At 40.9% G+C, this 71,073-nt stretch overlaps 3 protein-coding genes across 4 annotated transcripts in view; 2 read left to right on the forward strand and 1 right to left on the reverse strand.

Moving 5' to 3' along the window:
- Positions 1-10,157: 10,157 nt before the first annotated feature.
- PMPCB (peptidase, mitochondrial processing subunit beta) lies at positions 10,158-25,207 on the forward strand. The gene is made up of 14 exons (XM_059396991.1): positions 10,158-10,285; positions 10,507-10,719; positions 11,703-11,843; positions 12,776-12,862; positions 13,637-13,766; positions 17,419-17,617; positions 18,206-18,285; positions 20,590-20,702; positions 21,482-21,625; positions 22,446-22,606; positions 23,899-23,984; positions 24,069-24,157; positions 24,727-24,802; positions 24,893-25,207. Exons 2-14 carry the CDS (start codon positions 10,618-10,620, stop codon positions 24,955-24,957), a joined length of 1,473 nt encoding a protein of 490 aa, XP_059252974.1. The 5' UTR covers positions 10,158-10,285; positions 10,507-10,617; the 3' UTR covers positions 24,958-25,207.
- DNAJC2 (DnaJ heat shock protein family (Hsp40) member C2) lies at positions 24,931-54,846 on the reverse strand. Of its 2 annotated transcripts, none has more exons than XM_059396989.1 (17): positions 54,497-54,846; positions 52,097-52,287; positions 46,865-46,940; positions 39,543-39,641; positions 38,378-38,519; positions 37,131-37,211; positions 35,708-35,773; positions 35,153-35,244; positions 34,953-35,074; positions 34,275-34,424; positions 30,991-31,079; positions 30,848-30,917; positions 29,204-29,388; positions 27,794-27,894; positions 27,582-27,689; positions 25,522-25,676; positions 24,931-25,294 (listed from the first exon to the last, which is right to left on the reverse strand). In XM_059396989.1, exons 1-17 carry the CDS (start codon positions 54,558-54,560, stop codon positions 25,220-25,222), a joined length of 1,866 nt encoding a protein of 621 aa, XP_059252972.1. In that variant the 5' UTR covers positions 54,561-54,846; the 3' UTR covers positions 24,931-25,219. The 2 variants fall into 2 exon arrangements, with proteins under 2 accessions (XP_059252972.1, XP_059252973.1); XM_059396990.1 differs by having other exon boundaries at positions 52,097-52,198; positions 54,497-54,845.
- A 3,414-nt stretch (positions 54,847-58,260) lies between these two features.
- The window catches only part of PSMC2 (proteasome 26S subunit, ATPase 2), a 15,002-nt gene continuing 2,189 nt past the window's right edge, over positions 58,261-71,073 (forward strand). Inside the window, exons 1-9 of the mRNA XM_059396992.1 lie at positions 58,261-58,422; positions 60,245-60,282; positions 61,271-61,352; positions 62,078-62,177; positions 67,258-67,389; positions 67,774-67,846; positions 68,224-68,319; positions 68,953-69,117; positions 70,154-70,241. Of these exons, the coding sequence (XP_059252975.1) occupies positions 58,353-58,422; positions 60,245-60,282; positions 61,271-61,352; positions 62,078-62,177; positions 67,258-67,389; positions 67,774-67,846; positions 68,224-68,319; positions 68,953-69,117; positions 70,154-70,241 (844 nt within the window). The 5' untranslated portion in view covers positions 58,261-58,352. The remainder of the gene's footprint in view (positions 58,423-60,244; positions 60,283-61,270; positions 61,353-62,077; positions 62,178-67,257; positions 67,390-67,773; positions 67,847-68,223; positions 68,320-68,952; positions 69,118-70,153; positions 70,242-71,073) is intronic.

The raw sequence follows: 71,073 nt of genomic DNA on the forward strand, positions 1-71,073 counted from the left end.
GCCAGCTCATAGATTTGTAGGAACTTATTTTTAAGATTTTATTTATTCATTTGACAGAGAGAAACATAGCAAGAGAGGAAACACACGCAGAGGGAATGGGAGAGGGAGAAGGAGGCTTCCCACTGAGCAGGGAGCCGGACTTGGGGCTCAATCCCACGACTCCAGGATCATGACCCAAGCCGAAGGCAGATGCTTAACAACTAAGAAACGTAGGTGCCCCTTTAAAAAATACCTTTACCATTACATTTTTACTTCAGGATCTATATACCCAATTTTGGTGAAATCAGCCAGGGGTAAGAAAGGGGGGGGGGGCGCCTACAGGAGATTTGGGTAGGTAGGTAATCAAACTGACTTGACTACCTTGTCTCCCTGGAAATCTAAGTTAACGGGCAAATCCTCATCTCTGCAGTTTCTGAATCTATTCTTTTCTCGGATACCAGGAAAATGAGCAAATGTAAGTAGGTCCAATCTGCTTTTGCATGAATCTTACACCCAGATCTGAAGAAGAGCATTTTGGGACCCAGGCGCTTTTGATATTTGGCATTCTTGTCCATTTGTTTTGAGATCTTTATTGAAGCTCCTCCCACATTAAATTAGACTCTGTCTTCCTCTCGTCCTCTTTGTCAACCCCTTTGGAGTCTTCTCTAGAAGATTTAGAGAGCTTTTTTTTTTTTTTTTTAATATTGTATTCATTTATTTAGAGCGAGTGAGAAAGAGCATGAACAGGAGAGACAGAGGGAGAGGCAGAGGGAGAAGCAAACTCTCTGCTAAACAGGGAAACGTGGGACTCAAGCCCAGGACCCTGAGATCATGACCTGAACCAAAGGGAGACGCTTAACTGGCTGAGTCACCCAGGCACCCCGAAGATTTAGCAGTTTTAAGTCTATCCTAAGGGTACCACTGGAGACGTCTGGAGCAAAACATGTGTCTAGAAGGCACTGTCTCCACCACAGGAAAGGCAGCGTCTCCGGGAACGTCTGTGGAATGACTATAAACTAGGGGCAGAAACATTCGATAATTCCATGTGAATCTAGAAGCATAGATGGACAGAGAGAAGAACAAAAGGCGGAGACAATTCATGATTTTAAGGATTCCAGGAAGACCCCTGGGTGTGGAAAAATCATCACAATTTGGGGACATGTAGGCCAAGAGGAAATGAAGGTGAGGAAGAATGAAAATCAGATTTTTCTGGGGTCATAGCCGCTGTTCCTGTGGAAGAGATACCCCAGCCTGCGTGGGGTAAGTGGGAACTCAGATTTTTCAGAAACGATTTTTCTTTTTGTGTGCTAACTTAGAACCGATTCCCAGCCAACAAGCACTAACCAGAAGTTTGAAGGAGGGAAAGCCGTTTGTATAAAGTGACCTACATTTTCTTCTGCCTCTGTCCTCAAGGACAAGTCAGCTCACCGTAAGCATTACATGGACAGGCACACAAACACATTCGCTCACACTCAGAAACATTCAGAATGCAGGCAAGTGCACAAGCAGGACTTGGACAGCAGACCTGTGGAGGCTGTGAGCCACATTCCCAGGGACTGAGCGTGGCCTCGGTTCCCAGGGTGATGGTGTATTCAACTCAGGGCCTACATCTCCCCCCCTTATCCCCCCCCCCCCCCCCCAGTAGAACCTCATTAAGTGGCAAGAGACAAAAAGAAATAAAGCAGAAACACTTCAGTGAGTCCAGACTGGGCACAAAGGCGGCCAGTCCCGCAGCCAGACACTAGGAGCTACTCAGACTGTCACATCACACATCTCACCGCACACTCCTGGCTCCCTCTTCCCCAGGGCGCCATTGTAGAAAAGGTCAGATCAGGAAAGCTTCGTGAAACACGCAAAGATTTTTTTTTTTTCCCTCCAATTCATCTGTGGTTCCTTTTCTTGCTTTATTAGTTATGGCCAGATGAACAATTCTGAATTCCCCTTCCTGTTTCAATTGCTGTAGGAAACCGTGCGACGGGTGCGGGCGCGTGCATGGGTGGACGCGCACACGCAAGCACGTGACCGTGTGACTGCTACAGAGGATCAGAGACTAGAAACCCGCCCTCTTCCCACGCTGTTCCTCTCTCACAGGGAAAACGAACGTAACCTCATTTTTTTCTTTTAATTCAGCTTTTGATTTTGAGGTAATTGTAGATTCACATGCGGTTGTAAGAAATAATACAGAGATGCTACATACCCTTCATCTATTTGCCCCGAAGGTAACATCCTGCCTAACTAGAACACGACCAGGAGTGACTTTGACATGATTCACGGACCTTCTCATCTGGCCAGTTAACATGCATTCATTTGCGTGTATTGAATTCTGTGAACTGTTACCACACCTGGAGCTTCCTGCCGCCATCACCATGTTCAGGATGGAGGATCGCACCTGCTGCTCAGCCCAGCTCACCTCACTCTTGTCTCTAGCCTCCTCCGCTCCCTACCTCAACCCCTGGAAATCACTAATCTCTTCTGTCTATAATTTTGTCTGTTCAAGAATGTTATATAAATGGAATCAAATAGTATATAACTTTTAAGATTGGCTTAATTCTTTGGAGGTCTGTGCCTGTTGTTGCATTTACCAAGAGTTCATTTCTTTTTTTTTTTTTTTTTTTTAAGATTTATTTATTTATTTATTTGACAGAGAGAAACCACAAGCAGACGGAGAGGCAGGCAGAGAGAGAGAGAGGGAAGCAGGCTCCCTGCCGAGCAGAGAGCCCCTTGCGGGACTCGATCCCAGGACCCCGAGATCATGACCCCAGCCGAAGGCAGCGGCCCAACCCACTGAGCCACCCAAGCGCCCCAAGAGTTCATTTCTTTTTAGTGCTGAGTAATATTCCATAGTGTGGATGTGCTTTTTTTTTTTTTTTTTTTTTTTAGCCCTTTAATTATTTAACTATTTACCAGTTGAAGGACATCTGGTTTCTTTCTAGTTTTTGGTGATCAGGAATAAAGCAGTTATTAATAACCATGTAGAGGTTGTCATCTCTCTGGGATAAATGCCCAAGAGTGCAGTTGCTGGGTCATTGGGTAAGCATGTATTAAATTTTATTTGAGGAAAAAAAAAAAGGATGTCTGGGCAGCTCAGTAGGTTAGGTGTCTGCCTTGGGTCCAGGTCATGATCAGAGAGTTCTGGGATGGAGTCCCGCATTAGGCTTCTTGCTCAGCAGGGAGCGTGGTTCTCCCTCTCTTACTTCTCCCCCTGCTTGTGCTCCCTCTGTTCCACTCTCTCTCTGGCAGAAAAAAACAAAAAACAAAAAAACACCTGCCGACCTGTTTTCTGCATTGACTGTACCACTCTGGAATTTTACCTTTTCACCAGGATTGTAGGAGAAATCTTGCTTCTCTGCATCCTCACCAACAATATGGTGTTGAGGCTATTTTTTACCTGAGCCTGTCTGCTACATGTATAGTGACCACTCATGGTTTTAATTCACATTTCCCTAATGGCTAATGATGGTGAGCTTCTCATATGTTTATTTGCCATCTGTATCTCTTCTTCAGTGAAATATCTGTTCATGTCTCCTGCTCATTTTTTAATTGGATTATTTTTTTTGTTTGGGGTTTGTTTGGGTTTTTTTGTTTTTAGATTTTATTTATTTAAGAGATAGCATGAGAGGGGAGAAGGTCAGAGGGAGAAGCAGACTCCCCATGGAGCTGGGAGATGGATTCGGGACTCGATCCTGGCACTCCGGGATCATGACCTGAGCTGAAGTTAGTAACTTAACCAACTGAGCCACCCAGGTGTCCTGGGTTTTTTGTTTGTTTGTTTGTTTGAGAGTTACTTATCCATTGTGGACACCATTTGTTGCATGCATGGCTTGCAATTATTTTCTCTGTCTATAGCTTGTCTTTCCATCCTCTAGCAGTGTCGTTTGCAGAGTAAAAGTTTTTAGTTTTGATGACGTTCAGTTTATCAGTTTTTCCTTTTATGGATTATGCTTTTTGTGTCAAGCTTAAAAATCTCTTTCTCGGGGCGCCTGGGTGGCTCAGTAGATTAAGCCGCTGCCTTCGGCTCAGGTCATGATCTCGGGGTCCTGGGATCGAGTCCCGCATGGGGCTCTCTGCTCAGCGGGGAGCCTGCGTCCCTCTATCTCTCTCTCTGCCTGCTTTTCCGTCTGCTTGTGATCTCTCTCCATCAAATAAATAAATAAAATCTTTAAAAAAAAAATCTCTTTCTCTAGGCTTCCATCCCAAAGATTTTTATCTTGTGTGTTTTTCTGAAAAATTTATAGTTTTATATTTAAGCCTCTGAGTCATTTTGAATTAATTTTTATACAGAGTGTGAGGCTTAGGTTGGTGTTCATTTTTGGAAAGAAGGGGGCCTAGGACTATCTGGTTGGTCTAGCACTATTTTGGAAAAGACTATCCTTTGACTACTGAATTACTTATGTATCTTTGCAAAAAATTAGTTGGGCAGATGCATGTCAGTCTGCTTCAAGTTTGAGATTTAAAAAAAGGCAACAAAAAACAGGGGTGCCTGGGTGGCTCAGTGGGTTAAGCCTCTGCCTTTGGCTCAGGTCATGATCTCGGGGTCCTGGGATTGAGCCCCACATCAGACTCTCTGCTCAGGGGGGAGCCTGCTTCCCTTCCTCTCTCTCTGCCTGCCTCTCTGCCTACTTGTGATCTCTGTCAAATAAATAAATAAAATCTTTAAAAAAAAAAACAGGACAAAGCTTCAGGAAATTAGAGAGATGCCAATAAATGTGGAAGATGGATAAAGTAATTTAGCATATGGATAACTGCTACCCCTGAATAAAGAACCCCCCCGAACGGAATGCCAGTTACTTTGAAAGAGAATTTTCCTAAAATGAGGGAAGAAATGACTCTGCAGATTGGAGGACCATACTGTATTTCTAGAAAGTTTGATAAAAATCACTCAACACAAAGATTGCTTTACACTAAGACATAGACCATTTCAGTGGTTAAACTTCAGGAATAAAGTAATTTCTTAGGTATTTGAAAGCTAAAGCAAGACATATTTTTTTTTTAAGATTTTGTTTATTTATTTATTTGACAGACAGAGATCACAAGTAGGCAGAGAGGCAGGTAGAGAGAGAGGAGGAAGCAGGCTCTCTGCCGAGCCTGATGTGGGGCTCGATCCCAGGACTCCGGGATCATGACCCGAGCCGAAGGCAGAGGCTTTAACCCACTGAGCCACCCAGGCACCCCAAAGCAAGACATATTTAAGGGTGGGAAAAAGTCTGGTTAGCCCGAGACTTCTCCAGGGCAATATTCCTTCTGCTTTAATAATTTATCTGGTCCTGATATTCTTTGGCCACATTTTCATTTTGTCAGGATTATGATTCAGTGTAAAGCCAAAACCAGAGATGTTCAAATGTGAAAGAATGAAAAGATTATGACCTCCATGATAAAACCTTCAAAACAACAAAAATAGCAACAACTGTTTGATGATGAAATTCAAATATCCATTGTATAACATATATCAATACTTTGTACCTTTTTTTTTTTTTTTTAAAAGTAACCTCTATGTCCAATGTCGGGTTTGAACTTCCATCCGTGAGATCAAATATCACATGCTCTATTGACCGAGCCAGCCAGGCGCCCTAATTCTTCATCCTTTTTGTCACTGAATGGTATTTCATTGTACAGATATGCCACATTGTGCCTATCCATTCATCAGTTAATGGACATTGGGTTGCTTTCACTTTTAGGCTATTATGGATAATGCCATAATGGACATTTATTTTTTTTTAAAGATTTTATTTATTTATTTGACAGAGAGAAATCACAAGTAGATGGAGAGGCAAGCAGAGAGAGAGAGAGGGAAGCAGGCTCCCCGCTGAGCAGAGAGACCGATACGGGACTCGATCCCAGGACCCCGAGATCACGACCCGAGCCGAAGGCAGCGGCTCAACCCACTGAGCCACCCAGGCGCCCCATAATGGACATTTCTGTATCATTTTTTATGTAGACACATATTTTTATTGCTGGGGTGTATACCTAGGAGTGGAATTGCTGGATCAAATGGTAACTCTGTATTTAAATTTTTGTTGAACCACCCAACAGCTTTCCACGGTGGTTGTACCATTTCACATTCCCACCAGCAATGCTCAGAGTTGGGATTTCTCCATATCCTCAACAACACCTGTTACTGTCTCTTTCATTGCAGCCATCTTGGAGTGTGTGAAATAGTAACTTATTAGAACTTTGACCTACATTTTCCTGATGGGTAATGATGTTGAGCATCAGCATGTGCTTGTTGGCTGTTTGTAGTTCCTTTTTGGAAAAATATCTGTTCAAATCCTTTGTCCAATTTTTGGTAACAGTGTTATCGAGATGTAATTTCATGCCATATAATTCAAGTATACAGTTCAGTGGTTTTCTTTTTCTTTTCTTTTTTTATTTTTTAAATTCTTTCTTTCTTTAATTTTCAAATTATTTATTTATTTTTAAAATTATTTATTTATTTGTGTTTGTTTATTTATTCTTTTATTTTTAAAAGATTTTATTTATTCATTTGAAAGAGAGAGAGTGAGAAAGAGCATGAGAGGAAGAGGTCAAAGGGAAAAGCAGATTCCCCTCAGAACTGGGAGCCGATCCCAGGATTTGATCCCAAGCCTCTCGGATCATGACCTGAGCTGAAAGCAGTCGCTTAACCAACTGAGCCACCCAGGCGTCCATGTGGCTTTCTTTATATTCATAGAGTTGTGCCATCCTCACCACTAATTCCAGGATTTTCTTTAAAGATTTGTTTATTTATTTTGAGAGAGAGAGAGCATGCATGAGTAGGAGGGGCAGAGGGAGAGGGAGAAGGAGAGTTCTAAGCAGTTCTGTTTTATGGTTATACAAGTGTTACTTCGTCAATGATGGATGTGTGGCTTGTTTCCACCCTTCAGCTATGATGACTTATGCTGCTATAGATATTAGTATACAAGTGGACATTCCTTCATTTTTCTTGGGTATGTACCTTGGAGTAGAATTGCTGTGTTAAATGATAACTCTATGTTTAATTTTTTGAGGAACCTCCAGATTGTTTTCCAAAGTGGTTGTACCATTTTTCATTCCCATTAGCAGGACATGAGGGTTCCAGTTTTTCAACATCCTCATCAACACTTTTTATTTTATTTTTTTTTAAGATTTTATTTATTTATTCAACAGACAGAGATCACAAGTAGGCAGAGAGGCAGGCAGAGAAAGAGGGGGAAACAGGCTCCCTGCTCAGCAGAGAGCCCGATGTGGGGCTTGATCCCAGGACCCTGAGATCATGACCTGGGCCGAAGGCAGAGGCTTAACCCACTGAGCCACCCAGGCGCACTTTATTGTCTTTTTTATTGTTCCCATCCTGGTGGAGGTAAAATGGTATTTCCTAGGGGTTGTGATTTTGGCCTCAATTTTTTTTTTAAGATTCTATTTATTTATTTGTCAGAGAGAGAGAGAGAGAGCGCACAAGCAGGCAGAGTGGTAGACAGAGGCAGAGAGAGAAGTAGATTCCCTGGTGAGCAAATAGCTCAATGCAGGGCTCGATCCTAGGACCCTGGGATCATGACCTGAGCTGAAGGCTGACGCTTAACTGATCGAACTACCTGGGTGTCTCTCCTTTGCTGACTTTTTCCTGAAGTATTACATTCCTGGTTGCTATTAAAAATGGAATCATTGTCTTAAGTTTATTTTTGGATTGTTTTCTTTTATTTTTGAAAGATCATTTCATAAGATAGAGAATTTTTGGTCTACATTCTTTGCCTTTCAGCACTTTGAGCTTGTTATTCCACTGCCATGTGGCCTCCATGGCTTCTGATGGGAAATCAGCTACTAAGCTTATTGAAGATCAAATATATATGATAAATTGTTTTTCTTTTGTTGCTTTTGAGATTTTGTCTTTTTAAGTATGGATCTCTTTGAGTTTTTCCTACTTGGAATTTATTGAGCTGTTTGGATATATAAATTACTGTTTTTCATCAAATCTGGTGTTTTTAGTCATGATTTCTTCAAAGATTCTTTGTACCCCATTCTCTCTGTCCTCTCCTTCTGGAACTCTTGGTATGTGTATGTTGATAGATTTGGGGCTATCCCACAGCATTCTGAAACTTTGCTCATTTTGCCTCATTCTTTTTTAAATCTTCACACTGATAATCTCAGTTAACCTGTCCTCAATTCTTTGATCCTTTCTTCCACCAGTTCACACCTGCTGTTGAACCCCTCTAGTGAATTTTTCATTTTAGTTACTGTATTTTTCAATTCCAGAACTATGACTTTTAAAAAAATAATAACTCTGTCTCTTTGATATTTTATATTCGACAAGCCATCATCCTCATAATTCCCTTTTGTTTTCGCTTTTTAGACCTTGTTTCCTTTAGTTCTATGAACATTTTAAAATAGCTTATTTTATTTTTTTAATGATTTTATTTATTTATTTGAGCAAGCAAGTGAGAGCTAGGGAGAGAGAGTGAGAAAGAGAGCACAAGCAAGGGGAGAGGCAGAGGGAGAAGCAGACTTCCCACTGAGCAGGGAGCCTGACACAGAGCCCTGTCCCAGGACCCTGGGATAATGATCCGAGCCAAAGGCAGATACTAGACATACTGAGCCACCCAGGCACTCCCTTTTCTTTCACTTATTCACTTATTTGAGAGAGCAAGCTTGGCGGGGGTGGGGTGGTGGTGGGGAAGGGAGAAAGAGAAGCAGCCTCCCCAGGGGACCTGGGGGGTGTGGATCTGAGGACCCTGGGATCATGACCTGAGCTTTAATAATAAGCATAAAATGCTTTTAATAATAAAGCATAAAATGCTTTAATGGACTGAGCCACCCAGACGCTCCTACTTCTGGTCATTTTTTAAACCACTTTTCTCTTTTTTTAATGAGAAAAAGAGAACTTTTGGAGGTCCTTATGCTGTCATTTTCTCTGACATTCCAAATTAATTTTGAGTTAAAATGTGCTAAAATTTCCCAGGAGCTTCCTGTGATTATACCTAAACATTTTTGTATATATGTATACATGTTTGTATTTTGTGAGTAATGTTAACACACATTTGTTGTGGAAATATGAAGGAATAACCTTGGCTGTCCTTATTATGTAATAGAACATGTGGGCTAAACCTGTGAATCATAGCAGAGAGGGTAGGTGAAGAGAGATGAGTCCAGAAAGATAAGTGGGAGTCAGATCATGAAGGGCCCTAGCTCCCATACTAAGGAGCCTTCACTTTATCCTGACCATGCAGTTACCGGAGAATTTTTCATAATGGGACTGTCATGCTAAAAGTTGCATTCTAAAAAGATCCTTTGGACAACAATGTGGAAAAGCTGACAATTGGAACAGATTCAAGAGGTAGGAGCAGGGTCTATCAGCTGGATGTAGAGGGTGGAAAAGAGGAAGTAAGGATGAATTCCAGGTTTTTGGTTTGGATGTCTGGGTGAGCGGAAGTCTCCTTCGCTGTTTTGCACTGGATATACAGGAAGATACTTAGGGCCAGATGGTGAATTGCATTTTGGACAAGTGGGTATTGAGGTGCTAATAGGATAGATACTTGCAGTTTTCTAGTCACTGAAGGTGTAAGTGGGCCTGGAGGTTGGGAGAAAGGCCTTTGGGTAGACAGAGAAGTCCTTATGTCGAAACAGAAACTGTTAGGGAGAATGTGCAGAAGAGAGGTCCGTAACCCCGGGGAACACCAACTTTTAAGGCAAAATGGTACAGTGTTCAGGAGTACAGCCTTGGGAGCCAGACAGCCTCTTGTTAGCATGGTGACCTCAGGCTATTTATTTACTTAGATTTTATTTATTTATTTGACAGAGAGACACGGTGAGAGAGGGAGCACAAGCAGGGGGAGTGGGAGAGGGAGAAGCAGGCTTCCCGCTGAGCAGGGAGCCCTGATGACAACTAGATCCCAGGACCCCTTGTTTATGACCAGAGTGGAAGGCACATGCTAAAGACTGAGCCACCCAGGAGCCCTTCAGGCAATTTATTTTATCTCAGTTTCTACATCTCTAACGTGAATGTTAGGAACAGGACAGTTAGAGCAGTGCTTATTATTTTTAGTTTCATCAAGATATCTGTGAATAAAGAGCTGCCCAAGAAAGTAAAGAAGAAGGTACTATGCAAAGGAGGAAGCGGTCTAAGGTACAAGAAGGAAATTTCAAAGGGATCTACGACGCCAAATTCTGCCATTAGGACGGTACGGTAACTCCATGAAGTCTCCCTCTCTAAGCAGTTAGTGGCCTCACCAGGAGCAACTTCGTTTAATGAAATGAACCAGCCTGTAAAGGGTTGAAGAGTGAATACGGGTGAACAGTGACACTTTCTTCCCTCATCTCACCACGCTTGTCTCTCCCAATAGACGCTTCCTTAAGGACGGTGAGTTTTGGATTGTACTCCACTTTGTCCAATCAATTCCAGCCACTAACGGCACAATAAGCTGCACCAGGTTACCTTTAACTCCTCCACATCTGAACTTCACACGCCACAGGCGATCTAAGTAACTGATAATACATGACCTCCTACAGACTCCCTCCCTAATTGCTATTATGTGGGGCCGTTTGTTCAGCACCAAGCCCAGCTTCCTTCCTTCCTTCCAGGACCGCTTCAGAGTGTCATTTCTATTATGGCCACAAGGTGGAGGCCGCTTTCTCCTCTGGGACCTCGGGTCATGACCCGGAAGCACATCCTCCTCCCAGTCTGGAGTGGAGATGGCGGCGACGGCAGTGCGAGGGGTGATGTTCCCCGCGGTGCAGCGGCGGCGGCTTTGGGGTTTCGCGGAGAGACTTCTGGTTGGAGGCGCTGCCGGGAGGGTGAGCTGCTCTCCACCTCTCTCCACTCCTCTCCACTTGGGTGCCGCCCGGAAGCGGGCCGGGCCCTTCCCCCGGGACCCCGCGCGGCAGCCCTGAGTCATGCGCGCCGGCCCAGCGGTGAGGTCGGTGCCCCGCACCCCCACGCGGGTTGGCACCCGTGGCCTCTGATTGGGGTGCTCGCTTCCGCTGGGGATGAGCTGACCTTGGTCACCCACAGCGCTTGACCTGCTAGAAAAGTTAGGTTACCGTCCCCCCCCCTCCCCCGTGCCAGGGGTCATAAAGAGTGCGTGCGGTGGTTGCAAATTGGGGGAAATTAAAAAGCGAGAACAGAGTTCTCTTTTTGCCGAGGACTGAGCTTGCTCCCCAGCTGGGCTTTCTGCGAGCCCCGGGGTAGCCAAAAGAAAGTTTTGTCAGGATGTATGTTTTTCTCACGAGAACCTCTAGCTTTCTCCAGGGTATGTGGGACTTTCACATGTGTCTAAAGGAAAAGAAAAACCACAGCAGGCGAGTAGTCCGTAGTCAGCAAACAAACCAGCCAGAGTGTATCTTGAGCCCTTCTTCCTGTCTTCACTTTATACCTTTTCTAAAACTTTCTGCTTTTTTCCTTGAACAGAGAACCTAAATCTCATTTTTGTGTTGTTTATAGGAATTTTTACATTTTTACCTCCTTTTCTTATCTCCCCTCCCCTCGTTTCCTCTATAATATTAAACATGTCTAGGAAAGGTACTGAAACAAAAGCAGTTTCTCTCTGGATAATGATAAAAACTGTTTGCTTTCCTTAAGGGAAGGGCATGTTTGCAGGCATGCTGCTGGCTTTCGGACTGGTTGAGCCAGGTTCCTAAGCCAGGCAAAGGGCTGGGTCCCAGTGGAACAAAAATGAAGGAGGAAAGAGACTGGGATAGAGACTCTGTATAACCAACATTTAATATCAGAATAGTGATGTGTTTTGCTTCCTCTCTCCCACCGCTTCACCCCCAACCAGTCATTATATTTTGGAGGGAACAGATTGCGAAGTACACAGGCTGCTACGCAGGTGGTTCTGAATGTTCCTGAAACCAGAGTATCGCGTTTGGACAACGGACTCAGGGTTGCCTCTGAAGACTCTGGCATTTCAACATGCACAGTAAGTAATTCCAGCAACCATTGTTTAGGTGACCCCTCATTAGGAGAGAGCCGATTGTTGATTTTATTGAATTTTTTTAAAAAGATTTTATTTATTTGAGAGAGAGAGAGAATGAGAGAGAACATGAGGAGGGAAGGTCAGAGGGAGAAGCAGATTCCCTGCTGGGCACGGACTCCAGGATCATGACCTAAACCCAAGGCGATCTCTTAACCAACTGAGCCACTCAGGTGCCCTGATTGTTGATTTTAATCTCAGCTTTTTATTGGGTAATGGTGGTTGCAAAACGGTAGCACTTACTTTACCTTGACAGATGACTCTCATTTGCGAATCTTTCTTCTAGTGATACTTTCATAGCAAGTGCATGTGTGCCTTAAGGGTCTGCATCTGGTTCTGATAGCCCATTATTGTGTTGTTAGTAGTGTTGATGATAGTGAAGGAAGTACATTCTCTTAGGCTACTCCGTGCTGTTCTTACATACGTTGTCTTACTTGATCTTTAAAATAATTCTTTGTAGTATACACCATCACACCCAATTGAGAGGCAAGTTCAGAAAAGGTAAATGGTTTTGTCCAAGGTCACACAGCTAATACATGGCAGAGCCAGGATTTGAACCTAGATTTTCTGGCAATCTCTAATGTTCTTTATACTGTAGTTGTTAATTGGCTATACCAACAAGTTGGGCTAAAAATCTGAGTCCTCTGTGAAACTGGCAAGTAGATGCTTTAGCACCCAGCAGTAGCTCAATGACCAAAGTTTTTAAATTACATAGTTCATGGGAATGTGTTGTCAGTTCACTGAATTCAAGAAAACTAGTGTTAGGATTGGAAAGCCTTTGTGGGGAAAAAAAGGAAGGAAATTGCTCCCTCTCCAGTTCCATTCCCCCAAAAGAAAGAAAATGATGTTTTCTTTAATTTTTCTTTGATTACATTAAGGTTGGGCTCTGGATTGATGCTGGAAGTCGCTATGAAAATGAGAAGAATAATGGCACAGCTCACTTTTTGGAGCATATGGCTTTCAAGGCAAGTTGTAAGACTTTATAAAAATACATTTTCTTTAAGATGCATTAAGCATAAATTCTCATTCTAGGGCAAGGAGAACTACTAAAGTAGTAGGTATATATATATATTTTTAAAGACTTATTTAAATTTTTTTTAAAGATTTTATTTATTTTACAGACAGAGATCACAAGTAGGCAGAGACAGAGAGAGGAGGGGAGGCAGGCTCCCCGCCGAGCAGAGAGCCTGATTCGGGGCTCGATCCTGGAACCCCAGGATCATGACCTGAGCCAAAGGCAGAGGCTTTAACCCACCGAGCCACCCAGGCGCCCCTAAAGATTTATTTATTTGAGAGAGAGCGTGCATGTGTGCATGCACATGTGGGAGGGGGAGGGAGAGAGAATCTCCAGCAGACTCCCCACTGAGTGCAGAGCCCCACACAGGGCTTGGTCTCAGGACCCAGAGATCATGACCTGAGCCGAAATCAAGTTGGACAGGCAACCGACTGAGCCACCCAAGTGACCCCAGTAGTATAGTTTATTTATTTAATCTTTTAATCTTTTTTTCTGAAATAATTACTGAAAGTTGCTTTGTAGAGTTGAAACAAGGATTTTCTGTTGGGATATAAGTGTCATCGAAGTATACCAGTGTTTTTGAGGCCCGATGCACTTTAGAAATCAGATTTGGTCCTTGCATGAAACTGATGTTGCTTACATGCTCATATTCATTGCCTGAAGTGTTTAGAAGAATGAGAGGTAAAGGAAGGCATCATAATTTTTTTTTTCTTTTTTGTTTCAGGGCACCAAAAAGAGATCCCAATTAGATCTGGAACTTGAGATTGAAAACATGGGTGCTCATCTCAATGCTTATACCTCCAGAGAGCAGACTGTGTATTATGCCAAAGCATTCTCTAAAGATCTGCCAAGAGGTACTATTATTATCTGTATAGTGCAGATAGGTAATTTTCACAAGTTCAAAAATAATCTAGTACTGTTTTTACTGTGTTTGTTGTGGAAGTGTAATCCTCAGAAATGTGAAAAAATGATTCAAACTCTGGGTGAGAGGACACTTATTTTTATTTTTTTCTGTGAATATGACAAATGGTATTAAATAGTTGGAAGCTGCAAGACTCGTACAAACCAGGCCCTAACACTTGATTCAAAAATCCATTCTCCAGACCCATATGTATGTAGTGAAACATTTTTAATGCCTTTGCAGTCTGTTGATGATTTCCTTTGCTGTGCAGGAGCTTTTCAGTGTGATGTTGTCCCATTTGTTTATTTTTTATTTTGTTGCTTTTGGTGTCAGTTAAAATCATTAGTAAGACCCGTGTCAAGGTACTTTACTGCCTATGTTTTCTTCTAGGAGTTTCATTGTTTCAGATCTTACTTTCAAGTCCTTAACCCATTTTTAGTTGACTTTTGTATATTGTGTAAGATAGTGGTAGTTTCTTTTCTCTTCTTTTTTAAAAGATTTAAAAAATTTATTTGACAGAGTGAGCATACAAGCAGGGGGAGTGGCAGGCAGAGGGAGAAGGAGAAGGAGGCTCCCCACTGAGCAGCAAGCCGGAGCTGCCTGAGCCAGGATTTCTTAACCAACTGAGCCACCCAGGTGCCCCAAGATGGTGGTAGTGTCATTCTTTTGCGTGTGGCTGCCCGTACTTCCCAGCAGCATTTATTGCAGAGACTGCCCTTTCCCATTGCATACTCTTGGTTCCCTTGTAAATTAATTGACTGTTGATGTGTGGGTTTATTTCTGGGTTCGCTGTTCTGTTATACTCATCTACGTGTATCTTTTTATGCCAATACCATACTGTTTTGATTACTGTAGCTTTGTAATCCAAAATGAGGGAGCGTGATGTCTCCAGCTCTGTTCTTTCTCAAGATTGCTTTGGCTATTTGGGATTTTTTGTTGTTTCATACAAATTTTAGGATTCTTTGTTCTAATTCTGTGAAAAATACCATTGGAATTTTGATAGGGATTGCATTGAATCTGTAGATGTAGTAATGAACATTTTAATATTCTTCTAATCCATGAGGATGGAAGAGCTTTCCTTTACTTTTGCCATCTTCAGTTTCTTTCCTTAATGTCTTGTAGTTTTCAGAGTTTGTCTTTTTACCTCCTTTGTAAGTTTAATCCTAGGTATTCTTTTTGATGCGGTTGTAAATGGGATTGTTTTCTTAGTTTCTGCTAGTTCATTATTAGTGTGTAGAAAGGCAACAGATTTTTGTACTTTGATTTTGTGTCCTGCAACTTTACTTGATTTATTCTGAAGTTTTTTTGATGGAGTCTTTAGGTTTTTCTGTGTATAATGTGTTACCTGCAAATAGTGATGGTTTTGCTTGTTTCAAATTCGGATACTTTTTATTTCATTTTCTTGTGTAATTGCTCTAGTTATTAGGAGCATTTTTTTAAAGTTTTTATTTTTATTTATTTGACAGAGAGAGAGATCACAAGTAGGCAGAGAGGCAGGCAGAGAGAGAGAGAGAAGCAGGCTTCCCACCGAGGTGAGAGCCTGATGTGGGGCTCGATTCCAGGACTCTGAGATCTTGACCTGAGCCGAAAGCAGGGGTTTAACCCACTGAGCTACCCATGTGCCCCTAGGAGCATTTTTTTTTTTTTAAATTCCCTGTTCTATACAACAACAACTTGCCACCTGCAAGTAAATAAAAATTTTATAACATGGTATCTAACTTGCATTATAACCAGTGAAAATGACAAGAGGGTGTGTTGGTTTGAATTGCAAAAAACAGTGGTAAGGTTCTTAATAATTTCCTTGAACTGTTTTGCCCCAGGACTAGTTAGGGACTAAGAACAGAGGGTAGGCCAGGCTACTTTAAAGGATTGGTTAGCTCATCCCTCTCCTTTTTTTACACAGGAAACCGCAGGGAAAGCAAAAAACCCAAAACCATACACACAAAAAATGATTAGAGAAAGGATAAGACAAAGTAGAAGACCATTTTTTTCCTCCTGGCTTTTGGTTGGGAAGGACAGAGCCTCTGCCAGTGGCAGTGGCAAAGCCCGGAAGCTCCTTGAGGAAGCAGCTCTTGGAAGTGCTCTTGGAAGCAGCTCTCTTTCGGGGGGTTTGCTTGAGGTTTTTGTCCCCTCAGTTGCGTGAAGCCTAGCCTGGTATGTGAAGTAATAATGTGATGTCAGACTAGCAGTCTCCAATGTTTATGATCACCCAGCCTTATTGGTAAGTGACATGATTAGACTTCAGTATAGATATATGTACAAATTAAATACAGGTACTACTGTACTAACACACAGAATATTAAATATACATTAAAAAGATTCTGATTAAAAAAAAAAAAAAGATTCTGATTAAAACAAACTCCAGGAAATACGATCTCACACTTGAGCAAATCGCAGTCTAGACTACCAGTCCCATGTAAGGAGAGCCTTCACACAGGATTCCTTGTCCTCCTGTGTCTTTGGACTGTTCATCACCAGTCACCATCATGACCTCTGGACTGTCATGGTCAAGATGGTTTTTACTTGCTCTTACAGATAATTTTTTCTCTTTAGTAATGATCACTGCTTGCTTGGACCTAGCAGTCTCTTTTGTCATGTTGGGCAGACAAGAGGTAGCTAATTATAGTTGGAATGTAAGTAACATAATTGCTGCCAAGACAAGGACCCTTAGAGTGTAGGTAAAATGAGGAACAAAAGTTTGCAGTGGAGGGAAAAAAGAAATGAAACTAAAGATTATAAATGTTTCATATTTATTAAAATTTAGATTGTGATTGCAACTGTTGTACTAATTCTTGAAGAGTAGATTAGGTTTTTCCTTTTGGGAGAAGTAATTTTTCTGATAAAATTGAGTAACAGCGTAGAAGGATGTCCTTGTGTTCACTTTTGGCTTTTGCAAATTAGGGTCATTCTTAGATAAATATTTGAGGGCTTCATCAGTTTTTCCGGAGGGTCACTTTTAACCTTTCGGGATACCTAGCCTTTTCTTCATGTTAACCTCTGTTAGATCATGATTTATCAGTGATTTTGCTAATGGTGAGACTATAGCTCACATGGATCAAATGCATGGAGACAGACACTGGGATTAAGTTAAGTGGAGAAGGATATTTGAGAAGACACTAATTCTGTGAGTGGTTCTTGGGGGCATATTTTAGGTTATGCTGTTTCTTGCCTTCTTTATGTAGCAGCCTCACTGCTCTGGGAACCAGGGTAGCAAATACTTGGGTGCAATGAATCCTGTGTATGTACCTAGATGTTCTAATGCAGATGATTTTCTACTTGGAAATTTTCATACAGAGCAATATATACTCAGGTACAGATTCTATGGCGTGTCTGAAGTTGTAGAGTCATTATAAGTATTGTGGGGATCTTTGACAAATGTAGGAATTTTCCTCAAGTTCTTTGGTACCACAGAGGTTTATATTTTATATTTTTAATTTTAATATTATCCTTTTAGGTATATTGCATGTATGGAAAAGTTTGTTTCTCCCTAGTTTAATCATTTAGTCGAATTTGAATGGTGCCGTGTCATGGTTTCTGATGCTAGTGTAATCTTAATCTTGAATATTAAGATTCTTAGTGTTTCTTCTTGTTTTATTTTCAATTAGCTGTAGAAATTCTTGCTGATATAATACAAAACAGCACATTGGGAGAAGCAGAGATTGAACGTGAGCGTGGCGTAATCCTTAGAGAGATGCAGGAAGTTGAAACCAATTTACAGGAAGTTGTTTTTGATTATCTTCATGCCACAGCTTATCAAAATACAGCACTTGGACGGACAATTTTGGGACCAACTGAAAATATCAAGTAGGTATAATTCTCAAGATTTTTTTGTTGGGGGGGGAATTTGAGTTTTGAAAATTAACATTCAGAAACATTCAAAAAGTCTGTTTCAAAATTTAATTTTTTCCCTCCCTAGTAATTCACATAAAGTTGTGGTTAGCTACATTTTAGCCCTACCTAATTCCCAGGTGCCTGGGCCCATGCCTACTACTGACATAACAAGTAACAGTGTCAGCTTTTTTCTTTTTTTTTTTTTTTAAAGATTTTATTTATTTATTAGATAGAGATCACAAGTAGGCAGAGAGGTAGGCAGAGGGGGGGGGGAAGCAGGCTCCCTGCTGAGCAGAGAGCCCGATGCGGGGCTCGATCCCAGGACCCTGGGATCATGACCTGAGCTGAAGGCAGAGGCTTTAACCCACTGAGCCACGCAGGTGCCCCAGCTTTTTTCTTGATATAAAAAAGTTGGAATTTTTTTGATACTTGTTACCTGTATTCCATTTCTAACTACACTTAATTTAGAGCCTTTAAGGTCCAATTTAATGTCAGGTATATTATATGAAGATCTGTGCTTTTTAGTTTCCTTTTATATTGCTTTTCTCGCTCCATTTACAGATCTATAAATCGGAAGGACTTGGTGGATTATATAACCACACATTACAAGGGGCCAAGAATAGTGCTTGCTGCTGCTGGAGGTTTGTGGATTTCCATCTCTGTATCTGTTTAAACGCAGGCAGTCATAGAGTGTTGTGCTTATTAGTTTGGTCCTGCTGGGACATGTCCTGGAATTTATTATTTACTGAGCAAATTGTTTCATATGCTGTTTAAGGGGAATGTACAGCACTGGAGGTAGACTTTTCCTCTGTCTTTTCTTCAGTAGAGTTTTTTTTTTTAATAGAAAAACTTACATAAGTGTATACACAGATTGGGATTTACTTTGCAAGGAAAGGGGTTAAATGACTGGGTAATGATGACGTTTGGGAGACGGTGTACTATACTTTGGGAATTTTTTTTTTTTTAAGATTTTATTTATTACTTGACAGAGATCACAAGTAGGCAGAGAGAGGGGGAGGGAGGCAGGCTCCCTGCTGAGCAGAGAGAGCCCAACCTAGGGCTCGATTCTAGCACCTTGAGACCATGACCCAAGTCAAAGGCAGAGGCCCAACCCACTGAGCCACCCAGCTGCCCCTGGGAATCTCTTGATTTTAAATTATTTTTTGAGAACCAACTTCACTTTTGGCCAGGCATGAAATGAGTATGTTATGTTGGTTCATTCTTTGTTTATTCATTCAGTAGAGCTAAGTACTGAGAAGGGGAAGTATATAGGGAACCATTGAGAGTGTTTAATGGGAATCCAAACATGTAGGTAGCATCAGGACAAGGCTTCCTTGGGGACACGTTTGAAGCCAGTGAATGAAAGAAAATTCCCAGTAGATTTTGCTAGATTTCCTGGCAGTTTGAATTTAGGCAAACAGTACACTTTTGGTTTCCAGGTTTCTTTGTTCTTTTAGGGTAAAGCAGAGATAGATGGTATTCTTTTGTATAGACTTAATTTTTCTCTCTTCAGAAATGACAGTAAATTAAAATTCTAGTTGCCCTGAATAGAATTCTGAGTAATTATGTGGGAATAATGGAGAAAATGAACATAGGGGTTAAGTCTAACAGGTTAGTCATTGGCCCATGACACTAAATCATGTTACCTTTGCACAGCAGGCAGTGCGCTGAAATTCTCTTGAGCAACATTGTTTCTAAAATGGCTGGTGCTGACTGGGGAGTCCGCATTTGAAACTGCCTGGGAAACAGGAAGACCTAGTGAGAGGAGGCCTCAACCACCGTGCTGTGTGGGATGTCTCTGCTTTTGGTGGCATATGGACACCATGGGTTTTATCGTAGTTCCTATAGGTTCATTTTGATATTGCTGAAGTTGGGATATCTTATAATTAGTGGCCTGTCCTATATTAATTAGCATTTTGTCTTTTTGATACATTAAGTGATGATGAGCCTTATAAGCAATGGCTTCTTATTCAATGAAGAAGACCAAACCCCAAACCTAGCTTCATTAAAAAAATAAAATGACTGGCTCCTGGCCTTTTGGATAAGGATATGCAGAGGTTTGGGAGTAGGAGCCAAGTATCTGCAGTGTCCAGTCAGGAGGGCCATAGGTGAAGTCAGAACAGTGGGAGTTGGTGGTGTCCGGTGCTGAGAACTGTATGCATGTCCATGGTTTATCACTCTCTGCTTGTCATTCTTGGAATATCAGGCCCTTCTGTTGTTCCATCACCCTCTGGATTGATAGCCAAGGCGGCTATCCTACACAGTGCTTCTGAAAACAGGCACTTGGGCCTGGTCTTGTTTTATGCCACATATTTGTTTGGGAAATACGGGTGTAAGTTGTGCTTTTACATTCTAAAGAAAGGTTTCATATAAAGAACCTTCATGGTGATATTTTTTAAAGCACTTGCCACATGTCTAAATTTGTTTTCTGAGTTTGTGTTTATCCTTCACTGAATCTGTTTGGGTCATGAGTTCCAACAGTCAATTCTTAGGTTTTAGATGGCCAACAGTGAATGTTTGGTTAGCTACGTTTAGATGACATTATTTTGTTCCTGAATTCTGATAGCAGAGCTCAGACAACAAAGCTCGTATTACATTTACATTCTTTTCTACTTACAATGTACTGAAAAGTGATTTTGCTAATTTGCATTCTAGGACTTTTAGTAATTATAACATGATTCTGTACAGAATGTGGTATTTTCAAGCTGTCTTATTATCCTTAGCTGTGAATTTGTTGCTGAAAACTGTTAATTGTTCTACAGACTGAGAGCTGTGCAGTGCCAAGCCTTGTACCAGCAGGGAGGAAGCGTGTGGCGTGGGCTCACTCTGTAATTGCTTTTACCGCATTCCACCTGGAGCTTTACTGTAAAACAAAGTTTGGCAGGTAGTTGTCTGCCTTAGATTGTGCTGCTACTAGATATATGAAATATTTTCCTTCAATTTAGGAGTTTCCCATGATGAACTGCTTGAGTTAGCAAAGTTTCATTTTGGTGACTCTTTGTCCTCACACAAAGGAGAAATACCAGCTCTGCCTCCCTGCAAATTCACAGGAAGTGAGGTAGGGCAAGCCTCCTTAGCTAGTACTTAGCCCTTAGGGCTTCTTGTGTTGTGTTTATGAATGAGTGTGCAAAATGTGCTTCTTTCAAACAGGAGTAAAATGGAAGAAACGAGAGGCTTAAATGGAAAGAAAAAGGGAGGAGGATGTACTTATATTCCATATTACTTAATCACTTCTCTCTTTCCTAAGGAAGCAGCGTTTTGAGGGGAATGTCATAATTTGCTCTTTTTGTGCTTTTTCCTTAACACTCTGCCCATTTATATATTTTGAGGTATGAAGTATATTTTTCAAATGTTCCAAATTTTGACTTTCACATTACGTTAAGTTCTACTCATAGTACACTTCTGGGAGTAGCTGTTAAAAGAGACAGAACTTGCAGACAGCCGGCTGTTTGCCAGCTGTAGCCTTCAGCTCATCAGCGGCCTCCTTTGCCGCATTAGGGAGGACGCTCAGAGGAGTACCTGGAGAGGGCTGTCAGCTGCATGGAACCGTGTAGCATCCGTGGCATAAGAATAGGCTTGTTATGTCAGTATCAGAATACTACTGATCTCTGCCAGTGAAAAAATCTAATTCTTTTTGACCAGGTAATCATCTAATGGCTATGTCTTAAGTATTTCAAGTTATTTCAAAAGATCTTCTGGTGAAGTTTTCTTTGCAGAACTCAAGAGGTTTTTCCACATTAGACTGTTCATTGTAATGTGGCATGATTAAACCTTCTTTCTTGTTAAGCCTGTTACGTGATGGCGGTCTTAACCAGAGTTGTGTTTTGTCTTAACTAGATACGAGTGAGGGATGACAAGATGCCTTTGGCGCATATTGCAGTAGCTGTCGAGGCCGTTGGGTGGGCACATCCAGATACAATCTGTCTGATGGTTGCAAACACACTGATTGGCAACTGGGATCGCTCTTTTGGAGGAGGAATGGTAAGTGATTTAAAAAACAGTTTTCCATAATAAATGACAAGGTGAAACTCTGTACTGTGAATGGACTTAAAATACAAACGGATCCTGGACTGCATCCTGGGCCAGAAAAAATTTTTTGTGTGGGTGCCCTAGTTTTAAGTTGGATAAGTAGCAAAATTTGAGTAAGGTTATAATTCACTAATAGTACCATATCTATGTTAATCTAGTTTTAATGATTGTACAGAGGTTAATTTCCTTGTTTTTCAGAAGTGTACACAGCATTTATGGGTAAAATGCATCAGATCTTTCAGTGTACTCTCAAACAGCTGAAAAAATTTTTTTAAAGAGAATGATGAAAGAAGCATGGTAAAGTAACAGGTCTTAGGGAATTTGGATAAAGGGAATTCCTTGTACTATTTTTGTAACTTTTCTGTCTGAAATTCAAAATACAAAGTATGTTTGTACTGAAAGATTTCAACAAAATACACTTTGTTTAACTATCTTTGGCTTCACACACAGTGGAATTTCAAATCTTTAAGCACACACAGCCAAGAGCCCTATAGATGGGACCGATGACAGGAGTGAATTACTCTAGCAGAAGTGCTGCAGCTGTGTTAGCACAAGTTTCACTGCTTTTACATCATGCATTTCTCTGGGGCTACACTGGGCTGGTGAGAAGTATGGTTCTCAGTCCCCTGAATTTTAACTTCTTGAGATGTTGCTAGATTGAAACTCTGCCCATTGTGGTATTCACTATTCACTATTCACAGAACTCATGTTTCTTTCTGGTAGTTTAGGCACGTATGCCTCCAGTTCTCTTGGACAGTGTTTTCCCTTACAGAATCTTTCCAGCAAGCTGGCCCAGCTCACCTGCCATGGCAGCCTCTGTCACAGCTTCCAGTCCTTCAACACTTCCTACACAGATACGGGATTGTGGGGAATCTATATGGTTTGTGAACCGGCCACCATTGCCGACATGCTACATGTTGTTCAAAAAGAATGGTGAGAAGAGTCTTGCTTATAATTCCCATTTTAAAACTAGTTTCCTCCTCACATTGTTGTTGATTGGTTTTGATAGTGATGTTAGCATTTAATCAAGAGAACAAGACTGAAGAGTAGCAGTTGTTCCCATGTTTTTATTTTTTTTTATTTTATATATATATATATATATATATATAGTTTCCATGTTTTAAAAGTCTAATGTGAAACTTTTTTTTTTTTTAAAGATTTTATTTGAGAGAGAGAGTGAGAGAGAACAGGAGAGGGGAGAAGGTCAGAGGGAGCAGCAGACTCCCCAGGGAGCTGGGAGCCCGGTGCAGGACTCGATCCTGGGACTCCAGGATCATGACCCGAGCCAAAGGCAGTTGCCCAACCAACTGAGCCACCCAGGTGCCCCTAGCTGACTTTATTCTATAGAAAATTCTTAATCTTTTAAGCAGCAGGTTACTTCAGAAAGACAATCCTAAAAGTTTGTTTGGAAGATATCTCTACAGGTTATCTGGCTTGGAAAGGTGTTATGGCAATGAATGTGAAGTTGCTATTGCTAAAAGAAAACTGTATTGTTTTACTCAGAACTGGTGCCTTGAGACAGAGGCAAAAAGGCCCACGCTGTTGGAAAAACATCCATAACTCTGCTTCCTCTCCTCCACCATTTTTTTTTTTTTTTCTTTTTAAGATTTTACTTATTTGACAGATCACAAGTGGGCAGAGAGGCAGGCAGAGAGAGAGGGGGAAGCAGGCTCCCTGCTGAGCAGAGAGCCTGATGCGGGGCTCGATCCCAGAATGCTGGGATCGTGACCTGAGCCGAAGGCTGAGGCTTTAACCCACTGAGCCACCCAGGTGCCCACCTCCATTCTTAAATGGCTTATAGTTCTCTCAGTCTCATCAGCTGGGCGGTGTCATTAGTAGGCTTAAGTTAGATTCCACTGGATTCTTCTGAGAAATCAGTGGCCTCCAGACCAGACCGCTAGCATATTCAATCCTAACACAGGGATTGGCGAAGTATTTCTCAAGATGCAGTCAGCCTGCTTTCATGTTGGAGCGAACCTTTATCTGTAATCCTACTATTTTTGAGAAATTAACGATACCAGGAGAATAAAGAGTCAGTGACTTTTCAGCTTTTGTGTAGCTACTAGAATCATTAAAATTTCAACTTTCCATTAAGCTAGAGTCCTAATCCTTGTATGTTGTGGTGCAGTACATAGAATATATAGTATCAGATCTTAAGTCATTCACTCAAAAAGCACATAATCTTTTCAACTACTTGACATTTTGATTTTTCCCACTGGTTTTAGGATGCGACTCTGTACAAGTGTAACTGAAAGTGAAGTTGCACGAGCCAAGAATCTCCTGAAAACAAACATGTTGTTGCAGCTTGATGGTAAGATGGTAAGAATAAAGACCCAAATTCTATTCTCATAGGGCTGAACTATATTCCAGTAGTTCTTCCTTCCTTTTTAAACAGGTTCTACCCCAATCTGTGAAGATATTGGTAGGCAGATGTTATGTTACAACAGGAGAATTCCCATCCCTGAGCTTGAAGCCAGAATTGATGTAAGTAGTCTTTTGACACTATAGGCGCTTGTACAAAAGTTCCCTGTTAAAAAGCTGAAAATATGTAGGGGTGGCTCAGTGGGTTAAAGCCTCTGCCTTGGGCTCAGGTCGTGATCCCAGGGTTCTGGGATCGAGCCCTGCATTGGGCTCTCTGCTCAGCAGGGAGCCTGCTTCCCCCCTCTCTCTGCCTGCCTCCCTGCCTACTTGTGATCTCTGTCAAATAAATAAAATCTTAAAAAAAACAACAAAAACTGGGGCGCCTGGGTGGCTCAGTGGGTTAAGCCGCTGCCTTCGGCTCAGGTCATGATCTCAGGGTCCTGGGATCGAGTCCAGCGTCAGGCTCTCTGCTCAGCGGGGAGCCTGCTTCCCTCTCTCTCTGCCTGCCTCTCCGTCTACTTGTGATTTCTCTCTGTCAAATAAATACATAAAATCTTTAAAAAAAAAAAAACAAAAAAACAAAAACTGAAAATATGTATCACAGATCCCTGTTTAAATTCTAAAGACCTTTTAAGTATAGACTCTGTCGTAACGATGCAGAGCTCTGAATGCTGGTATCTTCTCTATTTCAGGCTGTAAATGCTGAGACAATTCAAGAAGTGTGCACCAAATACATTCATGCTAAGAGTCCAGCTCTTGCTGCCGTCGGTAAGCCCGGCTCCTTTTCTCTCACGCACAACATGCCCAAGTACTTGTCTTTTACTGAGTTTTACCTTCCTATCTTCTTTTCTTCCTTAGGTCCCATTGAACGGTTGCCAGAGTTTAACCAGATTCACAGGAACATGTGCTGGCTTCGTGATTAAAATGCTCCTACTCAGAATATTTTGAGCATGTGTATTTATAATGCTAACAGATCTGCAAGTTTTAAGCTACCAGTCCCTAAAGAAAAAAAATTAAAAACGTATGTACCTGGAAATTCGAATGAATCCCTGCTTCTGACTTTGCGAGGGTAAGACCACGGCAGATCAGCCCGCTCTGAAATTAGCACTGCAATTTTAAGAATGGAAATTTGTACAATAGTTTGTTTTATTATAAAAATGCACACACAACAAAGATTGTCAGAAGTCATTTCTTGGCTCTGCTTGCATTCAGCACTTGTTCTTGAGCAGCTTTCTTTGCTTTTACCATCTCGACGAGTTCCTAGGAAGGGAGAGAGGGGTTAGCGAAGACGCCCCCAGCACTGGCAGCTCCCCCTCAGCCTGGCTCTGGTGCGAAGACGTAAGCCAGGCTGGGGAAATCTGTCATTAAGACACCAGTGCCAAGGTGATTTGCACTAAATGCCAGAGCTAGAAAGCTGCTAAGGTTTGTCATTTCTTTACAATATAGTTGAAATGCTGATGGACTCTAAGTTCTAGAACCTCCATCACCTTGTATCGCTTCATGCAGTCCTTCTTTGTGCGGCCAGGCACCGCTTCTGCTATTTTTTCCCACCTTTCAGGTGTATTTACTGGGTATGTTTTTAAAGCTTGTTCCAAAAGCTTCTGTTCTTCTGTTGTCCATGGGGTGAAATCTGTACATGGACCTGTTTAAGAAAAATTTCTATTTGAAAAATCTTAGCCTGATAGAAAATTATGTTGCAGCACCCTCCCAGGTGAGTTTTGGTGCATAGTTATCTTGGTAAGCAGCCATTCAGATCTGTAGGGATTCCGAACCAACTTCGTGTATTTCATCATACATGAAAACCTCTAAAGTACTAAACGAGAGGAGAAGCTTTTAAGATAACTCACATCCCCCAATATAGCTCTTTTTTTGTTGTTGTTGTTCTTGGTTTGTTTTTTTGTTTTTTGTTTTTTTTTTAAGCATAGTCAGAAATATCTGCCTTATATTGCTGGTCTCTTGAGATCTACTATACTCACCAGACTGGTTGGTTGGAAAAAAACCCAAACTTTTAGGTGGATAAGACCCTGAAAAACATTCTTTTACACTGGACAAAAGAGTCTAGCATAATTAAGCCAAGTGCCCAAGAGTTCAGTGCTCTAGGCGCACTCGATTCTGTGTTGCAGTGGGGCATTTTCGACACATCCATCCACTAAATTCTTGCAGGAGCTAATGCTAGTAAGAACCTCTATTAAACTAATCCCTTGGTGCTTGACAAGATCTTTCACATACATATCAGACACAAATGTAGGTCGTCCTTCTTAGGAGGAAGTAAATAATGTGATGTGTATTACATCTGTGGGAAAACAAAAATACTAAATTACAGCTTAAGCCGGCTTTTAAATTGCAGAAAGCCCTGGAATTTCCTTTCACTGGTCTCAGGACCACATTTAACACCATGGATTGAATTCATTTCCTCTCTTGGAAAAAAGATGGAGGGCATAGGGAGCAGGAAAATAAACCCCTTCAGAAGTGCCCTGGATCTTCCCTTTGCTATTTGGCTGGGCAGCCTAGACCAAAAAAACACAAAACACCCCCAAAAAAACCCACCCCCGATTTTTGCAGCTGCAGTATGATTTCAGGCTCTTTACAGCATAAGCCTCTTTAATACTTTGATATTGAAATTTTGGGATAATAAACCAGGTTAAGAATACAGGAAAAGTGGGTCTCCGGGGACAGGGATGGTTATCAGAAGTAGTTAATCCCGAAACATGTATTTGGAACTGTGATTTGGAAAGCATATCCCAAGATTAGTTTAGGGAGAACAGATGGTGGCTCACAAGGTATCAAGTGAAACAGAACTTTTCTCACCTTTTTTGGTCAGCCATTCACAGAAAAAAAAGTTTGTACCTAAATGCACACTACACATGGACAAAAGTTTTACAAGTGATACCCACTTACGTAGTAAAGGTGTAATGCTCTCTGATATTTTCTATTCATGACCCGCCTATGGGTCACAGTTTACAGTCTGAAAGACACTGGTCCAGGGAAGAACACTGAAGACAAACCCTAACAGGTTTTAACTAAGCTTTATTTTGAAATAAAGAATCCCTGTACATGCTCCCAAGATTGTCCAAATCTGAACATTTTTACCACGCTTGCTTTTTCTCGATACATTTACCACCCTAATTTATTCTGAACCATGTAAGTTGTAGACACGATGCCCTTTATTCCATATAAACATTTTTTCTTAAAAACAAGGACATAATTACATTTTTTAAAATCAGGAAGTTAACCTTGATAAAATACCATTAGCTAGTCTGTAGAACTCATTCAAATTTCAACTGGCCCAATATCCTTTACTACTGATTTGTGAAATCAAGTCAACAAAAGGAACCCAGCCCCTCCCCTAATGCACCTGAAATGGAGGAGCTGCAGTTCTCAATGATTTCAGGTGAGGTCAATCTACGTCCTAGAAAATGCTTCCTTTCCACCTTCTGGTCTGCGAAATGCTCTATTTTCCAGTTATTCTGAACACGGACCCTAGGTTTGGACTATCACAGTGGGAGTACATGGCTAGCATTTTCTAAAGAAAAAACGATTTAATTACCTTCAAATCGCTCTGAAGGTGTTGCATTGTCTGCTTGAGGCACCACTCCATGTTCTTTTTTAAATTTATCAAATGCCTTTTTGTTTATATCATCTTTTTGATGAGGGTCTGCAAAATGAAAATATTACAGATCATCTCATTTAGTCTTTTATTAAATTGCACAGAATGTTAAAAATTTGTATTCAAGGTAGCAAAGAAATTGATTTGCTCACCAAGTTTCTGAAGACTCTTTGCTTTGCCAATAACATCTTTGGCAGTTCTCTTGACTCCAGAAGAAGAGTGTATGTTCATGTAATTAGCGATAACTTCCCATCTAGAGACCGCAATATGATAAGTTAGAGAATAAAATGTCCAAATAAAAGTTAGAATGATCCTTCCATTTGTAATACATAGGAATTAGCTAGAATATCTACAGAATTAGCTCTAAATTGGTGGTCTCGTTACTATTACCCGGACTAGAGCTTTTTTTGCTTTTCATTATGTTTAAACTAATCTTGGTTTCAAGTCTATAAAAACCTTACTGATTTCTGTGTACAAACCAAGAGTATAAGACCACACAAAAAGAGAAATTCTGCAAAGAGCCTTAGTTTCCTCATCTATAGAAAGAGGGAAGCTGATCTTGAAAGCATCTTCCGAGTTCTAAATTCAGACTTTGCAATCAGTTCTCGTTTGAGGTGGGAATCAAGAAAGGAGGATGAAGACAAAGAGAAACTCTGGGGTGCCTGGCTGGCTCCATGGGTTGGGCCTCTGCCTTAGGCTCGGATCGTGGTCTTGGGGTCCTGGGATTGAGCCCCGCATCAGGCTCTCTGCTCGGTTGGGAGCCGGCTTCCCCCACCCCCCGACCCCTGTGCCTGCCTCTCTACTTACTTGTGATCTCTTTCTCTGTCAGACAAATAAATAAAATCTTAAAAAATAAAAAGACTAAGAGAATCTCTGGAACCTGACCTAGTCCCAGGACAAGCCAGGATGGAGTAAGCCAGCGTTGAGAGTCAAGGTTTAGGTCTTTAATTTCCTGAGAAATTAGTGAAGCATCCTCTTTTATATGTGTTGGTGTAAACTGCAAAATCCTGCAGACTCAAAATGCACTCTGCTTTTCACTTTCTAGTGTGGCACTGAATCCAGTGGAAGGAGTAAGTTTAGACTTGGGCATAACCCTGGAAGTTTCTGCTGTAACCAAGGCTGTTTGGGTATTGTCTGCATTTTCCTTAGGCTCTAGAATGTGCTCAAGAGAAGTTTCATTAGGGGCACCTGGGTGGCTTAGATGGTTAAGCATCTGCTTTCGGCTCAGGTCATGGTCCCACAGTTCTGGGATTGAGCCCCACGCCGGTCAGGCTCCCCACTGAGCAGCGAGCCTACTTCTCCCTCTCCCTCTGCTTGTGCTCTCTCATGAATAAATAAAATCTTTTTTTTTTTTAAAGATTTACTTATTTACTTGACAGAGATCACAAGTAGGCAGAGGGGCAGAAGCAGGCTCCCCGCTGAGCAGAGAGCCCAATGCGGGGCTCCATCCCAGGACCCTGAGATCATGACCTGAGCCAAAGGCAGAGGCTTATTAACCCACTGAGCCACCCAGGTGCGCCATGAATAAATAAAATCTTAAAAAGTTTCATTAAAACCAGTACCTTGAGTTTGTTCCAGCAGGGAATAGGTTCACAGCTTTAATCAGTAATTGCAGATCATCTTCTGACCAATTTTTACTGCCATTTCCACTTCCACCAGTTGATTTCTCTGCATTCTTGGATGCTTGGCGCATTCGAGCCTCAGCTTCCTCTTTTTCTTTCCTAATTTGCTCATTTATTTCTTCTATCTACATAAATATCACGGGTAAGTCAGGGACTTCAAACATCTTGCTACACTCCCTTTATGGTGGGGCTCTGTGGTTCTCACTTCTCAGTATCCTCCAGACAATGCCCTACACGCCTCCCAGGCCAACCCCGACACGGGCCATCAGGTTTTCATTCTGGCTGTGCCCCACTCTGGCCTCCAGGCTGCACAGCTCCGCCGGAGACCCCAAGAACCACCCTCAGCCGCCCCTGCCTTGCATTCATGTCCTGTGGCTTCTATTTGCCTTGGACACGACTTGTCGAGTCTACGGTCACTGGGTTGTTCGCCCATAAGGGCCATTTCAAAGCTCTCTCTCAACTCATATCCACTCTAAAAAAGGTAAAGGCATAGAAGGTGGCCAGTGTTTATCTTGAAGTTCCATCCTTCACAGTGTTAATTCCAGTCTACCTTTAAACATGCACAAAGAAGAAAAAAACCTTTACTTGGCCTTGTAGCTCCTGTCAACAGCTCTCTAGGGCTCATCTGTGACTACCCATTTCCCCCTCCCACCCCTCGGAACCAGTCACCCAGAGCCAGAGATTCCAGTGCCTCCCATCACCCCTCACAGCCCAAGTCCTTCCAGTCAGAGTCTTATAACTAGTCACACTTATCTGGTACATCCTGCCTTGAACAAATGCCAGATTGAAGGTACATTAACCCTTTGCTACTCAAACATCTGCAGTAATGGAAAATAGTCATCATGGTATTAAAAACCTGTTTCATTGGGCTCTACTTTTCCTAACCATTTTCATCTCCCACTTTTCCCCCCAGCTTCTCCTACCTATGTGTTAGGGTTCATGCTTTCCCCTGACCTGCAGCTTAGCACCGTCCATCCTTCAAGGCTGGCTCACAGTCTTCACTGAGCTTTCCCTGGCTACTCTGTCCTGCACTGGGGACTTCTAGACCCTCCATCTTTTGGTCCTAAGGCCTTTTCAGCATAACTTCCTGAACTCCTCTGAGGCAGCAATAGCATGAGGAATTTTTTCGAACTACCTAGGGTATATATTGCTATACACTGTAGGTACCAATACTTGTTACACTGAACTGAATTTCTGGGCCTGTTTCCTCATCTGTAAAAAGGTGTACACTAGACAGAACAAGGATTTCTTCTGGTTCCAAATGTTACTATCCTATAAAGATGCTAAGGAATAGCCAAAGCAATTATCTTTTCTAACAGTGATTTTGAAAAAACTATGATAAATGTGCTATAGATACCACAAGTTCAAACACTATATACATGGTAACAACTTTACAGACTGACTCCAATTTAAAAAAAAATCACCACTTACTAGCAGCAAAACATATTGGGGGACACAGAGAGAAATGAGATTCTTTGCCCTTATTCATAACTTACATGTTAGGTGGGGAAATACTGAGGTGAAAGCCAACACTATAAGCAGAATTAAATGCCACATAAAGGTAGAAGTGATGTGTTCTGTTACCTGTTTTTCCAGAGCAGCCTTCCCTACTTCCTTTGTAGATGATGTGAGTGTCTCATTCAAGCACTGCAAGCTAAAGGAAAAAAGGGGATGAAACTTCATCCGAAGCTCAACACAAGACTTCAGGAGCACTCCTATTGTTATACCTTGCTAGTTCAAGCCGATCACAAAGTTTTTCCACTTCTTCCATCATTTTAACCCGCTCTGCCTCATTGTCAGAGAAGTGATTCCAGGTCTAGAAGCACAAACACAAACATTTTCTTTTATCCACTGATACTAAAGAATATGTCCATAACACAAGTGCAAAACATCTGAGTTCTCAAGAGATTCCTGAGGTGAACTTACAGCCTTCTGACCACTAACAACCATCCTCCCAAAGCTCTCCGTGGCCAGCGAGCAATAAAAAAGCCATTGCCATTACCATTACCAAGAGGATGGAGGAGTAAAACAGAAAAAAGGTGATGGTGTGGAAGACTGCTAGATGTTATAAGTCAGAAGGATTCCCCACAGAACCACTTAAGAATCAAGAAATTCTGTATGACGACTCAAAATTCTCTTTGTTGGGCTGCCCATTCTTTCTTTGTGCTGAACTGTAAAATTTGCTAGAAATCTTAAATGTGAAATTCAAGATAATGTGTTAAGGAACAAGAAGTATTAGAAAAATTGTGATTAACTAAAGATTGTGCTCAATGTCTCCCATTCCTTAATGGAGACATTAATTAATGACCTTAATGCTTCATTAATTCATGCAGTCTGGCTCTCACTAAGGTCCCAATGCTGCTTTTACTGTTGATCTTCCCTAGTGTCCAAAAGCACTACTGACTTTTTTCTTACCTGTCTGGGTCACCCCTTTCCAGGCTCCTCTTCCTCTATCAGTACCTGAACTAGGGTGTTTCCATCCTCCCCCCTCCTAAACCCCTCTCTCCTGGGTAAGCTACTCACATGGTTCCTGGTGGCACTGAGAAAGAGAAGACTTTAGTGATCCCACTCTTGAACTCCAGACTTGTGCCGCCAACCACCCACTCAGTAATTCCAGCTGAGCATCTCAATGTGCTCAACATGCCCTACACTTAAGTCGGCTGGAGCAGGTGGAAATGGCAGTAAACGGAACTCATCACTTCCTTTCAGCCTTTTCCTTCTTTGTTCTCCATTTCATTGAATTATACCATCATGCACCCAGTGCTCCATGCAGGAAAGCAGGACACATGTAAATCGCCCACCTCCAACATACAAAACAGTGCCTCACAGGCAGCAGCCTATGCTACCTCCCCAATACTGGTTTACTTCCTCCACCTTTCCTATTCCCACCCTTTCTCAGATAAAGACACAACACTCTCTCTCCGGCGGATCTTGGCAAAAGACCCCCAACTGTCTCTGCCTCTGCTCATCTCTCAGCATCCTGACCGAAACTAGCCAGCTCAGCAGCAGACAGAAACTAGCAAGACCTACACGGTCCTTGGGGGACGCGGCTCCTCACCTCTTCGGCTGCATCTGGCTCATTACACCGCATTTCCCTGGACCTCTGCGCCCTTCTGTGCTCCCTGACCTCTCTCGTCTCTGATCTCATGCATACGCTTCTTCAACTGGCCAAATCCTACCAGATCCAGAAAGCCTTCCTTGACTACCTTTTTGTACTTTCTTCCTAGTACTTGTCTCAAAGTGTTCACTTTTAATTTTCTACCGTTAGCCAGATTTCTGGAAGGCAAGGACCATATCATTATATCTACATCAATCATAGTAAGAGCTCAGCAGATAGCTGATGAGTAAGTGAACTCATCCTGGAAAGCAGCAATAAAACAGTTACCTAATGCCAGAACGTTTACCTCATTTATGCATCAACTCTAAGAGAATGATTCAAATTTTTTTTTTCAAGATTTATTTATTTGACAGACAGAGATCACAGGTAGGCAGAGAGGCAGGCAGAGAGAGAGAGGGGGAAGCAGGCTCCCTGCTGAGCAGAGCCTGATGCGGGGCTCAATCCCAGGACCCCGGGATCATGACCTGAGCCAAAAGCAGAGGCTTTAACCCACTGAACCACCCAGGCGCCCCGAGAACAATTCAATTTTAACTATTGAAGTTCGTGCAGATTCCTCACTGCATGCCAAGAGCAGCACATGTAAATGCTCTCATTTAAACTTCACAATTCGATTAATAGGTCCTATTTCAGCTACTGTGTAGGTGAGGAAACCGAGGGACAAAGTGGTTGAAGTAACCTCCTGGGGGTCCACAGACATTAAGTGCCTAATACAGAAAGACTTCAGACCCAGGCGGCTTGCTCTCAGCCTGAACTCCTCACTACTATGATACAATGCATCCTTCTCAAAACAATTTTCTGGGTGAAATCTGAGGAAAATACTTCATTTTTTCTATTTTATTTCTTTTTGCTGACCAAAAGCCTGAAGTGATTACCCGTGCTTGTATTTTGGTTCAGTCTCTTTCAAAGCTTGCTGATGGGGTGGGTTAACTTCAATTACATTAACTGAAGGTTCAGGATGGCATATATTAAAATATATCTCCAATGTCTGATAGGGCCTCTGGACAGTGACATGGAAGAGAATGTTTCCACACAGAGTAAGCATTTACATACTCGCTGGATTTAACTCAACAGTACAGTATACAACACTGCATGGCCATCTCTCCCTATAGCGTGGCAGTTCATTTATTCATTCAGTGCTATTTGGTAAGGAACAATACTGGTCCCAGACTCTGCCAACTGTAAATGTTAACAACAGCTCTGGAACAAAACTACATTTGAATACTTCTGGGATTTTTCTGGTCAATATTTTTCAGTGAACACTATCTGAATGCAAACTATGAGTACTCCCCCAAATGATACCCATTTTGATAAAAATGAAACCTTTCAGATCCTTAAAAAGAACCCAAGTTCAACTTTGAAAATAACTTCTAAGAAAAATATTGATTTTACAGCATTAAGGAAGCAACCAGCCAGAACCAAACTATGGGACATTATCAGAACAAATGATCTGGTTTTTCAAGAAATGAATGGCAATGAGAGAAGGGGAAGAGATGGTGTGTGTGTGTGGGGTCTGTTACAGACACAACTGGGAGACACACAACTGAAGGCTTTGGAATAATCCTATTTAGATCCTAATTTCAATAAACCAACCATACAAAGACATTCTGGTGATAATCAAAGAGATTATTAGAATATCGAGCAGGTTTTTTTTTCAGGTATGAAAATAGTACGATGTTTATGTCAAAAAAAAAAAACCCCAATTACCACAGTTGCACACTGAAATACGCACATGTGAAATTTTTAAAAAGTGAATTTAAAAGCATTTAATATGTTTAAATGAGATAAAATGTATATAACAGTTTAATTATATTTGCATAGTATAATATAGGAAATATTCTTAAGTTTAATCAGCAATTGGATTTGTTACCTAGTATTACCTAGTATCTGACGTACCTTGCATGAGTTTCGAAGTTTTTGCCTTTCCTTCTTAATGGCTTTTTTCTGGATATCTTTTTCCTTCTTTGCCAGTAATGCTTGTTGTCTAACTTCCTCCTCTTCCTTCTCTTTAGCTAACCGAGCAGCTTCTAATTCAGCTTGTCTTTGCTTTAATAATGGAAAATAAAATCATTTTAATAAGAAAACTAGGATTTCTAAATGTCTATAATCTTACTCAAAAAAATTCAACGTTTAAATAAATTAGGAAAAAAGATGACGTGTCAACTTATTGAAGACTGAGGCTGAATTGAGAAAAGCAGCTGGCACGGTTCTACATTTTTAGAAATGTAAAATAGGCACATTAGAAATAAAGACAATATTAAAGGAATATATAGGGCATGTTTTTGCTTAATAAAAATTTGCTTCAAGGAATATGCCTATAAGTATCAATGGTACCAATTTATCAAGGTTTATTCATGTAGCACCTTCTCTAAGGTTACAGTGGTTTGTTTATTTTTTAAGTAGGCTTCATGCCCAATGTAGAGTCCAAGAGGGCTTGAACTCATGAGCCTGAGATCACGAGCTGGATGTTTAACCAACTAAGCCCCCCAAGTGCCCCTCAGCATTATGGCTTTTTAAATATATATGAGGATTAAAGATTTTATGAACACTTAAAATCCAGCTTCATCATCTTACTTTTTCTTTAGCTTCTTGCTCTTTCCGTTTTGCTTCTGCTTTTGCTTTCTTTTCTGCTTCTTTCTTGGCCTTTTCTTCTTCCTTAAATTTTTTTATTCTGGGATCACAGCTGTATGCGTTGTCTACCAAAAAAAAAAAAATTTAACTTTTTCATCTTCCAATATTTAAAGAAACTTTTAAAAAATACCAGTTATGCTTACCAACTAATGTTCTTATTCTGTTCATTTCTTCTTTTTTTCTTTGTGCCCTTGTTGCTCTGTTCTGTTTTTCAATCCATCTCCTCTCATCACGACTATAAAATAGAAAATATTGCAAATAAATTATTGATTAGAGATGGTATCACTAACAAATGTAATTATTTTATAAGTTTATATATAAATAATGTCTGAGAAGGTTAAAATGCCATGTCACTATTAACATTAAAGGGTGATTCAACTTAGTATTAATTTTGGGGGAATATTCATGTCAAAAGTATTTCCCTACATACACAGGGAAAACTAAAACCAGTTATATAAACAGAAGAAAAATAACTTGCTAAATTGAGCTTTTGTGACAACTGTATTTCTTGGCAATTTCTTAAGCATATCATAAATATTGATTTGGCCTCATCTAGTTTAACGTCTGAGATGGGATCTCAAAATACTACTAAAAAGCTCAAAGGATACACACATTTAATAAAATATATGTAGTATATTTATATAACATCGCAAGGAGCCAAACAACTATCTTCCTTTATTAGTGACTTACATACATACCATTCCGCTTTTTCTTTTTCTTCTTCATCTAAATAAGAAAATTCTCTCCAAGAATCAAAATTATACCTAGCACAGATAAAAACAAAATTAAGCCAAAACAAATGAAAAAAAAATCTTCCTTTTAAAATTAAGTCAGATGCACGTACTTCTAAGGAACATTAACCGCAAGTGGATGAGTTTATCTTCGTAGAGCCCCACCCTCCACTGGTGGGACGAACACTAAGCTCAAGTCATCTTTTTCCTTTTTCTTAAAGGACACTAGATTTGGCATGAAAATCTAAAGGTACATTCATCACCCCTAAATTAAAATCACACCCCCCCTGCCACCTCCAGTCACCTTTCTTGCCTGGGACTTGTTAAAGGTCTCCCTACTTTCACCTGTCCTAGTCTGTGAAGTGTTTAGGTAAGCCTCAAAGTGGTTACTGCATCTCTGATTTGTATCGTCTGAAGGAAAACGGCAACTACAACTGGTAGAGCTAAATTTGGTCATTTTTGTTTCATATCAATCTCATGTTTTCATTTACCAAATACTTAATGAGAAAATATAGCACAAGTAATTATGAACTTAGTAAACATGAATTATGTTTATCAATTATGAACTTTAGTAAACATGCATACTGTTTACTAAATATTAGTGAATTAGTTACAGAAACAAATACTGCCTTCCTCATGTATTCAAGTATTTTTATTGGCAAGACAAATGAAAATGTATTTATTTTTACTGAAATCAAATGGCCCCTTAATTTTCATTTTTTACCACTATAGTATGCTTGACATCTGGACCGCTGATTATTATAAAACAGATTAAAAAACCATGAAAGTCTATCATATAGGAGATAATACAGCATTATGTGAAAACCTTTATGATTACTTCTGATTAGAGTGCTTTTGTTCAGGAAAGGTTCTGTGACTCTCCTATCCTTCAATTAATTTATGAAGGAACAAGTATTTCTTGATTAATTATCCTTTTAAAAAATGACAGCATCGGGGGGGCACCTGGGTGGCTCAGTGGGTTAAGCCTCTGCCTTCGGCTCAGGTCATGATCCCAGGGTCCTGGGATCGAGCCCCGCATCGGGCTCTCTGCGCTGCAGGGAGTCTGCTTCCTCCTCTCTCTCTGCCTGCCTCTCTGCCTACTTGTGATCTCTGTCAGATAAATAAAGAAAAAATCTTAAAAAAAAAAAATGACAGCATCGGGACGCCTGGGTGGCTCAGTTGGTTAAGCAGCTGCCTTCGGCTCAGGTCATGATCCCAGCCTGCTAGGATGGAGTCCCACATCGGGCTCCTTGCTCAGCAGGGAGCCTGCTTCTCCCTCTGCCTCTGCCTGTCACTCTGTCTGCCTGTGCTCACTCTTTCTGTCAAATAAATAAATAAAATCTTAAAAAAAAAAAAAAATGACAGCATCATAGAAAGTGTATTCACTTACCAGAAAGAATAAAATGCATCTACATCTTCAAATGATGAATTCATATCACCAAGTTTAGGGACATTTTTTTTATTTGACCACCTGAAACATGAGAAGAGGAAAATTCAATTCAAAATTGTGTATAAAAGGTCAACAGAGAAGCTAACTTACTAAAGAAACAATTTTTACTAATCTCCTTCCCTATGACTAAGAGGTGGGGCTAGAAGGTCAGCAGTGGACTTGGACCCATTCAGGCGCAATGAGAGAGGGTGCGGGTAGACAGGGTTGGGGAGAAAACAACGAAACCGTGTTCTCCACATCAGGTTGTCTTCAGCTCCATAAAATTAGCAGCTGCCATACTGGCGTGAGCCCCCTCTCCCAGGCACACTTACTCCTGCCTCTAAACTGGCAGTATGGAAACAACCAGGCCCAGGTTTTTAACAAATTTCGATACAGGGAGAGGATTCCCACCTCATCAGCACCATGACCAACCCCCTCAGAGTCAGACTTCTCAGTTCAGCACCTCAACGCCATCTCTGGAAGGATCCTGAGGCTGACCCGTGTTTTCTACTCTATGAAACCATTCCACAACAAAAATACACCTCACTCTTGTTATTACCACCTTCAACACTATCACAAAACAAGAACCAGGAGAGTGGGCAGGTAAGCTGCACTAAACCAATAAAGTGGGTCTCAAACCTGACTGCACAGTAGAATCACCTGGGAGTATTTAAATATCCGACAGACATTCCAAACTCATTAAATAGAAATCACAGTTAAATCTCCATCTCCCCGGGTAGAACACAGCCATCAGGAGGTCTTCAAGCTCTCCAGCTGATGCCAGTGTGCAGCCAAGCTGTGCTCTAGGGAAACCTTCCAGTGCAGATGGAACCAAAAAAATGTACAATATTGATATACACCATTTAAAAGCTGACTTAGGAAATAAATTACATATACACTCACATTAAAGTTATATCATCCTAAATTACACTATGACATGACATAAAGTCAGGTATTGTTCTTTCCCACAAAGGAAATCTGAAAGAAAAACATCCTATGAGCTGTAAAGGAATCTCGCCATGGGAAAGGCAGAACTTCTGTTCAAAGAGCAAAATAAATGAAGAGCAGTTCGTTCACCAGAGGGGCTCAAGTCTGGAGAGGAGGAGAAAGAGAGCAAAAACTCCTATCAGAGGAAAGATGCAGACGCCAGGAAGCACATGCAGGAAGCCAACAGAACATTATGATCACAAAGGGATCCCTTAACTCACCTAGAATTCCTTTCAAACACTGGGGAAAACACTTCGAAGAAATTGTCTTTTGCTTCACTTTTAGAAGGAACTGAGTTATCAAAAGTAGGATCTACACTGTTGAACGCCCGTCTTTTCACTGGATCAGATAACATTTCATAAGCTGAGGAAAAAATGATAAGGTCACATTACCATGACTCTGAATTTTTTCCTGTGAGGGGGGAAAAAAACCTCCTTCCTTTAAAAAAAGGTTATTATTTTTCATATTTAAAAATCTGGTGTGCTTGTGGGCTGGAAGAGACTGAATCTGGGTAATAACACCTCCAACTCTACTGGATATAATCTCACTTCACAACTTCAGAATCTCTTCTGGAAGTTACATAACAAAACAACAGTTAAATCCTCAACCCTTAAGAATGCAGGACTCTAAGGAAAAAAAAAAAAGAAAATTAACCATTAAGATTCCATGGTTGTAAAGAATCAAAGAATCTTTAACATCTTAAGCACTGTGTAAGACTGGACCCAAAAGAGTAAGTTTGAAAGGTGTGTACACAATTTTAAAAATTCAGCATGTACAATCAGGGGCACCAGGGTGGCTCACTCGGTTAACTGTCTGACTCTTGACCTTAGCTCAGGTCTTGACCTCAGGGCTGCACGTTTAAGCCCCGTGTTGGGAGTAAAATCACATTGAAGGGCACATTTAGAAATGGCAACAGCCTATGTTAATTTGCTTAATGATGACATGGCCATGTAAAGAACAATAAACTGTCTTGGGGTCCTTAGCAGGATATAATCAATTTTTGGATTTAAATTAGTGAAAACACCTGAGGAACAATTTAGTCCTTCAAAATAACTGAAATGGAGAAATTAGTATCCTTGTTAGAAATAATACTTAAGATGAATTAACCTCTAGGATGAGCTCATTAAACTGCAGACTGTGTCAGTGGCTACGGGGTGGGGCCCAACCTTTTGCATTCCTGATTCGAGGGAGGGGGTTGGCAGAACCTCACAGAGCTGTACTGAGGCTCAGGGGCAGATTATCAGAAACAACCAGAAACAACTCAGAGTGTTGTGACTGTCATGGTATAGTTAAATTAGCTACAGAATATACACCAGAAATCCAATCCCAGCACTTACTAAATAATCATCACTATTAGAAATCCCTGACTCTAAAATATTTTCTTACCTTTAGTTATGCAAGTGAAGTAGTCATTATCTCCTTCTTTTATTGGTTCACCAGCTGCTTTCCGTTTGTCTGGATGATGTTTTAAAACCATTGCTTTATCTACAAAACAAGCCAGATTTAGACAATTTGTCACTTTATGCATCAAAACTAAAAATAAAGATGAGGAGCTTGGGAAGATGGCGGCGTAGAAGGATCCTAAGCTCATCTCCTCCTACGAACCCATCAAGACTGCAACTACGTGCAGTGCAACTCACTTTGTTTGATAAAGACCTGAAGACCAACAGAACAGCTCTTACACAGCTAAAGATGAAAAAGACATATTGACAGGGAAGGGGGAAGAGATGTAGTCTGGAACAAATCCCCAGTGTGGCAACCCAGTGGGGTTGAAGTAAGAATATCACAGCTACAGGGGTCCTCCGTGAAGAGTGGGGATCAAGCCCCTACTGGGCACCCTTGCCCTGGAATTTCACACAGGGGAGAGGAGCGCCCACAACATCTAGCTTTGAAAATCAGTGGGGCTTCACTCTAGGAGTTGGAAGGCTATACTGACACTCTGCTTTTAAAGGGCCAGTGCACTGGATCCCTCATTCTGAGACCCAGCACAAAGGGAGCAATCTAAAAAGCACGTGGTTACATGTGACAGATTTACTGACTAATTATAGGACATGTGCCCCTAATTATAGGAGCAGAGATCTGCAGGAACTCTCTCTAGAAAGAAAAGTGAGGGCAGGTGCAATTTTCCTTGCCCTCCTTACTCCCCCGATGCTGGTGGAAGCCAGCTGTGACACCCTCCATCTACCTAGCTATAGAACCCTGGCACCCGAAGGTGCCCATCCCAAGTGGCTCCCATCCCTGCACATCTGGTAGGGAGCCTCGGTCATAAGCAGGGCCTCTCCAAACCACCTATGGACGGGGTGGGGGTGGGAGGGGCTGGGGGGGGGTAGGGAGGCAGCCCAACCACCAGCACACCTGCAGCACTTGTAGCCTGACCAGCAAAGCAGCGGTGCTGGGGGCAAGCCGGGCCTACCTTGGATCCTACAGTAGTCCCGGACCAGTCTACTCGAGGAGGGTATGCAGCCCCCACACAAAATATTCCTGGAGGACCTGGGCCTGGTGACTTGGGGGGCGGGGATGCACCATTAGGCACCACAGGACACCTTTGATAGAAACCCACTATTTTCAAAAACAAGAGAGGGTGCTGACTGACCTAATACACAGGCACACAGAGAGTCACGAAAACTAAGGAGACAGGAACATGATCCAAATGAAAGATCAAAACAAAACCCAAGAAAAAAGAGCTACTAACAAAATGGAAATACGCATTCAACCTGATTAAAGGCTCAAAGTAATGGTCATAAAGATGTTCACTGGCACTGGAGGGAACAGTGGATGATTCAGTAAGTACCTTAACAAAGACAGAAAATATGAAAAACAAACTACAAGGACTCAAGGCCAGATCAGAGGATCAGAAGAGTGGATCAGTGATGAAGACAGGATAATGGAAAGCAACCAAGCCAAAGAGCAGAAAGAAAAGAATGTAAAGAATAAGGCTCGGTGGGATGTCTGGGTGGCTCAGTTGGTTAAGCCTTTGCCTTCAGCTCAGGTCATGATCTCGGGGTCCTGGGATGGAGTCCTGAATCTGGCTCCTTGCTCAGCAGGGAGCCTGCCTGTGCACTCACACATGCTCTCGCTCATTCTGACAAATTAAATCTTTAAAAAACATTAAGAAAATAAAAAATGATCTGTTAAGGGAACTCTGCAACAACATCAAGTATAAGAGAACGTCTGAATTATAGGCATTATGGAAGGACAGAGATAGGACAGAAATAATGGCCGAAACTATCCCAACCTGTAAAGAAATGGATACAGACTACAAAGGGAGCCCGGCAAAGGGAGAATGAAACCCAGAAGATCTACCTTAGTGCATAATAATTAAAATGGCAAAAATTAAACAGAATCTTAAAACCAGCAAGAGAAAAGGAAACAGTCACATACAAGGGGACCTTGAGAAGGATGATTTCTTTCAGCAGAAGTTTTGCAGGTCAGAAGAAAGCAGCGTGACATATTCAGAGTGCTGGGAAAAACCGTATAACCGAGAACACTGCACTGAGCAAGGCTGTCATTCACAATAAAGGGAGAGATAAAGGAGTTTGCAAGACAAACAAAAGTTGAAGGAGTCTATCAGCATTAAACTAGCCCTACAAGAAGTAAGAAATGTGAAAGGGAACTAAGTGAAAACAACAGGCTATAACTAGAAGATGGTGAAAGGAAAACTCCATTGGTAAAAGCAAACATACAGTGAAGATGAATCACCTATAAAGCTATCATATCACGGTAAAAAGACAAAAGTGGGGAAAAAAACAGTTTCCTACAAAAATCAGCCAACAGATGCACAAAATAAAATGATGTCAAAATAGGACACCATATACATAAAACAATGGGGGAGTAAAAAAGTCGAGCTTTGAAAATGTGTTTGAATTTAAGCGACGATCAACTTAATATAGACTGCTATTATACACACGGGATGTTATGCAAACCTCATGGTAACCGCAAACCAAAAACCTTTAACAGATAAAAACAAATAAATAAATAAAGGAATCAAAGCCTAACTTTAAAGGAAGTCATCACACCACGAGGGAAGACAGCATGAGGATAAATAGAAGAGCTCCAAAATACACCCCCTCCCAAGAAAACCCCCCAAAACAAACCAAAAAAAACAAAATAAAACCAAACTCAGGAAGCAACTGGCAACATGACAATAGGTACATGCCCATTAATAACTGCTTAATATGTAAATGGTCTAAAAGCTTCAAAAGACACAGGGTGAATGAATGGATAAAACAAGATCCACTGGGGCACCTGGCTGGCTCATTCGGTTAAGCATCTGCCTGTGGCTCAAGTCATGATCCCAGTGTCCTGGAATCAGGCACACATCAGGCTCTCTGCTTAGTGGGGGGAGTCTGCTTCTCCCTCTCCCTCTGTACTTTCTCTCTCTCTCTCAAATAAATCTTTAAAAACAAGACCCATCTAATATGTTGCCTATGAGAGACTTACTTTAGCTGTAAAGACACATAAGAGACTGAAAGTGAAGAGACTGAAAAAAATATTCCATTCAAACGGAAGTGGGAAAAAAAAAGAGATTAGGGTAGCAATACTATGTCAGACAAAATCGACTTTATTTTTTTTAAAGATTTTATTCACTTGGTGAGGTGGCTGCCTTCGGCTCAGTTCATGATCTCAGGGTCCTGGGACTGAGCCCCTTGTTGGGCTCCCTGCTCGGTGGGGAGCCTGCTTCTGTCTCTACCCCTCCCCCTGCTCGCTTGTTCTCTCTCTCTCAAAATTTAAAAAAAAAAAAAAAAAACTTAAAAAAAAATATATCTTCTGTAATGGTTTCTTTTTGTATTTTGCTATTTGTTTTTTCTTTTTATAAATCCACTTTGGGGAAGTGCTGTCTTCTATTTTTCCCTCCACGTTCCTAGTGCTATTCTTTTAAACATTTGAATTGGACGCCCATTTTATTTTTCCCTCTTTTTAAAAAGTAACATTAGTTTAAGGCAATGAACTTACTTATGGTGCAGCTCTAATTGCTGTCCCTTAAGTTTTGATAGGCAATGATTTTACTTTTACATAAAGAATCTCTTAATACAATTTTTGTATCTTTCTAGGCCCCAAAGAGTATATCTGATTTCTCAAGTGACTCTTTTTTTGATTTGTTTAATCATATCTTTTATTGAATTAAAATTTTACACTGAACTTTGACAACTGTATACAACCCTCTAACTGCCACCAAAGAAAATACAGACCATTTCCATCACCGAAGCCCCTTTACTATTTCCAATCAACTCCCAGGCCCTACCACCTGACTTCCTTCACCCACATGCTCTTGAACTTCATGTAAATGGAATTATATAGTTTGTCTTTGTAACTTTTCTGCTCAACCTAATGTTTTGAGATTCATCACCATTTCCAGACCTCTTAGTAATCTGTTCTCTTTTTAACCACCAAGCACTAATTTACTGTATGAATATACAGCAGTTTGCTTATCATGATGTTGCTGGTGAACACTGGGTGGTTTCCAGTTTTTGGATATTGTGAATATGGCTGCTATAAACGTTTATGTACAAATCTTTTTATAGGCATAATAAAGTTAGTAATTTCTACATATACTGCAGGGCTTCAAAAACGGGTTGTTTTTTGAACTCCAATTTTTTTTTTTTTTAACAGTCTAGTATATCACGTTTCCTCACTAACATTCCAGAAGAAGCATTTCTGTCTTCTAGCTGTTTTAAGCAAAAAAGGAATAAACATTATCAGGCAGCTCACAGAATCTCTGAAAGAGTCAGACTATAGCGCTAGTAAGTTATGTACCTAGGAACTGTAATCAAATCATACCCAACAGTTTGGAGGTGTGATGATCCCAGTACCGTGGGGAATTTGAAAAAGGGAACAGAGGCTACTTCCACGGCCAGAGCAGAGGGGTAAAGCCAAAAGGTTTGCAGTGCGCCCGACACCTGCTGGCAAAATAGATTCCGTGCAGTACAGCTGAACTCACACTGCTCTCCTATCAATTTCAAAGAAGTGTGCTGGGCAGTAAAATTTAAGTCACATGCCCGCAAACATTCTCAATCCCAAGAAATATCTTCTTATAAATTGGTCAGTTTCCTTCTTTATTTGCAATTATGGCTTGTGACATTTATTCTGACTTCTTTAGAGAAATCTGGCACCTCTTTATACTTTCTTTCTGAATCTTGGGAACATTCCTCAAGTTGTCCTCTGCTTTACTGTTTTTCTAAGCGTTATGTCAACCTTTGGAATTCTAAGTTCAGCTCTCATGTTTTCAGTTTCCACAAACAGTTCTACTTCTTTCTCCCTAGTCTCTTTCTGCAATGCCTACACGATAGCCCCAAAACAGGATCTTCATATTTCACCAAAAGCATGAGGAGATGCTTAAATTTTCTTTTGAACCTTGTAAGTCTAAAAGAGGTTATATCTCCATTTTTTGCTGGATAGTCTCCTCATGCTGCACTGGTTTTTTTTTTCACTGTATATTAGAGAGTCCTGAGATGGTCTTAAATTGTCTCTTGTGGAGGGAGCAAAAGATATTTCTCAATATTAAAAATAAAGGACGCCAAAGAACACAGTCTGAAAAAGAAACAAGGGTAATTTGTGAACAACAGCTGTTTACTGGAATTTCAAAAGTATCTGCCTCTCCTCCCACTGAGGACAGTTTCTGGAATGATTTGAGAGTACATTAGCAAAAAGGCTTTTACTGTACATTCATATTGCTATTATCATAAAATGATCTAAACAGGATTTTTAATTTTTAAGAAGTACAAGGAACAGCTTCACTTTAAAATGTCAGAAATATTTTGAACTAAAATTATTAAATTTAGGAAATTCAAATCACCAAAGACTTTATTTCTGTGCAAAGAGTAGCAAACCTACATGCATTATTTGCCAGTGTGACTATTTTACTTCAAAACAAAATTATGTAAGCAACTGAAATTCCACTTTACTTACTCTTAACCCATCATTCAACTTTTCTAGTGATTTATTCTTTTCAGATAATGCAGAGAAGGGAAAAAAAAGACCACTTATTTTATTCACCCTTCACTGACTTCCTAATTTTCATTATAGCAATTCAAAATGCATTAAACAACAGAAAACTCTTTGGTATGTGTGTAACAGGATGTAAGCGTTTGAAGGATCTCAAATGCAGTAAGACTTATTTTTATGAGGCCTCTCTGTGCTAATTATTACAGATTTATAAACACTAACTTTGCATTTTTACTTTTGAACTAAATTTCAGAAAGCAGTAAAGCAAGCAGCTGCCCTTTTTATAATGACAGAGGTAAGCAAACATCAGTTTCGGGGCGCCTGAGTGGCTCAGTGGGTTAAGCCTCTGCCTTCGGCTTGGGTAATGATCTTGGGGTCCTGGAACCAAGCCCCTCAGTGAGGAGCTTGCTCCCTACCCCCCTGCCTGCCTTTCTGCCTACTATTGATGTCTGTCAAATAAATAAAATCTTAAAAAAAAGAGAGAACATCAGTTTCCTTTTGAATAAATACTGAGAATATCAACATAGGGGGAGAGAGTGAATTATAATTCCACTTAATGTTAATAATCTGGTGCATTGGGATTGCAGAACTTCTGGCTATAGAGTATTAAAAAATTAACTTCTATTATGCCAATAAAATGAATGGACTTAGAAATAAATGAATGTTTCTTTTACAGCTCATGGTACATTTTTTATTTTAGAGAAAAAAACAATTCCTTCACCTTAAAACATCAACTGTTTTCATACTTCCATGTATCAAGACTCATTTGGTATTCATATGCTGCTGTTTCACATAGCAAGACTTTGCAAATATTTCTCCATGGCAAATCAATTTCCCTGGCATTTATGTATACTGCAAGGACTATTCACATGCATTAACATATGCTTCGTCGAAAACCATGCCAGCTTTTTAAGAAACCAAACAAATATAAAATAATCTCATAAATTCCTTCATCTTATTAAAAATCTCTCCTCTGATTTTCCTAAATATAAGCATTAGTAGAGAAAATTTTGAGTTTATCTACTATACTTATTCTCAACTAGTATTTTTCAACACGAGATGGGTTTCATTTAGCCATCTTCCTCCAAGCACAATACTTTCTCCTCCTGACTGGCCTTGACTCACTAATTCCTTTTCTATATGGTCACAATCTTACCTCCTCTGACCTCAATATCCATTCTCTAGAGTGGAGGGCAGAACATTCTCCTAAGATAAAACACAGAAAACTAATCACCTTCACCTCTTTCATCAAACTTTACTAACCAGGTGAAGCAAACGAGATGTAGAGTTCTAAGGGGATGCTGTTTTATAAACCATGTGAAGACAAGGTTCCCAACACTTTCCCCCAAATTTTTAATCTTTTAATGAAGAAAGCAGTAAAACATCAGATAATTCTCTCTTGGGCAGAAGACCCAGGTGGCATCAATAAAAATGTAACCTGAACCACAAAATAACATTAAAAAACCTAAGTAACAAGGCAGCTTCCACTAAATACAGCTGGCCATACTTCTAAAGAAAAATGAAACATTATTTCTTAAAAACTTGCCATTGGGAGAATGTTCTTTATTGGTCACAAACACACCCACCCACCCACCCACCTTCTCATTTCTCATTCCCATGCATGAGAATGATTGCTTTTTTCTGTTTCTGAAGGTAAAGGATACTGTAGTTATGCAATATTATGACCATGTATTAAATGCTATTGAATATAGATTTATGACAGATATTCCAGATATTGGATTATCTCAAAAGAACTAAGTACTTACGAGCTGCTTTGATCTGTCTCTGGGTAGCTTTGTATCTTACATGGCCAAGTCCAAGTACTGCATAATGATCTTGGTTCTGATAAAGACACAAAAGGGAGTCAAGTATGAAATGGAGCAATATATCTTGTTCCTTATGCTAGTACCCTATAATAGTGCTTCCCATTATTATGGGAGTCCAGTGAGACATTGCATATAAAATGGATTCTGTAGTAAGTCTGGGAAATGTGGTGGACTGTGATACAGCATTCGTGATAATTTATATATACATAAGCCTAATAAAGGCTCTGAGAAGTCCTGAAATTAAAAACAAACAAACAAACAACCACCATGCAAACACACCTGCAAAACCCAGCATTTTCCAAACTTCCTTGACTACTGAGCCCATTTTTCTCTTAACACCTACTAATATCTTATGGTCATCCTTAAATCAGGGTATAGCTAGGAAGATTTCAGAACAGAGGGAAGTATTATCACAGCCCCACAGGGTTGGGCCAGGGCAATGACAGGCCTAGGAGTCATGTTAAGCAGAAAGGTAATTTGGATGGAAACTTTGCAAAACCAAGTGATGAGGCTTCTCTGGAGAGGAAATACCTGCTTTTGTCTCTGCTTTGGTTAACATCTTTGTGAATTTACAAGTTGAAGTAGCAACTGAAATCTCCCTACAGAACTCAATGGGTGTATCTAGTATTGGAGGAGTGAGTGGGGGGGCAAGGGAGTTGAGAGTATGTAACATGGAAAGAAAAAGTCAAGTAGGGCTGACTGGTTTCCCTTTAAATTCAGGAAAGCAAAGTTCATATGGATGGGCTTCTTTATTATGCCTGGCAATCAGACTTGTTCCAGTTCGTTTCCCTTTCCACTCCTTAAGGTCACTATTTCTCTAGTGTCTCCTCAATCTCACAGATCCTTCTCCACCTTCTTATCAACAGCCCTGCCTCCTGCGTAACTGAGCAATGTAAAATTATCCTACTCGAATTCCTACCACCCTACTGGCATCCACACATCTTTTCCCTTTCCCTCCATTCACAGCTGGAAGAGCCTGTCCTAATAAGAGAAAACTACTCCATCCTTCCTCTTGCTTCTGAGCCCTGTCTTCTCTAAGTCTCCTCAAAATAGTAACATCGTTCGGTTATCTCCTAAATTTCTACTGGATTATCTTCATCCGTATGAAAAGATGCTGTTAGCTCTCATCCTCTTTTTTTTTTTTTAAAGATTCCATTGATTTATCTGAGAAGAGAGTGCACACACGTGCACACAAGCAGAGGGGAGGGGCAGACGAAGGAGGAGAAGCAGGCTCCCCACTGATCAAGGACCCTGACCTAAGGCTTGATCCCAGGACCCTGAGATCACAACCTGACCTGAAGGCAGGTGCTGAACTGACGGAGCCACCCAGGTGCCCCCTTTAGCTCTCATCCTAAAAATACTTCCAAGATCCCCTTTCCAGTTACTGCTCTATCTCCATTTCTCTGCTCTTTGTCAATTGTAAACTTCTTCAAAAGGCTGTCCACACGTTTACCTCCTTTAGCATTCATTTTCAAATCACTCCACTTTGGTTCTGCTCCATCCACTCCCACCCAGGGGCAATGAGGCTGCTCTCTTCAGTATGAATTTCCAGGTGCCAAGTCCAAGATCACTCACCTGCCCTCACGTGACTTCAGCTCTCAGTGGCAGCACAGCTAACCCCTTCCTTGAAATACTACCTTCCTTTAGTGTTTTTGTGCATTCACTCTTTTCCTCCCACCTTCCAGTACCTTTTTTCAGCCACTTCTACTGGCTTCTCTAGGACCTGCAAGGCTCCCTTCTGGGGTTTCTCTTGTCTCTCTCTATAATTTGGTCCTGAGTAATATGAGCCAATGCCAGGGCTAGACTATAGTTAGTACCCGTATATGCTTATCAGTGCCCACTTCGCTCAAGTACAGACCTCCCCTCTGAGCCCCGGATGTACAGAGCACCTCCAGCTCTCGCTCACTATTCCTGGCCTGTCCCTCTCCACCTCGGTCACTCATTTCCAAATACAAGATTGATGTTGCAGTTCACTGCAGACACCAAGCCCTTTCTCCTCAAATGCTGTTCTCCCCACCTGGCACATTCCCTCACTCTTCACTTGGCTGCCATCTTCTCATCCTGCAGTCTCAGGATAAATGCTATCACTTTATTTAAAACAACCTTCTCTGCCTACTCTGTTCCTTCTTGTTTCTCCTAAAGCACTTACAATATGTTATTGCTTCCAACTCTCCAATGGCTTTCCAGTGACTACTGCTCCTTAACCCCCTTACCACTCCCTTATCCACTATGTTCTACCCATTCGCCTTCTTCAGTTCCTGACACAATTCTTTCTGCCCCCACACAAGATCTCTGCCTGGAATGCCATTCTCCCTGATCTTTGTGTGTCATTCAGGTTTTATCTTAAATGTCAACTCCACAGCATTTCCCACCCACTAAACCTACAGCAGTCATGAGGACACTCTATCACAGCACCCTGTTCTACTTCTTTGCCCAGCACCTGGTGACCATGTCCTTGACTGTTCACTTATTGTCTGTCTCCTCACTGGAATAGAAGCTATGTGGGAGCAGTGATACTGTCTTGTTTGGCAGACTCCTCAGGCTCCAGAACAGCATCTGGCACAAAGCAGATGCTTGATCCCTGTTTGTTGAAAGAAACAATTAACAGAACCAATGTATGAACCCTGCTACCTTCTTCTTCTTCGTTTTTTTTTTTTTTTATAAAGATTTTATTTATTTGACAAACAGAGACCACAAGTAGGCAGCGGGGATCCTGATGTGGGGCTCAATCCCAGGACCCTGAGATCATGACCTGAGCCGAAGGCAGAGGCTTAACCCACTGAACCACCCAGGCGCCCCTCCATGCCACGTTGTTCTGACGTTACCTATCCTTTTCTATACTAAAGACCTCCATCTTTCTTCCTTTTCTCTCTTGTATACCTCAATGGTCCCCAATTCAGAATCTTCTCCTGACCCCGCCTTTCTCTCAAGTTAGTATTTTCTCAATAGCCCACTCTGAAAGAGTATTTTGCACTGTGGTCTACAATTCATCATCTCCTAATCAACCCAGCTGTAACTCCTGGTCTTCCCAATGACTCACCAGACCGCTTTCTTTGTGGTCACCTACCCTCCGTATGCCAAGCCCAGTGGCTTTTATTATTACTCATGTTATGTGACTGACCTCTCCAATGGGTGACTATTTCGTCCTTCCTGAGACTTCCTCCTTTCTTAGTTTTTGGAAGAGTCTAGTGCCTGATGTTTAATAAACCTTAGTTGACGGGCACCTGGGTGGCTTAGAGGGTTAAACCCTCTGCCTTTGGCTGGGGTGATGATCCCAGGGTCCCAGGATCGGGCCCCGCATTGGGCTCTCTGCTCAGCAGGGAGCCTGCTTCCCACTCCCGAACCCCACCACCTGCCTCTGCCAGTTGTGATCTCTGTAAATGGATAAATAAAATCTTTAAAAAAAAAAAAAAACAGGGGCACCTGGGTGGCTCAGTGGGTTAAAGCCTCTGCTTTTGGCTCAGGTCATGATCCCAGGGTCCTGGGATTGAGCCCCACATTGGGCTCTCTGCTCTGCAGGGAGCCTGCTTCTCCCACTCTCTCTGCCCGCCTCTCTGCCTACTTGTGATCTCTCTCTCTGTGAAATAAATAAATAAATCTTTAAAAACCAAAAAAACCTTAATTGAATTACCAAATGTCTCTTTTGTTGTTTTCTTTCTACCTCTTTCACCTCCTTAGTATCTTTTGCTGCTTCTCCTTCTGCCTACTCCTTGAATTTTCAAGTGCTCAACTTGGTTCAGTCCTTTTCTTTTAAAATGGATAATGACAGTATGTGAATCAGCTAACATTCTGAAGGCTTATTTACTTTCCTAAGTGCTTTAGACATACACTTTCTCTCATTTAACCCTCCTGAGCTAGGAGACAAAACTCATATCCACTGCCTGTTTAGTATTTAGCACGTGTCAAGCACAAGGTTAAGTGCTTTACATGCATCACTGCATTGATCCTCACCATACTCCTTTTGAGCTGTTAGCAATCTCACTGCATGAAACAGACATGTCAAGTCACTTTCCCAAGGTCCCAGTGCCTTAATGGGCAGAATCAGATTTGAATTCTGGCACTCTAATTCCACGGTACACATATTTAAGTATCATACCATTGCCTACTTAAAAGCTTTATGATACCTATTTGTCTATATTCTTCTCGGCTGATGTCATTCCATTCCCCCAGGTTCAACTACCACCTACAACTTGCCAACGACTTGCAAATGTTTTTGGCTTTATTCTCCTTTCAGAACCACAGACCAGTTTCTAACCATTTACTAGGAAGACGTCATTAGTACGTTACTAGTACCTGAGTTTTGACACAGCCCAACTTGAACACAAACACCACATTTCCCACAATCTTCCTTTTTCCTGCATGCCAGTGTTGTGACCGACATCACACTCCAGCAGATCATTCAAACTGGAAAGCTCAGAGGTCTTCTGAGTACATCTCCTTTTCTTATACCACACAGTCAAGGTCATCAAGCTCTATCAAGTCTATCTCCAAAAAAACCACACATTCCCTCTTCCTCAAAACCCGGCCATAAATTTAGCTCAAGTATGCATTTGCAGGCTTGGATTATTGCACTAGCCCTCTAACAGCAAACTATTCACTTCCCCTCCAGCCCTGTCCCTTTTCAAGCAATTTTCTGTACTGCCAGATTACTTTGCTAAAATTAGCTTAGAAACTTCTGAAGACTTCCTACTGCCCTGAAAATAAAATCTGAGTTCCTTCGTTAGGATGGCATAAAAAGGACAGTATAATAGAATTTGGTCTAGAGTCTTGTTTCAGGACTAATTTCTCACCACTACCCTTCAAGCACCCTACCCACCCTACTCTTCACTAATCACCGAAGAAGTGCTATACATTCTTTACACCTTTGTGTCTCTGCAGATCTATTCCTTCTGCCCAGAGCACCTTTTCTCCATTCTCTGCTTCTTAAACTGTCAGTCATCCTTTTAGGGCCAGCTCAAAAATTGTGTTTTTTGGGACCACCTCCTGGATTTTTCCAGCAGATAGTATCCTACGATCAGTGCTATCCCACTCAGAGCTTAACAATAAACAGGTGCTCAATTATGGTTTTCTTGTTGAGGCATCTTAAAACGTGGCTTAATGATGGAAAACTCGTGGGAAAACCTTATACCTCACAAAGCATCTGATTGAACAAAAGATTCAGATATTAAATACCTTCCAGTCTTTGGGATCAAGTGTTTTCAACATGGGAAACTCTTCCAACTGTAATTCTTCATCTTCTGATTCTTCTGATAATTCTTTCTTATCCTCCAGTTCCTGAAAAGAGGCAGAAGCATTTCTGTTTCTCCTCTTAACAAAAGCTTCAAACCATCTTCCCACAGGTTCAACTTGACAGAGTGTTGAGGCTGTGATTGAAAGCGTTAAGAGAGGCTTCAATGTATTGCATGGAATAAATCCGTTTCAAGGCAATATAAGATCAAAACAGCATCAGAATGTAATTTTAAAACTATCAACTGAAGAAATTGCAGTACAGGGATGCAAGATAGTGCAGGTTTGGTTCCAGACCACCCCAATAAAGCAAGAACTGCAAAAAAGTGAGTCAAATACATTTTTCGGTTTCCCAGGGCATATAAGTTATGTTTACAGTATGCTGTAGTCTATTAAGAATCCAATAGCATCAGGTCTTAAAAAACCATCTATGTACCTTAATTTTAAAATACTTCATTACTAAAGAATGGTAACCATCATCTGAGCTGTCAGCGAATCATTATCACATCACAGATCACCATAAGAATCAAGAAAAAGGTTGAAATACTCTATCACCAAAATGTGAGAGACACAGAGTAAGCAAATACTGTTGGAAAAGTTGTGCTGATAGACTTGCTCAACAGATGGTTGCCACAAACCTTCAATTGTAAGAAATGCACTATCACCAAAGCACAGTAAAGTGCCATTAAACATGGTATGCCTGCATTCCAATTAACATGAGGGTTAGCAATAATCATTTCCTAATATTTACACAGTACTCAATCAACCTCTTCCAGTTATCTGACAAAACGTTCAGCAATGTCAACAATAAATCAAAACTTTTCTGAGAATATGAGAGGAAGATGATGAGCAGGGAGAAATGTCAACTGCTTTCCTTTTAGACTAATGATTGTAATAAAATAAATGATAAACCATCCTCATCAAAAAAAATTTTCAAAAACAAGTCAAAATATCTTAATTAAAACCCTGAATTCAGATAGCTTTTAAAATTTTTAAGAATTCATGAGCAATGATTTGTTCTGGAAGACAACTTTCCAAGCAGCTAATGAGGATTTACTGACACAGCTCTGCTATAGTGAAACAAGCTCTAGATCTGAAATCAGAAGCTCGGGATTTAGTCTAGCTCTGACAATTAGTAACTATGTGAAACGAGTCAGGGATGTCTACAACTGTAAAAACGGAACAATATCTATCTTCTATGGTTTCCTTGGAAGAATGAATGACAAACCACATTTCGAAACCACTTTGAAAACCACAAAGTAAGGCTTTATCGTCATTCCTGAGAAGCAGGGATAAATCACCGTACATCTGTATATTAACAATTCCAAAAAGGTAATGAGTCAGGGAAATAAACTTTCATTTTAATTCCATAGTCTATAAGAATGAAAAAAGCTTTACTCTTTCAGCAATAAGTAACTCAAATGTAAGTTGCCCTTTGTACCTAATGGCCACAATTTCCCAAGAATAACTGATTTTACGTGCTTTAGTTGGTTTGAGAAATTAAGATCTCCTGCAGCATACACGGGACAGGATTCAAACTCTCCGTTCAGTCAGTACTAGCTGCGTTGTAAAGGGGAAGTTTTTAAGAACATCACCTTTCAAGCCTTTTCCTGCAGGTGTTAGGATTACACACAGGCAGAACGCAACATGTGCCACGAGATACGCTCAAAATCCCACCCGACAACTGCCTCTACAAGCGGCGCTGGTAATTAAGGTGGGTCGCCGACTGGAGACGAGATTTACAAGATCCACGACTGTCTTGGGCTCTACGTTAAAGAAACTACAGCAGCCAGTTAACTTTCATTTAATCACTCTCCAAAAACTTTGTCTGCACAAAGCTCAGCAGCCGTACTGGCAACGACCTTTTCATACTAGCTACGAGTATAAGGAGCAGCGTCTTGAGTTCTGACGTTTAGAAAAGCCAAAGCAAACGCAGAGCGGGAGCGAGGTGTTTAACAGAGCCCCGGCAGCAAGGCTTTGTACGACCCGAGGCACGTGGGAGCTCGGCTGCGGGCAGTTTCTTGCCCTGGCATGGGAGATGCTTTCAAGAACCTTTTTAGGGTACTGGAGGGTTCGGTCCCGAACTGCCCCGGCCGGTCCATGAGTCAGCAGCGGGAGAGGAGGAAGAAACTAGGAGCAGAAAGAAGACGCCCCCTCCCTCCTTCCTTTCAGGCTGGGCAAGGATGACCGTGGAGCCTGGAGCCAAAAGGCACTGGCGTCACGACCCCACGAGTCCGGGGGCTAGTCGCCAGGGACAAAGACAGACCTATTCTGGAGTCGCGCTGGTGGAAGACTGAGGCAAGGGCGGCTAACGCGGGACGGAGCCGGGGTTGAGTGGGCACGTACCAGAGGTCAGAGCGTGGGTGATGGCGGTGCCCTGGCCGTCCGCAGCACTCGGCAGGAGCAGCATGATGACCCCGGGACCAGCCCCGCGGGGGCAGAGGTTCGCGTCCCGGGCGGAGGGTGCTGAGCGTCCCCTCCAGCTCTACCTCTCGGTCCGAGCCTCGCGCCTTGACTCTACGACGCCGAGGAACCGGCGCATGGAGACGACCAATAACTACTTCCGGGATGGATCTTTCGCGGTGCGGAGGCCAATTCCACCCCCACACACCGCGCCAACGTGTGCGGCAGCCTAGTTCCTCAGCTGACTCAGATCCGGTTTGGGACAGACTCTCACAAAACAAAGGTTCCTAAGCTCCTCAGTTCCGCGGCGAAAAGGATTGTGTTTTTCCACCAGGCGCTACACGTGGAGCATAATTTTCCGAAGCAGTTCTTAGAATGGTGTTTTTATTTTTAAATCACTGCTAGCCCGAGCCTAACCGCTGATTTTTCCAGTACCCCTACTCGTATAAATAAAAAAAGTAAAGATATGTATGAATTACTATTGAGATTATTGTAGTCTTTATGCATCTATAGAAAAATTTAGTACATAGATCTATAACATATTTGTATCTTCCTAAATAATGTCATCAAATGTTTGTTATGATATTACTAAGTAATTTACCTGTATTGTTTTATTTAATTATCATAACATTTGGAGAAGACTACCTCCTCAGTGCCAAGATTCTATTCCAGGGTGCCTGGGTGGCTCAGTGGGTTAAGCCTCTGCCTTCTGTTCAGATCATGATCTCAGGGTCTTGGCATCTAGTCCCTCATCCGGCATTCTGCTTGGTAGGGAGCCTGCTTCCTCCTCTCTCTCTCTGTCTGCCTCTCTGCCTACTTGTGATCTCTCTCTCTCTCTCTGTCAAATAAATAAATAAATAAAATCTTAAAAAAAAAAAAAAAAGATTCTATTCCAAGGCCAGCAATCTCTTTACACCGCTCTAAAAGCATGAAGTTGCACCCCCCCCCCAAGATATTACCAATTACAGGATTCTGGAACTTAGTTATTTTTTTTTTAAAGATTTTTTCTTTATTTATCTGACAGAGATCACAAGTAGGCAGAGAGGCAGGCAGAGAGAGAGGAGGAAGCAGGCTCCCTGCAGAGCAGAAAGCCCGATGTGGGGCTCGATCCCAGGACTCTGGGATCACGACCTGAGCGGAAGGCAGAGGCTTAACCCACTGAGCCACCCAGGTGCCCCTGGAACTTAGTTATTTAATGTGTAATAAAATCAATTGTACTCCTACTATGATTCCTTCTAAGACTGAGGTAAAACGCAAAAACTAGCAAAACGGAACCAGTGGACCAAGATTCACCCCTCTCCCTCACCCACTCCAGGCCCGCGGCTGTATCTAGAATAGGTTGAGCAAAATGAAAGACTTGATGTGTTAAAGAGCACCAGGAGCTAGAGAATTGGTCTCTATGAATTACATTTTCATTGTTAAGTAAATTGATGGGCCTGCTATCTACCACATAACGTAACTTTCACTTCAAAATGGACATTTCAAAGATAAGTTAATTATCTCCCCCTAAACCTCTTCCTGATACCTTTCTTTATTAATGTAAGCACTTGTTAAGACAGGCTTTAAGACTCAAAGTAACCCGCTTCCACTTTCTTAATTTTTCTCACATGTACCACATCCATTCTTAGAATTACCTCTAAGGTCACATGGATTTTTTTTTTTAATTGTGGTAAAATACACATCATGTGAAATTCACACCCTAACCATTTTTTTAGTGTACAGCTTGGTTGTGTTAAATACATTCATTTTGTATTTTTTAAAAATACTTCCCTTTTAAAAGATTGTTTATATTTATTTGACAGAGAGAGAGACAGTGAGAGAAGGAATACAAGCAGGTGGAGTGGGAGAGGGAGAGTGAGAAGCGGGCTTCCGGCTGAGCAGAGAGCCCGCTGCAGGGCCGCTGCAGAGCTCAATCCCAGGACCCTGGGATCATGACCTGAGCCAAAGGCAGACGCTTAACCGACTGAGCCACCCAGGTGCCTCTCTAATAAAGATTTTTATTTATTTATTTGAAAGAGAGAGAGAATGAGCAGGTAATCCCACTGAGGGGCTTGATCCCAGGACCCTAGGATCATGACCTGAGCTGAAGACAGACCCTCAACTGACTGACACACGCAGGGCCCCATTCATTTTGTTGCACAACCAATTGTCAACCAATTGTCAAAACTCTTTTCATCTTGTGAAACAGAGACTACACCCAATAAGTAACAACTCCCCATTTCTACCTACCCCTAGACCCTGGCAACCACCATTCTCATCTCTTTGTCTCTAGGAATTTGACTACTCTAGTACCTCATATAAGTGGAATCATAACCATTTGTCTTTTTGTGACTGGCTAATTATGTCACATAAGGTCTTTACAATTGTAATATGTGTCCGGACTTCTTTTCAAGGCTGAATAATATTTCATGGTATGTACATTTTACTTATCCATTCATTTGCCTTTTGCTTTCACCTTTCGGCTATTGTGAATAGTGCTGCTATGAACATGGAAATTTTTTTTTTTTTTTTTGAGATCTGGCTTTTGATTCTTTTGAGTATATCCAGAACTGAAATTGCTGGATCATATGGTAATTACATTTTTAAATTTTTTTGAGGAACTGCCATACTATTTTCCCTAGTTTATCATTTTACATTCTCACCAAAAGAAAGGATTCCTTTTTCTTCACATCCTCACCAACACTTTTGTTTCTTCTCACCCCATTTTTTGGATAGTGGCCATCCTAATGGCTGTAAGGCAGTATCTCCTGGTTTTGATTTGTATTTCCCCAATGGCTATTATTGAGCATCTTTTTCCTGTGCTGCTGGCCATTTATGTATCTTCTTTGAAATGTTTATTCAAGTCCATTGCCCATTTTTAGTTATTCTTTCAAGATTTTATTTCCTTGAGAGTGTGAGCAAGGGGAGGAGCAGTAAAATGGAGACAGGCCGACTCCGAACCCAGGACCCTGAGATCGTGACCTGAGCCAAAATCAAGAGTCAGAGGCTCCACCGAGTCACCTAAGCGCCCCCATTGCTCATTTTTTAAAATGGGGCTCTTCTCCTCTTGAGTTGGAGCTCCTCCTAATATTTGAGGTATTAATCCCTTATAGAATTTATGACCCCCAAATTCTTTCTCCTACCCTGGAGGTTATGTTTTCACTCTCCTCCGTATGTCCTGCCTTAGCGCAAAGAAGGGTCAGGTTTTCATTTGCAAATTCAGGTCTTCCCTAACCACTCACTTCTACTCATCACCTAAACTAATTTCTCTCAAAACCTGCTCTTTTCCCCCAACTCCCCCGTACCTGAGGATGATTCCTCCCAGTCCTCTAGGGCAGGAGGTTGAAACGCTGAAACGGTTTATCTCATTTCACACCGACATCAAATTAAGGAGCAACTTCTCTTTACCTTCACTGTATTCATAGATCTAGCTACGACTTCCTGCGTAGACTTTGAAAACACCGTTATTTAATATCGTTTTCACAACGCTGTGAGGTAAAGGATAAACTTAAAAGCACAGAGTAGTTACCAAAGAGTGCACAGTGAAGAAATGACTAAATGAGGACTGTTGTTCAGGTAAACGCTCCCTAGTGAGGGACCAGGGCCGACCCACGTCCCATTCCCACCCGGAATCAGTCCCGGAACTGCGAGGGGACGCCGGCGCCTGTCCTCCGGGACTCTCTTCCGGTTCTCGTGCGCATACTACACCGGTCCGCAGAGCTCCGCTTACTTCCGGTGAGGAAAGGAAAGAGCGGCACCACCGGAAGCGACGAAGGTGCTGTGTAATCACTGAGCAGTTGAGGCCCTCGCAACAACGAAAATGCCGGATTACCTCGGTGCGGATCAGCGGAAAACCAAAGAGGAGGAGAAGGACGACAAGCCTATCCGAGGTCGGTTGACACAGGCGGGCGGGCCTGGCCGGAGCAGAACCAGGCTTGGCCCCAGAGGGGAGGCTGGATTCCTTGCTCGCGGCTCGGCGCTGTGTTCCTTTTGTGCCCCTGATGATTTATTTAGTCGGTGGCGGCAGCCGGCTTAGCCGGCGTGCCTTCTCGCTGCCCCACATGTTGGTCCAAGTTCTGTATTCATCTCCCCTCGATCGAGGCTTTTATTCATACTGAGCTGTCACGGCTTGAGGAGGTCACGCACCGTGCTTGGCCCTGCTGGCCTTGAAAAAGCGTCCCCGCCTGGGTGCTTGATCACCTGGATCCTCTTTTCTGTCCCTCCTCCTCCTCCTCTAGTGGGACGGCTTGGTGCTATCCCTGTGTAGCCGGGATCCGGAGACGTGGTTTTCTTTAAAAAAAAAAAAAAAAAAAAAAAACAGGGGGGGGGGGGGGGCACACATTCCTTTGATTAATTTATTCAGATGGTCCCAAACAGTAAAGGCATTAAAAAAGATACACTGAAAAGTGGCTTTGCCCTTGGCCCCATCATCCATTATCCTCGGAGGGAGATCGTGTTGCCATTTTGCGTTATCTTTCTAGACATTTTGTGCATAAACAAGAGTTTATTTTTACCTAAAAGGAGCATATTGTACATCTTGCTTTTCCCCCATCTTCATGTGTCTTAGGGACAAGTTCATATTGTTTTATAAAAAGTCTGTGCTGTCTGCCTATCTCTGCATCTGCATAGTACCCCACTTTATTGGGGGAGCAGTCATATATACGATTAATCCTTATTGATGCACGTGTACATGTCTTCCAATCTGACGGCCATCCTAGAGCAACGAATTTGTTCATGTAACTTATATCCCAGTACAAGCACAAGCTGTAGGGTCCGTTTTAGAAATGGGAGTTGTAAGTTTGATAATGCAAAATTACTCTCTGTAGGGACTATATGGCTTGACACTTCTACCCACGGTGCAGGAGATAAAGCTCACCCAGCTCACATTTCTTCCCCTTCTAGTCTCATCTTTATGCTGCTTTCTTCTTTTGTTCCTTACAGACTATTTAAAAAATATTCTTGCATTTCCCCCCTTTCTTTTCTCTTACTTTTCCCTTCGTAAACAACTTCAATCCCTCCTAGCACTGTTTTCTTTTCCATTTCCACCTCCCCGCCAAAGAAAGAAATTTTCTCTCTGTGTTCTTCCCACACTTTACTCTTTGCCTTGGCAGTATTTTAAGATACTGCTCAGAGCTACTCAGACACCTAGTAGAAAACTTAGTCACAGAGATTTAGCATTTCATCCGTGTATGTCTCTGGGTAGGTTATAATTCTGTAAATGTATCAGTAAATGTATTCTTTGTATATAGTTATGACTAATACAGAATTTTATGTGCTTCTTCACCCATATTTTAGTTGGTATTTATAGCAGCATTATGGAGGTAAATGAGTGTTCTCTCTGTTTCTCAGATGACAGAACTGATGCTTAGATTCTTTTTTTCCAGCGTTACTTGTCAAATGCATGACTTGCTGCAACTTTGCTAGTGCCCAGGTTGTTCCGATTCTCAAACTGTTCTTTGGGCTCCCTGTTCTTTTTGTGTCACAGGACTTTAAGACTCTTCAGCATTTATGTGACGCCGTTGGTTAAAAATCTGCCTTTACCCAATTAAGATAAAAGTGCCTTGAGTCCAGGAACTTTTTCTTGGTTGTATTTATGTCATTACTAACTTTGCGTGATTTTTCTCACTCATTAATGCAATTTAAATTTAACAGAAAAGAATTGTTAGCTCTAATTTCCTGGATTTGAACCTAATGTGTTCTCTCTTATTTTAGCTCTGGATGAGGGGGATATTGCCTTGCTGAAAACTTACGTAAGTCCTTTTAGTGTCTACCAAATGCAGATTTAAAAAAATATATATTTTATTTATTTATTTGTCAGAGAGAGAGAGAGCACGTGCCTATGCGCACAAAGAAGCAGGCAGAGTGGCAGTCAGAGGCAGGAGAGAAGCAGGCTACCTGATGAGCCAGGAACACCCCCCCACCCCTTGTGGGACTTGATCCCAGGACCCTGGGATCATGACCTGAGCCAAAGGCAGTGGCTTAACCGACTGAGCCACCCAGGTGTCCCAAATGTAGATGTTTTATGTTGAAATAAGAACTATTTTTGCAGCTGTCTGGTGACTCAGTTGGTTGAGCCACTGCCTTCAGCTCAGGTCATGATCCCAGAGTCCTGGGATCGAGTGCCGCATCAGGCTCCCTGCTCCGAGGGGAGTCTGCTTCTCCCTCTGATCCTTCCCTCCGCATGCTCGCTTGCTCTCTCAAATAAATAAATAAAATAAAATAAAATAAAAAGAACTATTCTTGGTATTATCCTTCCAAATAATTAGAAAAGAAAGTCTAGCAGTTTGTAATAATCCTCACTGAAAAGTTACATACTATTTTCTCTCTAGATTAGATTGAGAGCAAATATGCAGCATATCAAAGCTTGTATATTTTTTTATACTATTTGTAAGTAAGTATAGTCCTACATTGGAAGATACTTGAACTAACATACACCAGTGTGTACTATATTTAAAATGTATGCAACTGAATTAGATCTGAAATGGAAAGTTTAATGCATAGAAATGGACTTGCAGTTTTCTTTAGTTTCAGGCATGATTTTCATTTGTTAGCCTACATAATGGTGTGTTGTTTGAGGGAAAATACTGGTTCAGGAATATTTCTGAAAGATACACTCTATTTCCACTTCACAAGCTTTCGGTCAATAATAGCTATTAAGATTGTAACTGTTAACACTTTGTCTGCAGTTTAATACATTGATGTCTTAATGTTCTAATTCAAGTGATCTTTATCTCCTAGGGTCAAAGCACTTACTCTAGGCAGATAAAGCAAGTTGAAGATGACATTCAACAACTTCTCAAGAAAATTAATGAGCTCACTGGTATATATTTCATTATTCTTATCTCTTTAAATGTCCTGTATTAATTATATCAAAAGAGTATATACAAAACTAACTTTCATGAATTATAGATTAAAAAAATTATTACTCTCCTGTTAAGAAATTAGAACTCCTTTAATAATCTTTCACTACCTTTTACAACCAAGATCAGTGCTTAAGCAGGTAAGCAACCTCATCCTTTAAGCAAATAGTGTTTCTGTTGCTCAGAGCCAAGTTCAATAAACTCTATTAAAGAACTAAATGTTTCCAAAAATAAAAAAAGGTGAGGGGAGTAAATGTTTCTTAGTGAATAAAAATATGGTCTCCCAGGGTATTGCTTGAAGTAAGCACACTATTGCCTAGTGGTTGGAAACTTTTCTTCTCAGTAATTTGAGTGCTGAAGTTTTACAGTATTTGACCTGCACACATTTGTGAAATATGGTATTGCATTTTGGCTTGTGACCGCTTTAGGGCAGTGGTTTTCAGATGAGGTGTTACCCCTGTGCCCTCTTCCTCCAGGACATTTGGCAGTGACTAGAGATACTCTTGATGCTCATCACTTGAGGGGGAGGTGATGCTGGTGACATCTAGTGGCGAGCAGCCAAGAATGTTGCCCGCTACCCAGAAATGCACGGGACACCCCCCACAGCAGATGTGGTGGTGCTGAGTTCAAGAATGCTTGCTTACAGGTGATGCATTACATTTCAATTTTTGTTCTCTTTATTTAGGTATTAAAGAGTCTGATACTGGCCTGGCCCCACCAGCACTCTGGGATTTGGCTGCAGATAAGCAAACACTGCAGAGTGAACAGCCTTTGCAGGTTGCAAGGTATGTATCGCATGCTGGAAATTCATTTTTATCTGTACTTTTACGCACTTTTTAGAATCCAGGTGTATGCAGTAGTTCATAAAAATTTCTTTTCCTAGTTTGAAGTAAACAAAGCTTTTATAGAAGTATCTGGGATTAAATTTTATGCTTTCAACAATTACTCAAGAAGTAGGTGAAGATATAATCATGTAAAAGATTCGAAAGATTCCGATGGTACCAAAAAGATCAGATGAAAACAGGAAAACCTCCCTTCTCATCTTCGCTGTCCCATATCCCCTCATTAGCTATAACTGAAAATAGTTTGGTCCTCTTAGCCCTCCTGTATATCTTCATATATATATTTGCATGCAAAGAAACATGTCCTGATTTTTTTTAGTACTTTTTTTTCTTTCTCTTGTTTTTTAAAAATTACTAATACTCTCTAGATTCTGGTTTATTTACAATTTTGTTACTGTACAAACTGTACTACTCTACAGTTGCTATACTGAACATTTATGTTAAATACTCCTCTGTGTACATACACTTCTGTAGTATAGCTTACTAGCACTGGAATTGGGAGGTCAAAAGCATTTACAGTTTTGAAAATCTGGAAAAAGGTAGTTTGACCAACTTATACTCCCTAACATGAGGCTTTGAGGCAAATATCTGTTTCCCTGATCAATATAAGATATGTGATCATCTGTTTTTACACTTTTATCATTGGGGGGTAAATAAAAATCTCATTTTAATTTGCATTATGCTGATTACTAGTATGACTGCTTCTTATACTGACTAAACATTTGTATTTCTTTAAAGATTTTTATTTATTTATTTATTTGATAGCGAGTGAGAGAGGAGAGAGAGATCACAAGCAGGCAGAGAGGCAGGCAGAGAGAGAGGGGGAAGCAGAGAGCCCTATGTGGGGCTTGATCCCAGGACCCTGGGATCATGACCCAAGCCAAAGGCAGAGGCTTTAACCCACTGAGCCACCCAGGTCTATTCATGTTTTGTTCTATTGGGTTCTTTTTGTGAATTTTTAGGAGAACTTTCTATATTGTACATATTAATCTTTTCTTAAATATGCTACAATTATTTTTTTTCCCATTCTGTCACTTAACTTCTTGTATCTTTTGTTGTATTAATGTGTAAAATAAATATAATAAATAAATAAACATTAAATACATAAAATTAATAAAATAAAAATAAAAAAATTTAATTTTAAATTTAAATAAAATAAAATTTAATTTTAAATTAAAATAAAAAATAAAATTAATATATTTTCACTATACCTCTTGGGTTTGTTGCTTATGAAGGCCTAGCTCAATCCAAGATTATATTCTCCTGTGTTATTCTGATCATTGAATATTTTGTTTCAGTTTTAACTCTTTACTACAGCTAAAAGTTATTTTTCCTTTCCTCTTTTACTTCCTCCCTCACTCTTTTTTTTCTGTCTCCCCTTCTTTCTATTTATTGGTTTATATATCAGTTTTATGATGGTTTTAAAGAGTTAAACAGTGCTAGGACAGTAGTTGTCTTTCCCAATTCCTCTAGCCTTAGAGATACGTATTTTCTTTTTTTTTTTTTTTTAAGATTTTATTTATTTATTTGACAGACAGAGATCACAAGCAGGCAGACAGGCAGGCAGAGAGAGGGAGAGGAGGAAGCAGGCTCCCTGCAGAGCAGAGAGCTTGATGCGGGACTCGATCCCAGGACCCTGAGATCATGACCCGAGCCGAAGGCAGCGGCTTAACCCACTGAGCCACCCAGGCGCCCCGTATTTTCAAAATTTTTAACTGGTGGTTTGGTTTCTACCTTCATGATTCTTAAGGACACAATTCTTGCATATTGTAGATTGTGTCTTTTTTTTTTTTTTTTTTTTTTTAATTTTATTTATTTATTTGACAGAGAGAGATCACAAGCAGGCAGAGAGAGAGAAAGAAGCAGGCTCCCCGCTGAGCGGAGAGCCCGATGCGGGGCTCGATCCCAGGACCCTGAGATCATGACCTGAGCTAAAGGCAGAGGCTTTAACCCACTGAGCCACCCAGGCGCCCCTGTGTCTTGTTTTTTTAAGTTTAGGTATTATCTGCTGGCTTGAGGATTTTGTTTCCTCTGCCTTCATCCCCAAAACAGACCTTTCCTATCCCTACATCCTCCTAATGTAATTAGTAAACTTTTGGCTTGGTCAGTAGTCACTGTTTTCATAACTGGCTAAGTGATGCTATTCACTAAGAGGTAAGTGTTATACTGTGATTATTTTCTTTCTTGTACCATTTCTTGTTTTCCTTGTCATAATTATCTTTCCTCGTTTGCCATTTTGTATGTATATAAAAAACTCAACCCTCCAGTTTTTCTTGATTGTCTAAAATTCCTCTTCAGATGTGTTAGGTCTGGCAGGTGTTTTTTTTTTTTAAAGATTTTATTTATTTATTTGACAGAGAGATCACAAGTAGGCAGGCAGGCAGAGAGAGGGGGAAAGCAGGCTCCCTGCTGAGCAGAGAGTCCGATGCGGGGCTCGATCCCAGGACACCGGGATCATGACCTGAGCTGAAGCAGAGGCTTTAACCCACTGAGCCACCCAGGCGCCCTGGCAGGTTTTTTTCTCCCATATACCTCAGGTGCATCAGCTGCGCCTGGGGTTCTCTCGGGTCCATTGTCCTGAAGAAGTCTTAACCAGCACTTGCTCACCTGCTTCATTTTGCACCATGGCCCTTTGCACATGCTAAATCACAATCATCCTTGATCTCTGACCTTGGAGGTTCCCTTTGCTGCTCTCCTGTTGCTTACATACCATGAGTTTCTCATGTTGGTTTGTGTATACCTGCTTTAGGTGCAAGTAGCTCTGTAGTAGCTTTGTGAAAGAAGCAAGTTGGGAGGCAGTATTTTGAGACTATGTATGTCTGAAAATGTCTTGGTATAATGTTCCTTCTTCAGAATTTTGAAGGCAGCATTCCATGGTCTTCCCCCTCCCAGTGTTGTTGATCTGAAGTTCTTCTGATTCCCAGTCCTGTATGTGTGACCTATTTTTCATCTGAAAGTTGTATAGTCTCCTCGTTCTCAGGATTCTGAGATTTCATAATAACATGCCTCAGTATTGGTGAATTTTCATCCATGGTGCTTGGCTCTCATGGCCTTCACTGTGGCAGTTTTTCTTGAAATTATTTTTTAATTTCTTTCTATTTTCTTGGTCCTCTATTCCAGACTTGTATTACTTGGAGTTCCTGGATATCTCTGCTAATATGCTAATCTTTCCTGTGCAGTGGTTTTTTGTTTGTTTGTTTTGGTCTTTTTGCTCTACTTTTGAGATTTTCTTAATGTTAAGTCCTTTTTTGTTTGTTTTTTTTTGTTGTTGTTGTTGTTCCTTCCTGTTTCTCTTTTCAAGCTTTTAATTTCTAAGAGCTCTTTATTCTTTCAAAATAGGTATTCATTGTTTTTTTGAATGTCCTCTATTTTTGAATCATGGTCATAAGATGTTCTCATTCATCAAGGAAATGAATGATAACTGCAAGGTTTCTACTTTATCCAAGGTGTTTTTTTCCCCTTCATTTGTTTGGGGTCTATCTTTTATGCTAGATGTCTGGTAATCATACATTGATTTTAGTTGGAGACCTAAGAACTGAGAGAAACTCAGGTTCATTCTAAAAGTTGACATCCTTACATATATGTACTTTCTCAGTTTTGGATTAAAAAAAATCCTTATTTGTGCAGACACTGTGATCATGATTTGTCAGAGGAAGTAGTGATCGGTACTTTATATGTAATCCTCCCTGGTAGACCTTGACTGGTAACAGGAAAGAGAGTCCTATCACACAGTTTTGCTGCAAGGATAAAGCTTTTTTTTTTTTTTTCTTTTTGTAAAGATTTTATTTATTTGAGAGAGAGACAGGGACAGGAAGGGAGAACATGAGAGGGGAGAGGGAGAAGCAGGTTCCCCACTTCCCCAATGATCAGGGAGCCCAATTTGGGTCTCGATCCCAGGACCCCAGGATCATGAGCTGAGCCACAGCATGCTCAAGACTGAACAAAGCATTCTTGAGCTTACTTTGGGCTCTACCTTTACGTACACTCTAGTCTATTTTGTATTTCCCCGTATTAGTGCTACAGCTTATGACATGGATTTGTCCTATAGTGAGTTCTGTTTTTTGTTTTTCTTCCATAGACAGAAGAGAAAGGGCAGTAGACTGCTTTTTACTATGATGTACATGGTATTACAAATTTGGCTTTACCATGTCACACAGAAAAAGAATACATTTGAGTTAAAAATAGCTGCAATGATAAACATGGATTTGAAGTATAAACTCAGAAAAGAAGGTAAACAACATTTATTACTTAACTTGTTATGAGGCAAGATGACCATCTTCCTAAAGGAACAATAAAATGGAGAGTAACTTAAGATATAGAGGAGTATCACTAAGGAATGTACTTAAGAAAATCCAGAAATTAGAGCATGTGGGTGGCTCAGTCAGTTAAGCATCTGCCTTCGGCTCAGGTCCTCATCCTGGGTTCTTGGGATCAAGCCCCGCATCAGGCTCCCTGCTCAGTGGGGAGCTTGCTTCTCCCTCTCCCGGCTCGTGCTCTCTTCCAGTCTCTGTCTCTCTCTCTCAAATAAATAAATAAAATCTTGAAAAAAAAATTCAAGAAATTGGAGAACATCTTTTTTTTTTTAAAGATTTATTTATTTATTTGACAGAGAGAGATTACAAGTAGGCAGAGAGGCAGGCAGAGAGAGAGGAGGAAGCAGGCTCCCTGCTGAGCAGAGAGCCCGATGCGGGACTCGATCCCAGGACCCTGAGATCATGACCTGAGCCGAAGGCAGCGGCTTAACCCACTGAGCCACCCAGGCGCCCCTGGAGAACGTCTTAATAATGAAATATTTGGGTTTAACTTTCTAGGGGAATGTGTCTTTTGAAAAATTTACAGCTTTGCTTAATTTGAGTGGACCCTTGGGTTTCTATAGTAAAGGATCATAAGCAGTGATCTAATTTCTGCAGTTCTAGTTTTTACTTGCTCATTAGTATACTGCTTGCCCAGGAGAGAATCTAGTTACTTGAATTCATTATTAGTGGTTTAGGTTTCTTACTCTAACCAAGCCTTTTGCTGTTAGGTGTACGAAGATAATCAATGCTGACTCGGAGGACCCAAAGTACATTATCAATGTGAAGCAGTTTGCCAAGTTTGTGGTGGACCTCAGTGATCAGGTAGCACCTACCGACATTGAAGAAGGGATGAGAGTTGGGTAAGATTGTATTTATAGTAAATACTTTTCTTTCATTAAAGATACCATGCCACATCCATATCCTTGGCTTCTTTGGAATGAATGAACTGGGTGCTGTAGAATACGAAGCAATACCCTGTGGTAGAGTACTACCGTTGAACACCCTTTCTTCCACATCTGCTTCTTTCCTTTACCCCACTAGGGCTTTTTGTGAATGGCTTTAAATGTCAGTGCAGGATTTGAGAGTTGAGTTTGACGGTCTACTTAAGGTAACGTGGTGTGAGTGGAGGGAGCACTTACTCTAAGATAGTAGGATTAAGTTAGTTAATGTATATACAATACATGATGATTAACTGAGTAAGTTTTTTGAATGTGTTGAATGATGATCTTTTTTACAATCTTTAGGGTGGACAGAAATAAGTATCAGATTCACATTCCGCTGCCTCCCAAGATTGACCCAACAGTCACCATGATGCAGGTAAGAAAATACGGGAGGGAAAAGGAATGGCATGACTTTGAATACAATTGCATCCATCTCAAAGAATTTTGAAACTTTGACTTGTGGGCAAATACTGGAGAGTTACAAAATGTTTTAAACAGTTTTTCAGATGAGAAAGTTTTTATCGGTCTTTTTTTTTTTTTTTTTTTTTTTACTGCTTTGTCTCTCTGTCATTGCAAGTACTATTGCAAGTGGTGGTAGGACACTGGACAGTGGATTCCATTTTTATGTTATTCTTATTTGCGATGAGTCTCATTTTTCTTTTTGGGTGTTGGGTCTGCTGTAGTGGATAGAAGATTTGAACTAGTATTCAAAAGCCTATGGCTCTATGTTACACATTTTCATCTTTCTTTTAGGTGGAAGAAAAACCTGATGTCACTTACAGTGATGTGGGTGGCTGTAAGGAACAGATTGAGAAACTTCGAGAAGTAGTTGAAACCCCATTACTTCATGTAAGTGGCTGAGACTGTGGACTAAGTTATGTATCATTAGATAGCTTCGAAAATTTTATGTTTTCCTTAGTGAAAACTTTTGAGGGGGTAGAGGATAGAGGTGTGGTGAGTTGGTACATTCCAGAAGAGAGGAAGCAAAATGATTGGTCAGACCTATTAAAAAACAGATCTGCTATCTTGAGTGACAGAGGAGATTGAGATATAACCTTTAGCAATATGTTAGAATTTATTATAAGTTACTGTAGAAGAAACCACGTGTTTTAATGATACCAAGAGGATGTAGGCTTAAATTGAGTCAAAATAAGCTTGGGAGGATAATGGAAAACTGGAATATTAAACACCAGATAATACTTTAGTTTTTTAAAACACTGTAATTTTTTAAAAATGGGGGGATTTTGTTAAGCCTGGATAAGAAAAACACCGTTAAAAGCCATTCAGTATTACGTATAGATGTGAGTCTTTTTTTTAGATTTTGTGTCTTAGAATAAGCAAAATTCTTATTTAGATCAAGTGTATACATGTGGACTTAATGATTTTGGTTTAAATAAATGATATTTACAAATATGATACAGACGTAGTTCTGTGTTTATTACACAGAAGTGATAAATATAAAAATTATGTCTCCCACCATAGCCAGAAAGATTTGTTAACCTTGGCATTGAGCCTCCCAAGGGTGTGCTGCTCTTTGGTCCACCTGGTACAGGCAAGACCCTCTGTGCTCGGGCAGTTGCTAACAGGACTGATGCTTGCTTCATTCGAGTTATTGGATCTGAACTTGTACAGAAGTACGTCGGTGAGGTAAAGTACATTGATCAGAATCAACTATTACGTAGCCCTGTGAAAGATTTATGATGTGGAATAATAGTTCCACACTGAAGAACTGAGACGTGAAATTTCTTGACTGATGGATTGTAATTAGTAGCTCAGAAGCCACTGGCCTTCCCTTGGTCATTCGAAACAAACAATTGGCTAAAACTTGTAATCAGTGTGCTTCCTCTTCAGAAGGATGGCCTTTCTACAGATTTGGTTTCTGGGACCCCAGAAATGTAGTGAGTGCATTCAAAAGTGTACTTTTTCAGGGGCAGCGTTTCATATGCTCTTATGAAAAGAGAACATAATCGTCTGTATATGTATGATGGTGTATACACATACACACATGTATACATACGATGTATTTTTTTCATTACAATTAGGTCTAGGGCTGTGTATATTACATCTGAAACAGTGATGATTAGTATACTTAGAATAAGATACAGTAAAAGAGCTGCATGAGTTGATCTGTTCCTTGATCAAAACTTACAAAGCAGGGAGCCTGGGTGGCTCAGTTGATTAAGCGCCTGCCTTTGGGTCAGGTCATGATCTCAGGGTCCTGGGATCAAGCCTGAATCAGGCTCTTTGCTCAGCAGGGAGCCTGCTTCTCCCTCTCCCTCTTCTCCTGCTTATTCTCTTATTCTCTCTCAAATAAATAAATAAAATCTTAAAAAAAAAGTACACGGTGAAATTAGTGCTCACTAATGCTAATGATAAATCCGAAGCTTTCTTTCCTCAATTTTAACTGATTGTTATGGTACCTTTATTTAAGTGTTTATTTGACCTTTTCAGATCTTGAAGTATTGGCTATTTAATAGGTATAGACTCATGAAGTTAATACTGTTTGGAGGGTAATAAGATTAATTTGGTGGAATAGGTACCAACTTCAGTTTTTTTTTTTAAAAAGCTTTAGGTATAACTAATACTTGAGAATACTGTTAGGAATATTGAAAAGTTTGAAGCATAGATTCTTACTGTGTTTAAAAAATGTTTTAAACCAACTCTGAATTATTTTTCTCATTAGGGGGCTCGAATGGTTCGTGAGCTCTTTGAAATGGCCAGAACGAAAAAAGCCTGCCTCATCTTCTTTGATGAAATTGATGCTATTGGAGGTATGTGGTTTTTTAGAGGACTACTTTAGGATTGGTTTTCATGAGCATGCTAAAGTAATATGTGTAGAATTCTCTTGATGTGTGTGTTAATCTTGTAGAGAATTTTAATTCCACCTCTTCTGTGAGCTCTGGCATGTGTGAGCTACAGATCTAACGGACAACAGAGATCCGCCGTAAAGGAAAAAAGAGATGGAGCATTGTTATTTCTGAAAATCTTGATCTTTGTCCTTTCCTCATTTTTTTCACATGACACACGTTTTCACACTTTAACAATTTCTAATTGGGGATATAACTTCACTTAATGTGATAAGAAAGCACTAGGGCATAATTTAGTTGGTGGCGGTTTTTCATAATGTATACATAAAGTAATGTTACTGCTGGCTCTGTAGATTTGATGAAATACAGTATTAGCTCTGTGATTCAGGCAGGTTATTCAAACTAACTGAGCTTCTGTTTGCTTACCGTATAAAGGAAATGATAATTCCTGCCTTGTTTATTTCACGGGTTTTTGAGAGATTTAAAGTAAGTCATAGGGGTGCTTAGGTGGCTTAGTTGGTTAAGCATCCAACTCTTGATCTCAGTTCAGATCTCGATCTCAGGGTCCTGTTCAAACTTCACACTGGGCTCCACGCTGGGGTAGAGCCTACTTAAAAAAGTTAAGTAACAAGTAAGATAAACTTTGAAAACTAAACTGTTCTGTAGGGCTGGACTATTGTTATAGTTTATGAGCGTAGTAATTCTTTTATTTTTAGGAGAGAGGAGGGGCAGAGAGAGAGGGAGACAGACATGGGGCTCGATACCACAACCCTGAGATCATGACCTGAGCTGAAAT

Source organism: Mustela nigripes, chromosome 4 (genome assembly GCF_022355385.1).
Source record: "Mustela nigripes isolate SB6536 chromosome 4, MUSNIG.SB6536, whole genome shotgun sequence".
In the NCBI taxonomy this organism is placed as follows: Eukaryota; Metazoa; Chordata; class Mammalia; order Carnivora; family Mustelidae; genus Mustela; species Mustela nigripes.

Excerpts from the sequence above, each read along its gene's own strand:
- PMPCB (XM_059396991.1), top strand. The coding sequence starts at position 10,618 with ATGGCGGCGACGGCAGTGCGAGGGGTGATGTTCCCCGCGGTGCAGCGG. Across the intron at positions 18,286-20,589 it reads AGTGCTTGCTGCTGCTGGAG|GAGTTTCCCATGATGAACTG; the intron begins GTTTGTGGATTT and ends CCTTCAATTTAG. Across the intron at positions 22,607-23,898 it reads CATGTTGTTCAAAAAGAATG|GATGCGACTCTGTACAAGTG; the intron begins GTGAGAAGAGTC and ends CACTGGTTTTAG.
- DNAJC2 (XM_059396989.1), bottom strand. The coding sequence starts at position 54,560 with ATGCTGCTCCTGCCGAGTGCTGCGGACGGCCAGGGCACCGCCATCACC. Across the intron at positions 35,245-35,707 it reads GAAAAAGAAAAAGCGGAATG|TCGTGATGAGAGGAGATGGA; the intron begins GTATGTATGTAA and ends TCTATTTTATAG. Across the intron at positions 27,895-29,203 it reads CCTGCTGGAACAAACTCAAG|ATGGGAAGTTATCGCTAATT; the intron begins GTACTGGTTTTA and ends TGCGGTCTCTAG.